The sequence below is a fragment of the Gopherus flavomarginatus genome, chromosome 11 (genome assembly GCF_025201925.1).
Source record: "Gopherus flavomarginatus isolate rGopFla2 chromosome 11, rGopFla2.mat.asm, whole genome shotgun sequence".
Classification (NCBI taxonomy): domain Eukaryota; kingdom Metazoa; phylum Chordata; order Testudines; family Testudinidae; genus Gopherus; species Gopherus flavomarginatus.
Window position 1 is genome coordinate 39,341,746 of NC_066627.1, and position 72,089 is coordinate 39,413,834.

Sequence of the window (72,089 nt, forward strand, 5' to 3'; positions counted from 1 at the left end):
AGACCCTCGTTTACTCAATTTCCTGGCAAACATCCAAAAGCATTAATTCTAAAGTGGGAAATTTAGGAAATACAAGAAAGAACAAGAAAATAAAACAAGCATTTACACTGAAACTGAAATGGATTAATTATACAAATTAAATTTAATTAAGACCTATTAAAGTCTCTCTCCTTGTGCAGACAAAATACCAGTCTCTTATTTTCATTAACAACTTTTCTTTGACAAAAAGGAAAGATTTCAGAGAGGTAGCTGTGTTAGTCTGTATCAGCAAAAATGGCAAGGGGTCCTTGTGGCATCTTAGAGACTAACAAATAAAATTTGTTAATCTTCAAGGTGCCAAAAAGGAAAGAGTTAATTTTACTCTCAGCCCTAATGTGTAATGTGTATTCACCTCTTTTGTTTTTGACAGAGAGTGTTATAACCTTAGTCCCAGATCTGGACCTTAGCGTCCAAAATATGGGGGTTAGCATGAAAACCTCCAAGCTTAGCTACCAGCTTGGACCTGGTACTTGCTGCCACCACCCAAAAAATTAGAGTGTTTTGGGGCACTCTGGTCCCCCTGAAAAACCTTCCCTGGGGACCCCAAGACCCAAATCCCTTGAGTCTCACAACAAAGGGAAATAATCCTTTTTCCCTTCCCCCCTCCAGGTGCTCCTGGAGAGATACACAGACACAAGCTCTGTGAAACTACACAGAGTGATCCCCCTCTCTGTTCCCAATCCTGGAAACAAAAAGAACTTTCCTATTCCCCCAGAGGGAATGCAAAATCAGGCTAGCCAATTCAACACACACACAGATCTCCCCGATCTCTTCCTCCCACCAATTCCCTGGTGAGTACAGACTTAATTTCCCTGAAGTAAAGAAAAACTCCAACAGGTCTTAAAAGAAAGTTTTATATAAAAAGAAAGAAAAAATACCAATGTTCTCTCTGTATTAAGATGATACAATACAGGGTCAATTGCTTAAAAGAATATTGAATAAACAGCCTTATTCAAAAAGAATACAAATCAAAGCACTCCAGCACTTATATTCATGCAAATACCAAAGAAAAGAAACCATATAACTTACTATCTGATCTCTTTGTCCTTACACTTAGAAACAGAAGACTAGAAAGTAGAAACTACTTCTCCAAAGCTCAGAGACAGCAGGCAGAGAGAAAAACAAAGACAACAGACTCAGACACTCAATTCCCTCCACCCAAAGTTGAAAAAATCCGGTTTCCTGATTGGTCCTCTGGTCAGGTGTTTCAGGTGAAAGAGACATTAACCCTTAGCTATCTGTTTATGACAGAGAGACACAAGGTGGAGGAGAGACAAGATAGAAAAGGTGATGTTCTTGGAACACTGTACAGTCACAAATGGGTGCTTTAGGTTGGCCAGAGTACCTGTTGTTAGGACCCAGACTCATATTGCAGTCAGGGTCCAGGATGACATCTGGTTGTGTCCTTTCTCCTCAGACAAGGCAGATCTGGACGGGCCATGTCACCTCTCTGTGGTAACATGTACAGTGTAGTTAAGAGAGGAGGAAAACAATTGTGGGACAGAAAGTAACACAAAAGGGCAGACAGAACAGGAGCTTACATGCCTCTTCAGTACTGACAATTAGGAATTCCCACTAATGGGCTGAGGGCTGGATACCATGAAGATTACACTTTGACCTATCAGTCCTCATTCTCAAAGGAAACCTTCACAATGCTTTCAAAAGATGAGCCTGAGAACTTAAATTCATAACTTTGCTAAGCACTAAAGTTTATGGACTGAATAAAGAGACTGGATTTATGGCTTATTGCAACAATTTGTAACTCACTAAGCCTCCTTTTTGTCTTACCACTTCATGGATGTTAACGGGCCACTTCACTTTGAATGGTCCCTGAGAATATATGCAAACTACTTATGCTAAACTCTGTGCTCGACCTTGTATTTATCAGTGGCCTTTCCCAGAGCTCTGTGAAAGCTCAGAAGCTCGTCCCTCTCTCACCAACAGACATTGGTCCAATAAAAATATATTATCTAACCCACCTTGTCTCTCTAATGATACTATGACGACTTTCAGGACTCACAGGTGAAATGAAGTTCCTTAAATAAGGGCAAGGCCTGTTGAGCGTTCTCTTGGGAAGAAAATCTTTTGGTCTAGTCTGCTCCTTCTGGCTTGGAATCAAGGAAGATGAGATGATCTAGGATGTCATTTTTTGGTAGTCTCCTTTAAGGAACCCCAAAAGGAGTTGTGGGTGGGGGGAGGAGAAGAGAGAGTGGCTGGCATAGTTCATCCGCTCATCATTTTGCTGACCATTTCTATAAGGCCAAATCTGGCCACACTTTCTTATTTATTAAGTCCAATCTCAGCATTGCCCTTGAACCATATCAGTAGGCCCTCTTCATTTGGACTAATTCAATCTCTCTGTCTGGTTCTCTTCCACCTGTTTATAACATTGATTCTCAAAAATAACTTGACTTATTTTTCATGGTTAATTTCCAAGTAGGCAAAAATTATATTACCCAATTGTCACAACCGGACTTATCCTGCCACTCTGTGTGTGTGTGTGTGTGTGTCTGTCTGTCTCTCTCTCTCTACCAAAAAACTGCCATTGACTTCAGTGGGAGACCAATGTGTAGAATGTTTCCAGAGTCTGGCCAGAAGGCATTTGAAAATGAGCATCAGCACATTTTATCCCCAAATCAAACAAAATCAGTATTGTTCTAAAATAAATTCTTTATCAGCAGATCACACACCACAAACTGCTGTCCTTTGTGTAGATAAAGATGAAATATATTTCAAATACTTGAACTAGTCAGAGGCAAAAAGTGAAACCTTAAAGGCAAAATCAGATTCAAGCTCTTCTGGTCTTTTAGTATAAACTCCTTCCAGAGTTGACGCAGATGTAAAATAGTATGCTTGGTTGCTGCAACCATACTTATCTGCCTCTATTGCTGTGTCTCAGGAAGAGAAAGATGGTAGGGAAAGTGAATGGCTGGCATCTGAATCTCTTTTGAAGAGAAAGCTGAAGAGGAAGTGCAGTGCATATGAGAGTTCTCCAACATCAGCTCTGGAATGTGCACCCTTAGGAGTGGAGCAATACTGTTAGAGACTGATTGTCCACTTCAGTCAAAGAGAGAGGGTAATTACATGGTAGAAGTAGAGCAGCGAGGGGAGAGTCTGCTTTAAACATTTGTAGCAAGGCTCGATGATCTGACTCTACTAACCTGAGCCACCTGTTTTACTGCAGATTTGCTCTGGGAGTAATCATGGGCTATGGCCTTTTGCAAAAGCAGTGTTTTAGTTACTTACAGTAATTGAGAGAATAATACCAAAACATTGTACACATCGATATTTACTTCTTAAATGCTTTGGGTTTGACCCTCAGGTGTACCAGACAGCTGTGCTCCACACACTCAGGTGGGGGCAAAGGTGGCATTACACCACCTTTCTTGTGTCTCCTCCCGGCATCCTCAACTTTTGGGGGCAACTGGGATCTGCCTCGTTGCTCAGTTCAAGTACAAACCGATTCACGGTTGCTTTAACTTGTGCTGGTGTGTACTGATTCTCCAGTGCTGCACTCTGGCCACACCCCTTTCTTTCTGGGCTGTGCCCCAGAGCAAGGAGGTAGGGCAGTTCTGGATCCCTTTTGCACCACTGGGGTGCCACAAACAGGAAATGTTATAGAGCCCTTTATATTTTTAAATACAAAAGGAAGTTGCTGAGAGATAGCCGATAAATTAACATACAGTGAGTGTGAATCACAGCTGGAAAATTCTGTAGCTGAGGCATGAGGTGAATGAAAGTAGTGAAAACAGATGACAGTAGTACAATAACTCAGTTGGCCCTTCCTGCTTTACAAAGAGCACACAGAGTATGCACCCAGCAGCACAAGAGAAAGAAATAAAGAAAACTACTCTCGCTATATTAAACCCAACACATTTTAACTGGATAGCAAAAGTATAAGGTGCAATGATTTTCTAATAGGTGGTAAAGTAAGTAGATGCTACTCAGAACAGGACATTCTGGTATTTCTGAAAACATTTCCTGGTTGTTTTCACACATGGATATGTGACATTGTCATATCTCTAATTTGGGAGTTCATTTCAATCATCTTAGAATAAAGGTTTTAGAAAATAAACTAAAACCTTGTAATTTTTATCAGTGTTACAAAAATACTGGATCAGAGCTGACTGCATTATACCAGCTCTCTCACTCAACATGTATCTGTCAGTATTTCTCACAGGTAGTTACCCATATGTTTCAGATGCAAGTGATGTTTACAGAATAATTTTAAAGAAATTCCCCTGTTTTTATAGACATACATGTAATCCAGGATGGTCAAGCTTTTCAGCTACCAGTTACCCCAGTTCAATACTAGCTGAATTATTCAGTAATACATGGAGCCCTTTGGCTGCAAGCATCCCTAATGCTTTTAAACACTGAGCTTCAAGACCACAGTTCATCACCACAAGGAATTCACTAGGAGGAATATAGTACCAGTTCTAATCAAATACAGTTTGAATTTAACTCAGTTGTGTGGGCTGTGAAAGCATATTTAAGAGCACAAAATGTGTAGTTCAAAAATACGCTACTATCTTATTAGGGAAATTTTTAAAATAAAAACCTCAATGTGGACATCACCGAAGAATAAGACAAGTATTTTTTTAAATCAACCCTGCACATCATAATGCTAGTCTGAGTGGCAGTTTTTAGAAGAAGGTGGTTGTGATATAGCTTTGCCCTCACATACATTTTTGCAAGAAACATTAGCATGCAGTGGGGGTTAGCAATGCACATGTTTGCGATGGCTCCAGAGATGACCTCTTAGTGCACACTACCTCTTGTAGTCCCACTTCCCCAGTGTGGCCCATTCCCACTATTCTGTTACATAGGAGTTATCTATCTGTATGTCATCATTAAAAGGGACCCCTCTCAAAGGGGATCTCAGGAAGCCTATCACTGCTACTCACTTGTCAAGACTCTCATGAGAGACAAAATGGGTGGCTATGAAAATGGGGAGAGTGGGAAGGACAGATGCTTTCTGACTAATAGACAACATCCCCATCTGTTAGCAGGAGTCCCCTGCAGTTTTGAACACTGGCCCTCATATTCTCAAACACTGAACAGATGGTAGGTTACAAAATGTCTAAATTGAAGTTTGGAGGAAAAAAATATGCTCCTTTCTGAAACGTGCAATTGCTGTTAAGTTATGAAACAGAGTTGTGGCCCTTTTTAAAAAAAAATATTGAAAACTCTCCTGTGTTCATTGGAACATTGCTCCTTAACCCATGAAAGTAACTCAAACTGCAGCAGGAAAGTTTTAGCATCATGGTCACTACTGTATCTGAAGATCATTGTGTTTCTCTCTGTGCATATGATCTCCAGGGGTTCAGAGGGCTGGGGCAGGCAGCTAATTTTGTCAGGTGGGGCGTTTGAGTCACACTTTCTTCGAAGCTAGGCATTTTTCAAATTGCTTGTACTTTTTAAAGTAAATTTCCCTGTCCTGTCAGCAGTTGTTATTTCTAGATGGGACTGGAAACAGGCTGGGGAGGAGCAGCTACCAGTTCCAGAGAGCTCAATCCCTTCCTTGGACTTAAAACCAAGTTGAAGTGGGATAGCAGATAGATCACTTCTTTGTTTAATGACAATACCCTTGGAAATTGCCCCCAGAACGCTTCCATTTTCCCCACCATTTTAGGGTTTTCCTTGAGAAACCAAAAATAAAAAATCTGCTAATTGTTGAAAACTGGGGCGGAGGGGAGGGAGGGAAAAAGAAAAAAAAGGTTTTGGATTCACAGGATGAGAGTCTGTGCTGTGTTCTGAGGCACAGCACAGAACTCGCAGCTCTGAAGGGAGGCTAAGCAGTTTTCAAGCCACCTTTGTGCCTTTCTGACTCTGGGCTGCTGCAGAGGCCTGAGGACTGTCTTAGTTAGGACAGCCTTCCCAAGCTGTCCTAAAAGCTACTACACTTCCCAGAATATCCTGTACATTGTCCAGTTAGTATTTTGATTGCAGATGCATCTGCTAGTAACACTATGGTTAAGTACTGTGGAAGTTTCTATTTTTAAATGACTATTTTCAAATTATTTGGGGATCTTTTAAATAACTCTAAAAGAAATCTTCTTATACATTTATAAATTAGGAGTGAAAATACAAAATGTGTCAGTTTTATCCTTAACTTACAACTTTCTCTTTCCCCAATTAACTTCACTGATCTAAGCCAGGATAGAGGTTAGCCAAGTGTCCACAGAGGGAAAGAGCATTTCATATAAAACAAAATAAACCAACAAAAAGAATATCCAGAAAGAAAGTGGCTAAAACAATGATGATCACAAGAATTTTTTCATGTATGCAGTGTTGTTGTAGCCTTGTTGGTCCCAGAATATCAGAGAGACAAGGTGGGTGAGGCAATATCTTTTATTGGACCAACTTCTGTTGATGGAAGAGACTAGCTTTCAAACTTACGCAGAGCTCTTCTTCAGGTCTGGGACTTGTACTCAGGGTGTCACAACTAAATAGAAGGTGGAACAGATTGTAGTTAACTACTTATGGTAAACAGTTTGTTCGCCTTGTATTCAACTGTGAAACTCTAAATACATTTCTTAGATCTGAAGAGCTTGTCTCTTTGACCAATAGAATTTAGTCCAATAAGAGGTAATACTTCACCTACCTTCTCTCTAAGGATTATTTCAGTCAGAATGCTTCCACTGCAGGGGCGGCTCCAGGCACCAGCACGCCAACCGTGTGCTTGGGGCGGCAAGCCACTGGGGGCATTCTGCCAGTCACTGCAAGGGCGGCAGGCAGGCTGCCTTCAGCAGCCTGCTTGCGGAGGGTCCGCTGGTCCCGTGGCTTCGGCGGACCTCCCGCAGGCTGCTGCTGAATTTGCGGGACTGAGGACCTCCCGCAGGCAAGCCGTCGAAGGCAGCCTGCCTGCTGTGCTTGGGGCAGCAAAATGCCTAGAGCTGCCCCTGTTCCTCTGGCACCTAATACAACAGTCTTTAAATTGCAATGTCTAAAACTTTAAATCAAACTGAAAAATACCCTGCTTGTCTATATTTATAGTTGATAGATTGGCTTCATTCTTTTACTGTTTAGTAAGCACAGAAAGCAACTCCGTTCAAACACAGAAAATTCATCATAGGAAAGTGTTTGATCAATGGTATTGTTATGTTGATGAGTTTGTAAAAGTTATGATGATCTACTTACAGGAGCTGTTCAAAAAGTGTATTTGTTAAAAGGAGACTTGCTTGCTCTAAATCCTACTATTGACTTTCACTTGACTTCAACAGGAGTCAGATTAAACTCTTAAACTAGAGATGAATAAGGAAGCCAAGTTTTTGGTTTGGTTTTGCAAAACCAAAATTTTATGGAATTTAGATTTGGGTCATTTTACCTGAGCCTGCAAACTTATAGAGTGTGTGAAATAATATTTTCCAAAAAACCTAATGGGGAAAATACTTAAAAATAATTGTAAGCATTTTGTTTTCATTTTCTGACACCTTGTTTACAGACTTACTATATGAACAAGAAGTCATTCTTCTATGTTGTGTCAGCCATGTTGAGATTGTTTATCAGCTGCACTAAGATGTCTAATGGTAATTTTACAGACTGAGTGTATCAGGAACTGTTAAAAATCTATTGTTTTCTGCTTTGGAACACTTCCTTGCCGCTTCCATCCTTCCAAGACTGATAAACTTGGTGGAATCTGAGAAATTAGAAGAATTTTGGTTATGATATTCTGCTCTGGGCTCTGTTCAAAACGCTGGCATTTTTGACATTTTGCCTCAGACACCTACAGAGCTATCCAGTTAAAATGTATAGTGTTTATCAGTGAGTAATATTTCCATAAACCTTCCAGATGTGATGGAATTCAGCTCAGGAGCTAGTTAGGTTTTAACAGTCAGATGGAGATAGTCAAAAGCCCAAAGAAATAATATCAGTTAAGAAACAAATACAACAGACCACCCAAAAAATCACCATATTCCAACCTGGGGGAAGGGCAACCTTCCTCCACATATGTTGTAGCCTGCATGGAACTTGAAAGGAGAAGCATAGGTTGCAAGATACTGGTTTTTCAAGCATGGAGATTTTTCATGGCTTTTATCCAGAACCCAGTACATAAAACCTCATGCACATATCAAAATGACAACGTTTATGTTTAATGTGAAAATATTCAGTGAAAATTGCAGTGATTAACTGCTGCTGACCTTGTGCTACAGGTCATTTGGAAAAGCCAGAAGCCCAAATTTTCTATGTACAGCATGCTACTTAAAAATGTGAAAGGTGTCCCCGCTTGTAAAACTAAACTGGTTCTTTATTAATAGGACTATTTACAGAAGTGCTAGAACTGCAGCCAACGTTCTAACCATATGTGTGCAGATTGACTTCCTGGTGCCTCCTCTAAACTCTTCTCTCCAGCAACCTGTACTTCTACCTCCAAGTTCCTTGCAGGGTGCTCCAGGCCAGCTTTCTATCAAATGTTTTCAAATGACCACTGAAGATCTGCCTTTTCTGTGATAACACTGAAGAGCCCACCAGAGCCTGGGCTGCTGAATCCCTTGTGAGGCATGTGACTGTTGTTTAAAACTTAGCTTACTCAGACTGTGGATGAAAAAGCATACAGAAAATTGAGCATGAAACTAATGATGCATTTGAGCTTCTCCAGAAAAGAGAGGAAATTAGTTATTTCAGATCCTTGGACAAATGATCAACTTCTACCTTTAAAATAAAGGGGGGAAAAGGGATTTTAATAATATGGACATATCTCCACTTGCTCTCTGAAAATTTGTATGCAGTGTCTGAAAGTACACTCATTGTGTGTAAAGCCCTTATGTCATCTGTAAGTGCATTATCAGAGGTCCTTTGAAGATGTGACCCTTCAAGTAAATTTGAAAGGGAGAGAATTATAGCAATAACAAGAACCAGAAGTATTCTTCAGTCAACTAACTACTGATGCTTTAAGCAGCTCTGCTCCCATTGGCACCATTAAATGTCACATTCTGGAGTGAAAGGTGGCTATCATTCAGCAGCACAACATAACAAATATAAATAATTGAGCTTGGAGTTTGGCCTGTTCAGCGGAGGGGTCTGAGGAAAAGTCCCTAGATTTAATAATGTAACCTCGTGGTAACATGTTCTTAAAGGAGGATCCTCAGGTCAGGAATTCACTACAAGAATCTCAACTTCAGGACATGGCATGGCCTATCTCTTTTCAAGGGCCTCGTCTTTGCTATGGAATAAGGTTGTTCTTAAATCAAAGTAAAATCCTAGCAAACTTGAGTTCTCTAACTATCATTAAGAACACATCTTTTTTCATAGTGAAGAAGGCCATGATATTAATGTAGTTGAGGTGAAGTGGGAATGGCTTATTTTGGGGAGGGGGGGAAATGCCCTTTTTTATCTCTTCTTGGATGAAAGGGATATTCATACATTGTACATGTGTCCTGAGCCAGGTACGTGATGTGCTTTTCTGAGGAAAAATAAAAAGAACGCATTTTAAAAATACATGTTTATAAGTATATCTAATTACAAAACTGGATTCCACTCCTCAAATGAATTTCATCTCATCCTGACAAAGTGAATCCATACAGGAGCAACCACAGTATGAATTTCCCTCATTCATCTGTTAACTTCAAAACTCAGTTTTGAACATTTAAATGCCTAATACTTGATAAAGAAAACTGATCAAAATAGAATCATCTAGCTTAGGTCATTGAAACTTAAACGCAAGAAACATTTACTTTTATTATCCTTGAATATAACGCAAATATGTTTGAAGTGCAATGGGATATATTTTTAAACTTTAAAGTTATTGTATTTGTCTTTAGATCAGGAAGAGTTAGAAAGGTGGCATTATTTCCAGATTCTGAAATATTTCATTTATTTCCTCATTTCAGTTCCTCTGAACTTCTCCTAAAAACCTAGTTCTAAGAGGGACAGTTCTATAAAACATGAGGTGTTCATCTAATGTTCCACAGATCTTTATATGAACCTTCACATACATTTGTCTGAGTTTCTCCTAGATTTCTTTTGACACAATGACTCTATCCTCTTTGTTTTCAAAGCTGCATACGCTGGTTTAGCTATACAGATCCTGGTTAAATCCTTGCACACAGTTTGAAGATTTAGGTGTATGTGTCTATATCAGTGAATATATCTTCAGGTTGAAAGATGTGCTGATGTCAAGGATATGCTTCACTTTTCATTGCAGTAAACTCCAAGTGTCCCACTTCCAACATAAGCTCTAATTTTTCACTTTTCTAGCATATCTCAACAATAGTTGGAAAAAATTTGATAAGCAAAGCAAATACATGTGGATTTGCCTATGAAGGTGTGCAAGACCCCATCGCCTTGTGAGTGTAGTATACCTGCAGTGTATACTGATGTATCTGTCTGATGAATTATTCACAGTGCAAAATCTGATCAGCTCTAAGAAAGAAATTGTTGCCTTTGCCTATTGCAAAGCAAAGACCCCAAAGAAAAAATACTTCAAATGGATACAGAGTAAAGCCCATTCAGTTTGATGTACTGTACTGTTCAGTACACACATCACTGTCCCTACCAGATGATTCAAATTAATTGATGCCTTTCCAAGTTGTGTATTCCCAGGTATCATCTTACATGACTTCTCTCTTTGAACTTATAGCAGTTCATTTTAAATTAGAGTTCTCATTGTTGCTAGTTTACTTAAGGATGCTGAATTGCATTGACATTACTTTTAAGAGATTAATGGACATAGAAGTTTGTGGAGCTTGGCTCAAGTGTGTTAGAAAAGTCCCTATTTTCTTAGCATCCAACCTCGCTTCACTGTTTTTCATGGCACAACCTCTGATTGTTTTACATTTGTTTAGCTTGAAAGCTACTATTCTCAGTTCATATTTCAGGTTGATCTGGCTGGAAACATGACTTCACATTCTGTGGGAAATTCTAAACTTTTGTATTTTTTTTTCCATTTAGAATTGGAAAAAAAAATAGAAATTTCCTGCAGAATGAAATTCCAAAATTTTGTTTCAGAAAAACTAAAATGACATTTTGTTTTGATTTAATTGGCTTGCCTTCTGTTTTATATATAAGTTAAAAGATTTCAACAATTATATTGTCATTTTATATCATAGTTGAAATGTCTTGAATATAACATATAAAATATAATTTATAAAATAATGTGGTGTGGTATTGATCAATAGAAATGATAAAGCCAAAATGAAAGGTTTTGACCTTATCAAAATAAAAACTTTAGTGAAAAAAGCATTTTTACCAACGGAAACACATTTTGTGGGGTAAAACTTTGGCCAGCTCTAGTTCCAGTTATGTGCTGTTTCAATCTGACAGTGCTTTGATTCCTTCATTATACTGGGCTCTGACATAGCTATATAATGAGGTGGGAGGTGTTGTATAGATAATTCTGAATGTGGACTAAAAAAGCAGTTGTTGTTTGATGTAATGTCCTTACTGAACTTTCTATATATTTGTGTGTATAGCTCCTCATATGGCCTCCATCACAGTAGTTCCGTTACACTACTCTATGTTCAAGATCTTAGCTTATGCAGGAGGCACCAACTTTCAAAATGGCCCTCGAGTAAATGCAGTCCTCTCTCGGTTATCTAATGTTTATCATAAGAGACAATTTGTCTTACACCACGTCCACAGCAGAGGTGAAAATGAGGAATTCTTTGTCTAGATTAGTGGGACAGACTGAATTTCTGAAATATTTCAATGCAGTAATTGCTCTAAGTGGCAACTAATGGAAATAACTATCAACGTTTTCATATTATGCTCCTCCCTTGTAGAGCTCCTTGTCCTATCAAATGAGTGAGGAAGACTCCGTGGCTGAAAGCCCTACACTTGTAATTCAAGAGATGTTGTACTAAATAAACCACCAGAGTGAGGGAGTTACTCATTGCATTGGTGTGTGTTGACATCATCAAACACCAGAAATATGAATTTTATTTACTGAATGCCTTGGCCACAGTGAAGGAAACTTTTAAAGCAGATAAAATAACATTTGAGACAAAGACCAGGATGCAGGGATATTGGAAGAAAATTCAGAAACATCTCAGAATCTTCAGGATAAACAGAAACTGTCTATTCGGTTGGGAAGTATCAGTACTCATTAGACAGGCTAGAATGGGAATCTCAGAGCTTGAATTCAGAGAGTAGCAAAGAAAATACACTTGTTGAAAACAAAGGATTCACACCAGCTAGACAAGGTTGTGCGATTTTTCTTTCTAGACCATTTGGAGGTGTCACCCTGTGAGAACTGAAGAAAAAGCTTATAACAATGGGGAAGTTGCCATTGTTTGCAGGTTAGTTCTGGTTTCAAAATCTAAACTGTATTTTGAACACCTTTGTATGCTCTTGAGTGCTGTATGTTTTCAAACAAGTTACGGCTTATTTGTATTACCCAGACATGTGTCCTAATTAGTGAAACCCCTCAAGTCTTACAGCAGAAGACAAGTGCATTCACAACAGCTCAGTGACAATTTATAGAGTTTATTCTCCCATTAAATCAGCCTGACAGAACTCTGATGTTCAAAAATCATTGAAAAATGAGAGCCACGAAAGTGGCTGTGACTGTCCATCAAAACCAACCTTTGTTGGGAAGTATAATGCTAAGCTGTACTGGAATCGAAAACATTGACACCAAGCTATTTCTAAAAGTAAGCGATGCTAGCTGAGACAATATTTTAGCATCCATTGAATAGTTCATGTGACTGTGAAGGTTGGAAAAGTGGCTCTGGGGAAGCTGTAGTGTCCTCAAGAGATATAATTGCCCAGAGATTCAAACAGAAAATAAAAGCTTTTTTTTTTCTTCTCCTCCTCCTGTACTTTGTTTCTGTGGATTTTTTTCTCAGTACTCACAAGTAGCCAGAGGAAGTATAACAGGAAGCAGTGTAAATTATTATGTTAGGCTAAAGAACATAGAGTATGTTTCAATGTTTCTATTCTTTCCCTATCTTAAGACTCTCTAGCTGCATAGAGATGACTTTCCCAATTTGCAGTGATCTAGGATCTAATATTAAAAACACCACTATGAAGATTTGTTACAAGTAGGGAGGAGAATACTAAATAGGGAGGTTTGTACCAATATAAGAGTCATCTATTGTTGTATGGCCTTAATCATACTGTTTCTCAAGTGCTTATTAGGCATGTCAGTGTCACAAACCTGTTAAATCCTATCACCTCTGAGTGAACACTTTTCACAATACTATCACTCTATGTCCAACCTTTCCATCGTCATCCTCAAAGGAAACCTGCACAACACCCTTAAAAGATGAGCCTGAGAGCTTAAATTCATAATTTTGCTAGACACTAAAAATCATGAACTGAACAGAGACACTAGATTTCTGGCTTATTACAATAGTCTATAACCTACTTAACTTCCCCCTGCCTATCCATTCCCCACATGACGGTAGAGGTGTTAATGGACCACTTCATCTTTAATGGTCCCTTGAAATATGTATTAACCACTTATGCTAAGCAATCTGTTCTACCTGATGATGCTGGGAGTACCTTTCCCAGACCCAAAGAAGAGCTCTGTGTAGCTTGAAAGCTTGTCTTTCCCAGCAACAGAAGGTCAAATAAAAAATATTAACTCACCCACCTTGTCTCTCTGATGTCCTACAGCTACAAGAAGACTGCAAACATAAACCTGTTGTAAGTCAAACAAAGGGTTCAACTTCTTTGCCACAATGCAACAGGTCATGTTATCCAAACAGATCTATGCTAGGGATACTCCCATCCCCCTGTGTTTTACGTGAAAGTCAATGAAAAGAACTCAGTATTTTCTGTCTGGAAAGTAACCATTGTGATGGACACCAGTAGCACAGGGGTACCAGGTGCTATGACTTTCTAATTTCAGCTATGTCAATTTGATCTCACCACCAAGGCAGATCTAAATCTGTTGTCACTTGTAGAAACACAGTTGTTTTAATGACAAAATCTAAGTTGCCAGTCAAAACCTCTAACAAATACATGAGTTCTGTACCTGGTGATGTTTTCCTTGGCATGCTATAATGGGGGAAGAGGTGGCAGTTCCTAATGATTGCAGAGCTGTTGAAAGCCAACTGCCACCATATTGTGTTAGGAGCCACGGGTGCATTATTAAAGATGTCAAGTTTTGAAATACAGAAGGCTCAGGTAGTGGCCCCTTTGCTGGGGAAAGCTGAGCCCAGAAACAGGACAGTTGTTGTGGGAAAGTGGATCCCCTGAGCAAGGTATTGGTCTCCCAGGCAGGGAAGCGTGGTAGAGTGGAATGCTGCAGCTAAGGGATCCCTTTGAGGAAAGACTCTGAGTGAAGGGCTGCAGAAAGACTGTTCACTCGCAGGCAAAGAGGTCGGGAGAGCAGGGCAAAAGAAACTGGGAACAAAATGCTGTCTTTGACTCTTGGGCAGTTGACTTGGCGATGATATCCCTGAAGAAGGGAATGGCAAAAACCTGTTGCATCTTTATATGTTTACTGTGGGAATGAGCGAATGGTTTTTCTGGAAGGCTTTTGGCAAACTACTGCACTGGTGTATGTGAATAAATTGTACCCAGAGGCAGGCTTTGTACCAGACATAGGAGATTAGGATTCTTTTATGTCTGGACCTAGGGGTGGTCTGAGACACTTTGTCATGTTGTGTCTACTGTTGGGGGCACCCCCGGTGAGGGTCACCTTATTTCAGCCTCACGCTTCATAGTTTCCAAATTCATGGCTATTAAAGGTTAAAGATCAATGGTAAAAAGTGTAAAAGTGCCCAAGAAACTTAGAAACCTAAGTCCAGTTTTCAAAAGAAACTTAGCACTGAAGAGCCTAAATCACTTTTGAAAATGCGATTTAGACTTTAAAGTCAATTATGTACTCTTGAAAATTTTATCCTGTGGCATATGACATCCAGAAATTTTTCCCTACGTTTAGAATAAAGTTTGAATTTGACAAAGTCTTCAATATCAAGGCAGGTTTTGCATTTCTAGTGTGCCTATTCTTTGGACAAGTACACTATATACATATTAGATCAAAAGCCTATATTAAAAGAATGTAAAGGTTGCAAAAGTAAGCACTCCAAAGTTAGGAAATGCCAAAATTAAGGTTGCCTGTGCACCCTAATTCTGCCCTTGTGTGTATGGATTATGATAGCCTTTAATTACACAGGCAACCTTAATTATTGAGACAAGTAATTGTAGGGAAAGTCCTGCTCAGCCTCTGCATCCTCTGGCTGGAATATGTTCACTCACTCTGTGGGGCTTGTTTATGAACAGTTTGGTAACATGTCTGAGCTGCTAGAGCAGGGATTGGCAACCTTTGGCATGCGGCCCGTCAGGGAAATCTGCTGGCAGGCCGGGCCAGTTTGTTTACCTGCAGCGTCCGCAGGTTAAGCTGATCGCAGCTCCCACTGGCCATGGTTTGCCATTCCAGTGCAATGGGGGCTGCAGGAAGCGGTGTGGGCTGAGGGATGTACTGGCTGCCGCTTCCCACAGCCCCCATTGGCCTGGAACAGTGAACTGTGGCTAGTGGAAACTGTGATCAGTCGAATCTGCGGATGTGGCAGGTAAACAAATTGGCCTGCCAGTGGATTTCCCTGAAGGGCCACATGCCAAAGGTTGCTGATCCCTATGCTAGAGGGTGGAGCATGCTCAGTGCAATATAAATCTTTGGACAATTTAGCTGCCAAAAGCTAGCAACCTCTACTAAGCAGGTGCACATTGCAATTTTTCCAAAGACTTATATTTTGTTATGGGGGAAGTAAGAGGTACCTCTTAGACACAAACACCACCACCCCTAGGGTTGGATGGATTTTTTTTTTAATATGTGCAAAACAACAAATTTTCCCAACTTCATTCTTAGCAACAGCTGAACTGTTTAGATGAAACTTGCAAAACAAAATTCAGCTTTAGGCAGGCACCTGGCATGAAAAATTGAAGCCATGATCAATAGAACTTTGGCAACTGAAAAAGCATCTTATAATGGAAATTGTCAAGTAACCTTAACTATAGATTTTGCTACTTGCGGGCTTGAAATTATTATTTCTGTATTTGTACACACAGACAATACAATCCTTATCCCAAAGAACTTGCAATCAAAGGCCCCAATCCTCGGAATGTGTAGTATGACTTCAGCAGAGTCCAACATAGCTGCAGCATTCCACCCTGATACTACACATGGCAGGATTGGGGCCCAAACATAGTAAATAGATTAAGGCTATCTTTTCTATTGCAATAGTCATTGTTCTTTAATTTGATGGGATACTGTTGCTAGAAGGCAAAGGGTGTGTCAGATGATTCTACACTGAAAAAGCTTTTTCTCTTACCTCACTGTGACATCTTCAGAATTAATACAAACTCTTGATTCCCCTCCTCCCCCCAAATTACTATACTCAATTTTCACAGCTTTAACTGTCAGATTATATGGTTAGCCCTCACATCAACATGTTAAAAATATGTTGTGTGTGAGCTCTGGTATATGCTGATTTTTCGCTTGAGTGAACTGTAGTGCTTCAGAGTTAAAGTGATTTCCCTGCCAAAATGAACAGGATTTCCATCTCTAATTTCAACAGCTTAATAGTACATAATACAAACTTCCTTTTAAAATTCTGAACTGGTTGCTAACTTGCTACTGGATGTTGGCCAATACATTGCACCTGCATTACTTCCCTGTTAATATTTCCAAGTGTCAGCTCAAGTGGCCTGAGAACTGCCTGTAGATCTATTGTAATTGCTGAGATATGCTTAGGCCAACTGTGATGATATAATGCGGAGAAAGGGGAAAAGACAACAGCTGCGATTTATGCTTCCGTTGTTTTAAAGGAAAACTTTATCAGATGAAAAAATAAACCTAACAGTAATGTTTAACCCAGGCAGAGAGGTAGGGGTGCATATCTTACATGAAAGAAGGTACAGTGTCAGTCTGGGCATTTTTAGTATGTCGGGGAATATTCTTTCACGGACAACTCTGGCAAAGAGAAATTGCCCCCACCCCTTTGTTCTTTCTTTAAAAGACAGTTGTACCCTGCATCAAAAAGCCTGGCTGTTTTAACACAGGGATCATATTTACACTGCGTATTCAAACCTCTATGCTTAGACAAGATGTAGCATTGGAAAAGCACAGGTACATCCCAACAGACTTGTGAGAGACTGTAAAATGGAATAGGGAAGGGAGGACGAGGGATGTTAGGGAAAGTGAAATGAATGCCTGGGAAAAAATACAGGTTAGCGCTCTGAGGTTTTCCAGAACACTTTTGCTCCTTGAGGTCATCTTTCCATAGAATCATAGAATATCAGGGTTGGAAGGGACCTCAGGAGGTCATCTTGTCCAACCCCCTGCTCAAACCAGGACCAATCCCCAACTAAATCATCCCAGCCAGAGCTTTGTCAAGCCTGACCTTAAAAACCTGTAAGGAAGGAGATTCCACCACCTCCCTAGGTAACCCATTCCAGTGCTTCGCCACCCTCCTAGTGAAAAAGTTTTTCCTGATATTCAACCTAAACCTCCCCCACTGCAACTTGAGACCATTGCTCCTTGTTCTGTCATCTGCTACCACTGAGAACAGTCTAGTTCCATCCTCTTTGGAACCCCCTTTCTGGTAGTTGAAAGCAGCTATCAAATCCCTCCTCATTCTTCTTTCCTGCAGACTGAATAACTACAGTTCCCTGAGCCTCTCCTCATAAATCATGTGCTCCAGCCCCCTAATCATTTTTGTTGCCCTCTGCTGGACTCTTTCCAATTTTTCCACATCTTTCTTGTAGTGTGGGGCCCAAAACTGGACAAAGTACTCCAGATGAGGCCTCACCAATGCTGAATAGAGGGGAATGATCATGTCCTTCGATTTGCTGACAATGCTCCTACTTATACAGCCCAAAATGCCATTAGCCTTCTTGGCAACAAGGGCACACTGTTGACTCATATCCAGCTTTTCATCCACTGTAACCCCTAGGTCCCCCTGCCCTGAAGTCTTTCTGTTATCTATCTATATATGTGTGTGTGCGCAAATAAATTAAAATTTCATTTATTGTGTTGGTTAATGCTTTTCTATACAAAAAGGCCAGTTTTTCAAAGAATGGCCTTTTGTTTTGCACAGTTTTTTTACCTGCATTTACTCTGCAGCGTAGTATTGCCATGCATGTATCACATCTGCAGCTATTTATTTGATGCCAAAGGGGAAATCAGCTTTTATAAATCTGATCCTTAATCAGGGAACATAAAATGAGTTTGAAACATTGTGTGTAGTACTGGTAATAGTAGATATATAACATGTCTATGGAACAGCAAACTGCAGCCACTCGGAACTGCGATTGGCTGAACCTGCAGATGCGGCCGGTACACAAACCGGCCCGGCTCGCCAGGGGCTTTCCCTGCACAAGTGGCAGAACAAGTTTGGGAAGCACTGCTTTAAATCTAAAAAAATGTGTTCAGTGACATGAGGTGTCCGCAAAGTTCATTGGCACAATTATTTCTTGTGGAAAGTTTAGAAAAGTATATATTTTAAAGCTATCTACATACAAGACTACTGTTTCTCTCATTTAACAGGTGCTCCAAAAACACCACATATTCATCAGGGCAGAACCAAGCAGGGAACCAAAATATTGCCCAATTATTCACAGGAAGAAAAATGAATATTCAGCCTAACTCTCAAGTATAAATTTGCAAAAGTGGCTAGAACAGGATGAGCAATGTATTCATTTTTACTTTTCACAGTCTCTTGCATCAGAGTTCATTTATATGTTGACTAATTGGCCTTGTACTGTCCTCAGCATCTGGTTTCATCTAGGTGGCAACATTTCCCAGGCCCAAAACCCAACAACTTGCATTCTCCTTGATTTAATTCAAAGTCTGTATTAATTGTAATAGAATTTACAAGCTGCAAACAAATGAACACTTGAGGAGAACAAAATATAACTCATTTTTACATTGGAATGCGACTGCAAAACACATTTCTTTGGAATCCACAACTACTTAGTGTAAATATTGTCATTAATTAGCAATTAGAGCAAAAACTACAGTATAGTTTACACTTTTACAAAAGATCCATTACTCTAATGTTCTCAACCAGAAAAAAAGCCAATTCAATGAAAATTATAAACAGATGGCATCATTTTCAGAAAGACCAAGCACCTGCACCTCCCATTGGCATAACAGGTGAAAGTGTTGTTGGGGAATTGTTGCCTGGTTCAAAGACAGAATAATCTGTGCTTTCTGGCAACAAATTAGAGTGATGGATTAAATGGTTCCTACCTGAGATCCAGCTTCAGTATTTCCAGTCTCTATACCAGTAGATGTTTAGAAAATCCATGTTTGGATTTCAGAGGATAGTGCCAACTGCATCACAGTGTTAACCCTAACACTGCTGTGATGACAATAAATCTTTGCCAGTAGTAATGAGAAAATGTTAGTTTGCTCTGCTGTAGAACTATCTCAAACTGCTTTACAAATTTGAATGAGTCAAGTCTCTCAGCCACATTCAACCCGGGAGGTAAATATCATCTCTAAGGAAAATTGAGTCACAGAATGGTTAAGTGACATGCACATTTTGCATAAGTCTTTAGGAAGACTTTTTTCTCAGTAACTTTGCCAGTGTGTATCTTACATTTATTATTCTAAATAAAACATTTGGGGCCCTGTTAGTTTGACTTTATGGACACAAATGGAATGAAAAGTGATCAGCTAAAGCGTCAAGTGTAAAAATGAAACCCTATCACAACTAATATTGATCTTGATGTCTTAACCAGCTTTTTTAACCAATATTTTAGTGTAAGGTATAAAAATTCATTCATATGACCCGAAGAAGTCATGTAAGGAATAAGTCAGTGTCTCTTAGCAAAATATATATAAGAATGATTTAATAATATGGATCAGTTGTTTTATCAATCTCTTGTCTTATTTGTTGCCCTTCCAGCTGCTTCCTGTGTATAACACTTTAATATTAATCTTCAGAAATATGTTTAGTGATACAACATAGTTCTGGTTTTAAAAGTAAAAAAGTAGATTTTCATTTTCAGTAAGTCAAAAATCGCTAATCTATGGGCCCTTAAACAAACAAATCAATAAATATGCAAAATTTAGACTGTGAATTAAATATGTAAAGTTAGATATTTTACCAGAAACTGAGCCAATCTCATTTATGACAGTGGTGCTTTATCAACAGGAATAAAGTAGACATAACTTGAATTATTTTAGTGCATTTTATACACAATTAGAAGTTATGCATTTTTTATATCTGTGCATGCAATTTTTATACCTATGTATGCAACTGCATATGCAAAATTGTCAGTTTACCACAAATACACATGCCAATCACAGCTTTCAGAGTGGTAGCCATGTTAATCTGTATCAGCACTACAAAAGTGATTTCCACCTCTTCTTCTCAACTGTTGAGAACAGCCCACTTTCACCTTAATTGAATTGACTCGTTAGCACTGACCCCCCACTTGGTAAGGCAACTCCCATCTTTTCATGTGCATTGTATTTATAGCTCTCCACTGTATTTTCCACTGCATGCATCTGATGAAGTGGGTTTTAGCCCACCAAAGTTTATGCCCAAATAAATTTGTTAGTCTCTAAGGTTCCACAAAGACTCCTCATTGTTTATGCAAATCACAGTGGCTGCATGAGCAACGACCACTGTTGGCAGTAAATGCATGAGCAAAATTTATGCAAAACTTTGCACGTGTGTATATATTTATTTAAAGTACACATGACAAAATGCATACAACATATGTATATTAAATATGCAATATATGTAACATACACCCCCAATATACATGCATTTTATTATGCAAACTTTTTATCATGGTGGTTTAACATTTCCCCTACATTTACAACACCACAGCTATCTCAGGAATTGCAGTGATTCAGGTCCAACATAATGAAAATTGATACCAGTTTCGTACATCAAAAAGAAAATGCAACCTATCAGGACTTACATTGTTGACATTTTAGCTGCTGTCTTGAATAGTACAGAGGTGTCATTCGCCCTCTGCTCAGATCCTTTCACTTGTTAGGATACTCAACTATTTAACACCTCATATCACCATTTCTAAACAAGAAAAAATATCCATAGTGTCCGTGCCAATATTTTCTCTCTCAAGCACCACCAATTAATTGGCACTGTTTATGTTCGTTACTTCTTCCCAAATTATTGCTGCTCACTCAGTAGCAGCCACAGCTGCCTGCAAGCTATCACTGAGGGTTCAGTCTTCTAATTTATTCCTTCTGAAATAATCTATTACAGTTTAACACAGTAGAAGATAGCCTTTCCAACAGCAGATGTCCCTCTGGCATACAAAAGATTGCGGGGTATATTTAGAACAGACACCGTATGCAGAGTATCAAAAGCAAGACATCCTCTGTTTTCCTTATCCATCACTTATCTCCATCCTCCCTAGCTATCATTTATTTCCTCAGTCAATTAAATTCAATCTAAGAAGATTGCTCATCAGCTCTTTCCAAATCCATTTCTGTTAGAGTATAAAACAGCATGACTGTGCTCAGATATGACATGTTGCATTGCATGGTGATAATGTGTCATACTGTAGTCAATTAAGGTTACAATATTTAGGAATTGCAGAACACCAAAGATTTATAAATGGTTTGGATAAACCCTGGAAAGTATGAATACTTATGTGAACTAGCCAAACTCTTTGGTTAGAATCGTAGATGCATCACAGCAGTACTCAATGTACCTAGGAAAGTGGGGGACAGATTTCCACCACCTTCCTGCCCTCCCAATTTTGGCAGCTGCTGGGAGCTGAGCTGGCCTCTCGCATAAGTCAGAACTGCCTGAGGGCCTCTCTAAATTGTACTGGGCGAGTAATGAGTGGCAAGCAGTTGCTCTGTTGGCCATTATCCCAAGAGTGTATTTTGCTCTGGCCCTGCCCCCTTTCAGTTATATGCAACCAGCCCACCATGGAACATCTTCTATATCAAGTGGGAACCAAAAGCAGCTGGTGTAAGTCTGCTACAGTTTTACGGTGCCGAAACTGAGATCAGAATCAGTCCCTGAGGGATATGCAACTTTGGCTCGATGTAATGGTTCAGCATAGCTACATTGGCTAGTTTTGAGAATAGTATGTAGCTTTTCTTATTGTGAAGGGCATATAAAGAAAAATGCATTTAAAAATTGGTATTACAATAACAGAAGACATCAGGAATTCATATACTCAATAACATAATTGTTAAGTGCTGCATTTTCTTTATGTACAGGATCTTTCAGACGTTGGGACATAAGGGTAGCAGAGCCGTAAAACAGGCGGTGAATTAATTTTGAGAAAAATAACCTAAAACACTTCATTACTAAGTAAATCCTTGGCAATCTGTTGAGTAGCTAATCTTACAAAATAAATAAATCACTGCAATATCTTTAGCTCCACAATGTAAGCAAATGAAATTGTGCTTAATTTACATCAGTTGTTTGGTTACAGGTGTTAAGAAGATTTAATGTATCTTTAAACTGTCCAAAATGCCCTCAACAGCAATCTAACAGCTGCAGCTAGTTATTTGTCTCCAGCATCAGACTCCATCCTAAATCACTGCAGTAGAAACAAATGTATTTTTTTTAGGAGCATGAATTGTTTGTTTCTTTCACTAAATGGACAAGACATGCAGACAAATTTAATATATCCCACAAAAAAGGTTTTTCAGTGTCACAAATACCTTATTGTTGACAGATGGAGAAGATGGCATTGCAAAGCAGCCAGCATCAATTAATGTCTCTGTTAAGCAGTATGTAGGCAGTACATAGTATGTAGCCTTCTTTGGTGTGGGTGGCTGTTCAGACTTGTGTCCATCAAGAAGGCAAACAAACTGTCAGCAGTTTTAAAAAAAAACAAAACACCAACCAAACAAAGACCCAGCACATCGTAAATCATTTAAACCCCATCTACATAGTCTTCAATGTTTTTTCTCTAGTTCCCTCTCTATATTTTGCACCGAGACAGAACTGGAATCATCAAGAACACTTCATTATTATTATTTTTAAAACTGAAGCTTCTTTCCAACACTCCATTTTTTGTTCATCAGATTGTGAACAAGTTTGATTAGGTCATGATTCTATACCTGAACATTCCTACAGAGAGAGAATATGACTCTGCTCGCCTTGATACTGAAATATTCAGCTTCCTGATTCAAAAGTCTGATCTTGCCTTCATGAAATTGTTGATGCAACTTTTGTTTGTGTGTGTGTGTGTGTGTGTGTTTCTTTTTACTTAGGCTCATAGTTACATAGTAATTTTGTCTTGGAGACAGAAGGGTAGAGAAAAGATAGGGGAATGCAAGTTCATAACAAAAAAAGTCTTCCAATGAAAAACTCACCCATTTAGTTTAACAATGGTCAAAGAAATCACATAGGATTTTTAATGCCTCATCAGCCTATTTATAACAGTTTGCCCTTTATTATGACAGATTTTATGATATTTTGTGATGACCAGCCATGTGGAAAAAAGGTTTAATGCACTGACATCTAATTTTATTATCTCTGGTACCTATTCATTTTCTGGAAACATTTATTTGAATCAGTGTTAGTTAAGCTACAGTGCTTTGAAAACTAGACTATGACAAGATCGGGACTTAATCTAGTAAATCAGAAAGGGATTCACAAGAAAAATCACACATAGAATTGTGTCATTCAACACCTTCTCTAGTTTGCTAATACGTACAACTCCAACAATAACACACCATGAATATGTATGCCTACAGTACTCTGTCTTCCCCTAATGTTGATTGGTAGTCAATTAACTCAAAGTACTTAAAGGTCACACATTTGTAACGGCTACCGTGAACTCTCCTTAAATATGATCCAGAGTACAATCTTTGTGGTTTTTAATCTAGACAAAACCCCATGTGGTCTCTTTTCTGACCAGTGCACATGCATAATTTCAACCATAGGGAAGCTAGTTTCATTAAAGTTGTAGGGGCTTGATTCTACAAGGTGCTGATTATCCTCAGCTTCCAATGAAGTTAGTGGTAGTTGAGTGTGCTTAGCATCTTACAGGAGTGCTCAGCGCCTTGCAAGATGGAAAACCGAAGGTGCAAAGGATTAATATCTCTGTAATAATTTGCTACATTTGTATGTGTCTGGGCCAGTCTGAACTCCCTCATCCACAGCAGGTTTGTGCACCACTGAACCTACTAGATGGAAGGTCAAACATGCTCAAGTGTGTGTGATCATATTTTTCTCTAATGTGGTGTGTAACCTATGGAAGACTTAGGCCCTGATGCAACTAGGCAAGTATGAGTGTTTCTCTGGTTATCATCAGTTATTTTGTTATAATATAGTGGGATTCATGAAAGTTATGCTTCCACACTAGGAGGAAATTGCACGTTCACATACTGTATGACAAAAAAAGGGAGTCAGTAAAGGTCACTAATTGATACACCCAGAGCAAGGGAAATTCAGACAGTAAAAACAAAATGAAGGATTTGTACAAAAATTAATCTCCTGTAGGGCTCAGTGATTCTAATCAAAGACCTATGATGATTCAAGGTAGAATTCTGAAAGCTAGCTAAGCAGTTGTGGCATCCCATTCCCATTAGGCAGCTTTGGAAATCACAACCTCAAGATTGAAAAATGCAAGGACTAGACGTGTCTTTTGGGGACTCAGACTGATGTTTGGACACCTAGACAGGTGTTTAAGCACTGGTGAAATTCTCAAAAGGCCTCAGGGATTTAGAGAGAAAATATCCAAAAGTACCTAAATCCTATTGAAAATCAATGAGAGTTAGACCTCTAACTCCCATAGGTCCTTTAGAAAATCCCACCTTGTACCTGGTTAAGTTCAAGTGTGGGATCAATCACTAATGAAAACCCCAGCTTCTCTGTCCCACTGCTTTGTTTGCCTCCCTGGCTAGAGTCCCCATCCAACCTCCCACTATATCTCCCACAACCCACTCCATTGCCCTCCCTCTGATCCTCCTGCAGAACCAATAACATTTACCATTGGGTCTGAGTCCTGGTCTGGTGGACTTGCAAAGATTTCTCTGAGCAGGGCTGATCTCTGGCACAATAAGAGTTTTCCAAGATGGAGAAAAAATAACATACATTTTTAAGGATGAGATTTTTAAAACCACTCAGAATTGGCCTAACTCTCCTCCCATTGAAGTCCATGGCTAAAACTCCCATTGACGTCAATGGCATCAAAGTTAGATCCACACTGAGCATTTTTGAGAATGACTTGTACTTTAAGGATTGATCTCTGTCATTGAGACAACCAAATCTACTGAAGATGGATTTTGTGACGGACTGTGATTTTGATAAATTAAGTTATGTCCTTGTGGATGGTAAGAAATGTGCATTGAGGTTGGTATGGAGTAATCTAACCTGTTGATTTTTAATCTGTATTAATTAAACTAATAAGAAATGCACTTGAGCACCTTTTCTATAAGTATTTTTTTTCTCCTCCTGGACACTATGGACAAAGTACCCCACTAGGCAGAACTTATTTTGGTTTTGTTCCTATTTAAATATCTTAAACAAGTGAAGAGGTTTGTGGGGCTCCTTATAGAAGTAATTTTCTATCTATAAAATCTGAGCTCTAACTGAAACATTTAATACTGTCTCTTTACTACATAAGTGACGTAGATATAAAATGTTACATTTAATTTTTAACTACCTACTTATTTATATGTAGGATATAAAAGATTGCAAAGTAAACTTTTTTCATACAGTTTACACATTCAAAACAGTACTGTAAGAAAGATAATTAAATTCTTGTTCCTGAAATACACACGACATTAACCTCACAAGAAGCCATCTGTATTATATCATGCTTTACTATTAAATAGAAGCTTCTTCCACAGCTATAATGTATACCAATAGGTGGCGCTAATAGACACTTAACACACCTAGGCACTGCAGGTGTGGAGGAATTTGAGCAGCTCTCCTGCTGTGGAAGTACTAGTGTACATCGTTACTGGCAATTTTACCATTATGTTGACTACCCATTCTCTAAAGCTGTCTAGATGTTAGACTACATGGAGGTAAAAATACCTCTACACTATTGAGTAGACACAACCATATAGATCATATTTCAAACTATCTTGAAATTTGTGTATGATTTACCTAATGGTCTGACTAATATTTATATCTGCCACTGCCATCTGGATTTCATGTCAGGTGTATTAGTCTTTATGGGGTGGAGTTCTGGGTTAAAGGGGCCTGGACAATATTAATATGGCATTTGTCAAGATCCTGTACCATGAGGTTTTTCATATCAGCTCCTTTTTGCTACCTCAAAATACTGTGGTAATCTGGCTGAAAAACAATATTGAAAGAACCACCATTTTTCTCCTTCTCCTTCATTGTAATGATTATACCAAGTAGTGGTCAATCAGGATTGTTGGGGAGTCAGGATTATCATAGCCCCAGATGGGTAATAAAATAGGTTACCGTGCTAGAGTGAGTTACTATATATAACTAGCCATCCATTGGGATGGCAACAATGATGCTAGATTGAAGATAGAGCCCAAAGTGCTTCTCCGAGTAAGAAAAAACCTGGGATTGAGATCATTACAATCCCAAAATAGTCCTAATGTTCCATTTGTCCCCATTTATTAGGAGAAAGTTTCCCCTCTTTCTTCCCAACCCTGCTGTCTCCATACAATCAGACTGTGATAGAGTGTTCACCCCCACAGCAGTCTTGAAAGAGAGGCTGAGAAGGGGGGCAAATTAACTTGATAGGTCATATGTGAAGGGATTTAGGCTGGATAAACAATGACAGATTGAGAATAGAGCCCATCTGAGAAGAATCAGGCAGGACTATGATAAAGCGAGGAAATTGGAAGCAGAAGGGGCTGCAGTGAGGAGTCACTCTCTGGGCATTAGAGAGAAAGGAGGAACCTCAAGAGGGAGAGGCAAAGCCCTGGGATCCTGGCCCTGAGGGAAGGCCATACGTAGAGGAGAAAAGTAGGAAGGAGCACAGGGAAATAACAGAATCAGGGCAAAAGCAGGCCATGCTTGCTGGACTGAGGGATCCTGGAACCTGGAGGAGTAGGCAGGCTTGGGTTCCCCTACCAGCCACTTTGGAAGTGGTACAGTCAAGGCAGTGGAATTGGAGAAACATGCATAGTGACCTGGCTTAGGGCCAAGTCATGAAGAGGGAGTTTGCTGAACCCCAGAGAGTAAGATAACAGAAGGGTATCAGATCTGGCAAGAGCTAATCCCCAGAACAACCAGAAGGAGGTGCCCTAGTGGTGAGTGGACCCTGTGACACAGACTAACTCCCTAAGGGAGCTGATAGTTTTATATACTATAAACATAACATAGTGATAACCATAGTAATGCCATAGGTACTGCAGATACATGCCAGACAGGTGGACTATGATTGAACTATCAGACTAAAGTCTGAGATCTTGTCTGGAGCACAGAAATGATTATATTATTTTAATGTGATGACTGGTAAAGGTTAGTCCTGTGAAAATTGCAGATATTGTCTCAACAGCTTAAGTCTGAGAATATGAAAAGCCAAGAAGAGAAACATTGATTATAGATTGAAAATGATCATGCTAATAATAATAATAATAAAAAATCCTGTGCTTGCTTTATTTGCTTTGAATTGCCTGTGACTTGTGATGACTAAACTGAATTACAGATTATCCTTCATATGGTACATTTTTCCTGACCTTTAAAAATCCTTAATACTGGCATAGAAAACAAGAGTTTGAAGCTCTCACTGTGTCATTTTTAACCTTGAATACTTACAGAATGGAAATCAAAAGGGTAAAATTAAATCAAAGACAACGGAGATGTCTGGACTCCCATAAATATAAGAGTAAATGTCCTTGTGTGAATCAGTACATAAAGTTATTATTCAAGCTCAGCCTTGCAAATTTTCTTACTGCATTCATTGTTAACTTCCTTCAAGTCTAAGTGTATAAAACAATAATACAGGATCATTCTTGTTCTTAAAAGTTGTGATGAATTAGAATTTATAGTCACCCTATTTTCTCTGATTTTCTGTGGCAAAACTCTTCCAGTGATAGGTCCTTATAAATCACCAAATCCATTCCCAGAGTTGGCTTTTCAATAGGTGAGCTATTCATTTACGTAGAGCAAGATATTTGTGAAGATCCATTGTGAGGATCTGGGAATAGAATATTCCCCACAGTAAGGTTCTTCACTTTAAAACGTAAGTCAAATTCTCAGTGTAGCTCCACTGGCTTCATCAGCAAAGCCCCAAGCCCTAATACACAACACCTTCCAAATAAACAAGCAAAGGTTGTACAAGACAGAGTAACACTAAGAAATGCAAAATAAGTACAGATTGTACATCTAAATTGTGTGTTGTTCCATGTCCAATTTTTCTGTTTCACAATAGCCTGGACGTCTTCAAAGATGGTCTTCAGACTTCACTGAGCATGCTGTTGAGAGAATCAGAGAGAACCCATACTCTGAGAAAGAGTATTATGAAGATTGTTGTAGTGAACAATCATGTGCTGACTAGGCCTGAATTCGTGCCTTCATAGGTCTTTAAGATGCCAAATTTTTCGGATAGTTTTCAACAGAATTAGAGAGAATCATGTTTCAGTTTGTGGTTCCCCAGTAGCAGTAAGTCCTAGCTGTAGTAGAAACAGTGGGGTCTGTCTGTACATATGCATGTATGTGCATGCATCAGAGAGAGTCTGTAACATAATTCTGCAACCTACATCCCCTTGCTTGTGTGAGGTCTGTCAGCATTCTCATCTGCTGTAGATTCCTACCATAAAAGAGGAAACTATTTGCATATATTTCCTGGAAGTACCAAACAGAAGCAGAAGGGTAGTCATAGAAGACCAATACGTTAATAATATATGGATGAGAATATCTGGGGAGAAGATGATAGCCTAGGGTAAAATTACCAGCATGAGAAAGGTGGTTGAGCAAGAACTGAGAGTCCATGTGGTATGAAAGGAGGAGGAAAAGAGGACAGTACATTTAGAACAGAAAAGAAGTAGCTTGAGGAACTGGCAATATGTACTAGCTTGACCTGGATGTTGATCTCTTAGTTTAAGGGTCAAAATCAGTGAAAGAGGTCTTTCCTATGTTCTCACAGAATCTCACCTTTATATAGTAGTCCTGGATGATATAATGTGGTTATTACTGTACTCCTTTTAGGCAGAGGACAAGGAAAATGTTTTTAAAATGCAGGAAAAATAAAGGACACGTTTCTGTGTTGCTCACAAACACAACTCAAATTCTCCTAAGAAGAATTCTACAGTAAATTAGCCCAGACAGCCACTGAAAAATGAGCCGTCTCTAGCAAATCAGGTGCATTGTGTGCATTTGTACTCGACCCTCCCTTGAATAAGCCCAGCTACATGTGCAGCAATCATATGACCCTCTAAGAATAATACAGAACCCACTTCATACTCCCTTCCCATCTTATACAAAACTGCTTGCTTACAAAACTCATATATTCCAGTCAGGTATGGGCACTGTCCACAGAAGCTATTCATTAGGTATCAGGCCAGGGCAAGTGAATGACATAACCTTTGTAGCATTTCTTCCGCGGTTACTTGCAATTACTTTATGACTAAAGAACCTGAAAACAAACTGAAAGCAGTCCTTTCACAGTCAGTCAGTGAATCAAGCTGTGCTTGAAAATAGCTAAAGAGAGCCTCCAATATTAACCCCATAATAGCAGCAGCTTGCTTTTCTCAGTGCTCAGGGCATTTGAGTTCAGAATCTGAATCCCTCCACATCTGAAGACCTATAAACATACATCTTCAGGGTTATTGCTGTCTAGTGTTGATCTGGGGCAGTATATACACAAATTTGCATGTATTGATACGGGCAGTTAGGCATCTCAGTTGTCATTCATGTGGGTAGTTACCAGGATTGGATCGTGCCTACAATCATAGTAAACAATGGTGCAAATAAGGCATGGAAATATGTGCACACTTACTGTAAACACCATTGGACACACAAAATTCTGAAAATCTGGGCACAGTGATAGTATGAGCCAGTTGCAGACAGCTGAGGTGGCTTATACTGATTGACAAACAAGTAATTCCTCTGTTAATGTCTTGTCCAATCTGAGTATTAAAAAATTATTAAAACCATGTTCACAGTTAAAGATTCATCCCCTTGCCCCTCAAATTTTTAGATTAGCCAAGAGCTCCAGTTTTTATTATTTGTCTTTGGAGATATATGCCATCTTTTCACATAACGTCAAAAGCCAAATCTTTTTACAAAGACTCAGTGAGATTAATGTACTTTATTCAGTCACCTAGGTAAATTAGATCCCAGACCATTAACTAGCAAAGCAATGATGATAATTTATACAGAAACTTAAATGAAACTATGTCTAGATACTGATAAGGATGTGTCACTGAAGGACTTAATCATGTCCCAAGTATTTATTATAGATTTATGCTCACAGCATAGCAGGGGAAAGTATGAAATATACCTATGTTATAGATGGGAAGTAGAGGACCAGAGAGATGAAGGGTTTGTTCAAGGTCACACAGGAAGTGTGTGACAGGGCTTGGCACTGAACCCAGATCTCCTGTGCCTTTTCCTCAAAAACATCTTTTCCTATTTTGTGTGGTTATAGTCAGAAAAATACCTCTACTACCATAAATAAAATGCCACTTAGATGCCACAGTCCCTGTTCAGAGTCATCTCTCTCTATGACTTCATACCTACTATCAACAAAAATAACATCCACATTTCAAAAAGGGCAGTCTACCTCTTGTGTGCATGCTCTGCACCTGTCAGTGTAGGACCTGCAATATTGGGCCTGAAATTCAGATCCAGGTACCAATTTGCACCTAAATCCTCGCAGAGCCACACCCTGGGTTGTGTCTACAAGTAATCTGTGGGCACAAAATTGTAACCACACGTTCAACAACTAAATTGCCAATGGAATAGGTAGGTAACCTGAAAATGAAACATTGGGATATTATTTCTACTTTTATTTGCCTGCCAGGCCCTGAGTTCAGAAATGTGTGGTAGTCAGTCCTTTGCTGTGCTGTAGCTATTAGTGACATCATTAGTACATGCAGGAGACGCCCAGAGCCTTAATTCTAGTCCTGGCAAATAAAATGTAAAAATAAAGCCTTTAGTTTAAATTAAACATGTACTTATTTTTTATTGGTGTGTGTATTACATCAATAATGTAACATACTCAGTGGAACAGAAACTTCAGCTAATGTAAAGCGGCACAATTCCACACTGATTTACAACCAGCTGGATTTATTTACAGCGTTTCAGCTTACCCCTAATAAAATTCCTTGTGAATTCTATTCAAATGAGCTGAAATGTTTTTAAATTCAATGTTCATTCTGCTGTTAGTAGCAAGATAGGGCCTTTAGTGTTCCTATTTCCTTGCAATGATTGTAAACTCTGAAATGAAGAATTGTTTGTTGTATTACTGCATCTACTCCTTAGTATATTTGAAATAGGATATTCTATGTAATATACACTGCAGCATGAAAACATCAATGAATTGCCGCTATAGTTTACATTTGGCAGTGTGTAACTTTCAGAATGCCCTAGTTTATCAACTGTACTAATGTAATTCATCTAAAAACAACTGCTGCTGTTAATGCAATTAAATACCCTACAACCAACAGTAGGAATTTCGACATGAAGAATGGCTACCATTAAATTGGCTGAGGGATTCCAAGGATGAAAACCTATCACATGCTGTCCTATGGGGAAGTATTGTACTCTACAAAGGAATTCAGCAAGGGAGGAAGAAAACCTGAAAATTCACCTGCAGCCTCTCTGATTTGCCAACGCAGCAGGAATAGCAAGTAATATTTCATTGTCTGCCAAGTAAGCTACGAGAGAGAGACAGACAGACAGACAGAATGCAGTCTATGGACAGCACAGTCTTCCAGGACAGCATACAAGTGTATGAATGTCTGTTATTTAATGGAGGTTTTCATGAATCCCGTTTGGATTGTTAATATCAGCTGTATAAAATATTTATGCTGATAGAAGAATCTTTAAATCCCACATCCGACATTCTCCTATGTGTTGGCAATACAATAATCTGACTAGTAACTTCATGGGAAGATTTATAAATGGTCAGTGGGTTCTTTTAATACTCTTCCTACCTTTCAAATAATGGGAAGTAATTTTAATTGTTCTATTGATTGTATACTAAGTTTAAAGTTTTTTTTCATATCAACCTCTGTATTTTAGATATGAGTAACCCAGAAAAATCATATTCCCCTAAAGGAATAGGAAGAAATGTATCCGTCCTCACCCCAGCAGAACAGTCCACATCTAGATTAAAAACACAGATGTGCCTATGTATAGAACAAAAGCTGTGGGAAGAAAGATAAAAGGCTAATATACCCCCATATTCTTTTTAATACTAATTGTGTTACAAATATGAATCAATAAATACCAAGACCTTAAAATATTGAAACTTACATTAATAGAAAACATTTTAACAGAAATATATAAATATATAAAAATATTTGTATAATTCCTAGAGGCTAGCCCAAACCACCAAGCCCCTGTTCTTCAGTTGAAGTTCCATGTGCATATAACTATGTGACGATCAGAACTAGTGTGCCTGTACAACTCCACATACAGGCCCAGATCCTCATGGGGTATAAGCAATTTATTTCAATGGAGCTATACCAATGTACACTGAGGGACAGATCCTCACCTGGTGTAAACTGTTCTCAATTAGTTGTCCTCAAGGTAGCTATTGCAATTTACATCAGTTAAGAATTTGCTCCTAAATAAGGAGATAAGGAGAATCTATTATGGGCCAGATTATGGACTGAAGTCAGTTGAGCTACGCTGATTTATACCAGCTGAGGATCTTTGTAATGCACATTTAACTTTTAAATAAAACCACTAATATTCAGATTTTGAATGTCTTCTTACTTGTGTCTGTTCTTTAGTTATTTTATTTGATCTAGTTGATTTTATAACATTACAATAATTCAAAAGGATTTTCACACATTCCCATAACTCTGTAAGAACATAACCCTGTAAGGTCATTCACTATATTATCCTCTACCTTTTACAGAGCTAGGAAGGATGATCTTATAGTTTGGACACAGACATAGTCAGGGGATCTAAATTACATTCCTGACTCTGCTAGAGAATTCCTATATGATGGTGGGCAAATCACCTATTTAGTTTTCTTGTCTGTACAATGGACATAAATAACACTTACTAGAGTAATTGATCTTTGTAAAGGGCTTTGATTGAAAGCACTATAAATGTGAAAAGTGTTATTATTTTATTATTGCTTAGTCCATCATTTGTTCACATGATGTTCCATCAGGTTCCCCTCCCCCCTTTAAATATGCACATTAACACTGTCAGTACAGATATGCTTCACTTTTAATTTTTAGCCATACAAGCAAAAGTTTACTTGTTTTTACAGTCTGCCAGCAGTAATAATTACTTAGTGCTTGCTGATGCCTGAATTTTTCACCAATTGGATTGATGCCAAGCTACTGTATATTTAATTATCATATCCATTTATTCTCATTAGCCTGCCCATGGGCATGCTAAATAATTAAAAGTATTTCATATAACAGACAGTCATTTTTGTTCCTGAGTAAGATGGTAAAGGTTTTAGTCCTTGGAAATGCCAAAAGGACAGAGCTCAGTAGGTTGCTTTTGCCGTCACCTTAACTAAGACCATGAGATTAGAATAGCAGAGGAAAATCAAAATGGCAACGTCAAAATATTGGACTTCACTCTGCAGCTAAAGTCACAGGCATTTGTTCCCAACTGACGTTGCCTTTGACATCTGCTGTTACTTAATCTGCTGACTGAGTGATAAGATTTCTTATCCTTATCCATCATAAAAAATTATATGAAACATAGCAGGATTGCTTGTATTTGAAATGGGGGGGAGGGCAAATCGGTTCACATTTAAAAAACAAAACCACTTGCAGTGGTGTTTGAACAATTTGTATAGTGCGGGTGCTGATAGAAAGTGTGACAAATTGGGACAGGGGATAGTAGTAATAGGCACCTATATAAGAAAAAGCCCTGAATATTGGGACTGTCCCTATAAAATCGGGACATCTGGTGACCCTACTCAAGTCCCAGCAGGGTAGGTTTGCCAGATGTTGAAAGAGATTAATGAGATGGTGACTGATTTAACATGGTCCTCTGTGGATTACTAGTGTGCTTCAGGAGCATCACAAAATCTTTTCAAGGAAACCATTGGTTTGTTGCTAAGAGACTTTTCTGTAGTACTGCCTGGCTAACAATGGAGCTTTTCTGGAGTATCTTAATCACACCCTTTTTTTCAGCTTCGTTAACAGTTATTCAGGTTTTTGCATAGGTGAGTGTTATGCGCTGTTCCTGCTGGAGAACTAATTGTCTGGAACTTCTTCAAAGTTTTACAGGGAGACCTGCATGTAGGAATTAAATTTGACGTCAACTGTACTATTGAGGGATTCTTTGTGTACTTGGTTATTTTGGAGGACAATGTCTGAGCTAGATAGCACTGTGCTGAAGTCTCATTTCTCCGTTTAATCCATGGTCTTTTATATTTCACATTGGCTTTACTTTCTTCTTCAAACTCTGGCTTTCTCATGATCCTGTTGGACATAAGCAGTGACACCTCTTTATAGTGGACCTGAAGACAAGGAAGTAAATTGAATGCTTCTAATAGTTTGTATGGCTTTCAGGTTGAGGTTTGCAAAGCTGGACATAGTGAAGGTAAAAATACTTAGCTTCTCTAAACTTTAAAATGGCTCAGATGCATTTAAAGTGATGTGCAAATATTAAATCTCTCAGTCCCATGCAGGTAGGTAAGTAAATGTCTCTATTTTATAGATTGGAGGAAACTGAGCAGAGATGTGAAACTCTGTGTCCTTAGACAAATTAAAAAATTGGTGGCGGAGCCAGGATTATAATCTGAGAGTTCTTGAATCCCAGTCCTGAGCTCAGACCACTAGATAATAGTGCATATCTTCAGCATGGAAATCATGTTTGACTCCCAACCCATTGATTGTTCCTCAAGATTTTGCTTCCTCTCACTGGAGCTGGATATGGAATAAAACTGTTCTCTTATTGAGGAGGACTTCATATGAGAAGCCTATGCTCTAGATCTATTATACATGGAATGGTGCTCATTAAAATTAATATATTCCTGGCAATCCAAAAGAGACATCTTAATCCATGAGATTCAACTAGTATACAGCAAAGCAGCATTTTATATACAGCTTTAAGAACACTTAGCATGCCCTAAAAATTAGAAGTCTGTGGCTAAATTAGGTAGCGGAGGGAATGTGTGAGGTAATAGCACTTCAGGCTATTAATCTGCAAGTGCAATAGTGTGGACGCTCATAAAAAAATTAATACTGAAAAGCTGCCCTGTGTGAGAAATGTATGTATCTCAGAATTATATTTTGGCATACAGCAAAGCGAGATGACCAAATCTCTGCGGAGCATTCATTATCTGAAAGCAGAGCATGTCTCAAGATCATTATGGCTATTACAGAATAGCAATATGCTCTGGAATTTCAGCATACTGAAGAATGAGATGAATGGAGACCTGACATCCCATCCACACTGTTGTCAATACTAATTTTTTTGTTTGCGTATTAGCCAGTCTATAAGGCTGGCTCTTCAATTTGTCTTACGCTGGAAATTTAAGTAGCGGGGAAAAGTTTTAATTCCTTTTGCTTACCACCAGAATTAAAAACACTTACGCAGTGTACCCACCACTCGCCACTGGCATGCACAGTAGCTAATATGTAGACTGATTAGTGTTTAAGATATAGTATTAGCACTATACCCAGATATACAGACACTCTTCTCAATCTATGTATTATATTTTTAAAATATATTACAATATATTTTTTTTAATATTAGCTTTAATAAATTTTTTAAATCTATTCTAGGCTCCCTTTCCTATAGTACCAGAACGCTAAGCCTCCATACTGGGAGCACTGACCCTCTACCACCAAACTCCGTGGTAGGTTACAGCATGATCAAGTAGCATCTCAGGGGAAGACACAAGCTCTAGCTATCAACAAAACTTGGGCTAAAAGGCTAGGATTGGGGAAGCTTATAATGCTATCATGAGTAAAGCTGAGTGACTCCTGAACAATCTAGTCACTGAATTTTGGACTGGCTTACTCACTGGCACATACGCTGTGGCATATTGTGCAGTCTCGAGGACTATCCCTTTAGCTAGCTATCAGGTATTCTATATTCAACGCAAGTGCTTCTTGGCAGCAGATGTCTGCTAACTGTTTAGAGGAGCAGAAAATTGCCATCTCACAGTGTAGTACTGCTGGCAGTAGGGAAACCTGCCCTGGCTCTCACAATTTCAATAGCAGAGAACTCACCAGGAATGGTCTCTGGTCTGTCTTCCAGTCCTGGTTCATCAAACCTCCAGTGATGCCTGTTAGATGCCTCCTGAAACATTGCTTCTTCCATGACACCCACAGCAGCGAAAAAAGTAATCATTGTGGAAACAGAAAACCAACAAGGAGTTAGATTCTTCTTCTGAGTCTCATCATCTGTCTGTCTCTTCTCGAATGTCCATTGGTTTGGGTCAGGGGTTGTCCTCATTTCTTCTTTGAGCACCTAGTGCTGACCAAATAATAAATCAAAGGAGACCAGTCTGGCAAAGGTAATGTATACAAATATGTAAATATGGACTTAAACATTTTAAAAATGTGTATTATGTATCTATGTGTAATGGCTTCAGTGGAGCTGTTGTCATATGTTATGTAATTATATTTCAAGGCTGTGTTTCAGATACGTATTGACCTTATGAACAATATTTCAGAGTATTAATGGGTCTTATGTAAATCTCTATTTAGTGAGAACTCCTTTAAAAAGCAGATTTTCAGTCTGATAGATGGTAATGGCTTTTGTAGAGCTGTTTTGCAGATCTTTGACACAGTCTCTTGTAATGACTTATTAGGACTCGTTATCAGGCTAATACCAGAGACGCCTATTAAAAACATGAAAAGAGTTTCTGAATATATATGATCACTGATTTGCATACATTAATAAATTGGCAGTCTTAATTTAAACAGACAAGCAAAACCGATGAAAGATATTATTTCATCAACAGTGAGCTAGTCATATGTCTTAGTAACTTTTCAAATACTAATAGGCTCAGAAACAATTGTGGGGCTAGCACTGGACTGGCAAAATTATGGGTCAGATTCTACTACTGAAATTAAAGCTTCATAATCAAGGAAACATATAAAAAACAAATGACTATGTATGTGCAGAAATGGTGGAGATGTGCTTGAATGTCATTTCTTCCCATGCTGTTAATCTGTGGTTTGAAATCCAGTGGTTTGAAGCTCCATAGATTTTTAAGGGGTCTGCCTGGAGTGGAAGTAGCTAAGATTGAGCCTTTTTCTGAGGTACCTACCTCTGCAGAATATTTACCACATAGGACCCCTTTCCCTTCTATTTGGCAGCTTGGGCTTCTTGTCTGGTCCGGTGGCTCAGTCTGCAACCTGGCTCTTCTAACAGCCTACTCTGGGTGCACCAGCAGTCCTTTTCTACCTTGCCTTCCATCTGTTGAGAAGCCTGGGTTGGTTTGGAGCAAGGTATGCCACCCATTGTTTCCTTCCCCACATCTCTTCATACAACTTCTACCCAAGGTTACAATTTATGGGACCCACAGAAATACATAGCATTCTTCTGAATCATCTAAATGCAAAAATAAATACACTTAAAATCTCGCTCTCTCTTTCAAATTTTAAAACATTACTCCTGAACTGGGATCTTGTTTGCCAAGAAGCTTCAGTCCAGGGTAGATACTTAATTGTAAACTCATTAGAGAGTTACCATAGAAAGACAAATGGAACCTTCCAATAAGCTTGTGCACCATATCTAAGAAGCCAGGTTAATTAGACAACAAAGCATCCATTTACAGATACATATTTGATCATTAGCAATGATGGCAGAAGATTAAGGTGACCAGTTTTCTTATATAGATTAATTATCATCCAAGGAATTTGTCTAGTACTTTACACTACTTTAATTTCCTAATCTACTGATTTGTTTACAGATTTAGAGGGAGGAATGATTTTTGTTAGGTAGTTTAATTGGAAGTTTTCACTGAAATATTCAGGCTCTCATGCTGGGACATGCTGAGTCCCTTTTGGAAGGTGTTCAGTGCCCTCAAAAATCTTGCTCTATAACAGTGAGCTAGTGATGTGTCTGAGTAGCTGTTCCAAGTCAGATAAAAGGGGTTCAGAGACAAAAGAAGGGCTAATGCTGAATTGGCAAAATTGTGGGCCAAATCCTGCTACTTCGCTGTGCAACCGTAATACATTATCATAGTTTTTGCCTTCAATATTATACCAATTTTTAATTAGGACAGTTCCAAGTTAAGGGAGTGGTCCCTGGTTTTGCCCACCCCATCCTGGAAGGATGTGGCAGTAGAACAATCACGGTTAAGTTTTTAACTAGTTGTTACTCTCTTGCCCTGGTAAGAACATTTTTTGCTTAAAATACACGAGGACCTAATCTGATAAGTGTCCTGCTAGAGGAGCCTATAAAGCCCTTCAGATCAGACCCTATACTCTCACATGTGAATTTAACATTCAATTTCCACAAATGCTCTAGTGCGTGCATATACTTGCTTTCTCAACCTGCTCCATGAAAACACACACATTTGATTGTTTTTGCCAAAGTGTGAGCATGGCCAAAGTGAATTCATCCCCTAAAGAGCAAATGTTGTCTGGTTGTTTTTAACATTATCGCAGTTCCGGTGATGTGTGCGCTGATGTCAAGGTTCCTTCCCCACTCTGAACCCTGCATGGACACTTCTAAGCTTAATTACTAGCTTAGATCTGGTATCACTGCCACCACCCCCAAGTACTACCCTTTTCCCTGAGTAGTCTTGAGGGACTTCACCAATTCCCTAGTGAACACAGATCCAAACCCCTTGGATCTTAAAACAAGGAGAAATTAACCATCCCCCTCCTTTCTCCCACCAATTCCTGGTGGATCCAGATCCAACCCCCTTGGATCTAAAAACCAAGGAAAAATCAATCAGGTATTAAGAAAAAGGATTTTAATTAAAGAAAAGAAAGGTAAAAGAAAACCCTCTGGGAGAGATTAGCATACCAGCTACTCTCACAGACAACAGATTTAAAACACAGAGGATGTTACCCTGGGCACAAATTTAATTACACAAAAAAATACCCAAATACTTAATTTTGATAATTCCCTTAATGATACCAAGACAAGTTACAAAGAAAATAAGCATAAACCTATTTATCCCTTTCTAAAACTTACTACTCTGATAAGAGGCTGGTTCCTTGATCTTTTTCACTCCGGCTGAAACTGAGACTCTAAACAAAGGAAAACTTCCCTCCTTTCTTTTGAAACATCTTGTTCCCCCATTGGTTCCTCTGGTCAGGTGTCAGCTAGGCTAGGTGAACTTCTTAACTCTTTACAGGTAAAAGAGGCATTAACCCTTAACTATCTGTTTATGACAGCTGAATTACTGAATGAAAGACTGTAATATTTCTCAAATGCTACAGTGTAAGGAATACCATTTTTTTCTACAATCTTAGGTACACATGTGACTGTGATAGGCTGTAGTTGTGCAATTAAAGCCTGTATTGTAAATGCATTTGTACTATGGGACTGAGGAAATGTTCTAGTTGAAATTTTGTGCTTTGTCGGCAGCTGAAATAGCCCCTGGGATAAGTAAAAGCAGCCCCAGCTGTGCTCTAATTTACAGCAGCCTCTTGAGGGCAGACTATGCGCCATTCTGTAATGTGGAGCAGTGAGAGCTTCCAAGTATACACTGCAGAAAACTCAACTCATTTATAATGGCCCTATACTGTACCTGTCTGTGCCAGGACAATCCTTCCCCAGCCCTGTGGGGTACAGCTCCAGCCCCTCTTTGCCTCCAAAGCAGCATGAGAGACAAAGAATCTGTCCCTCTGTGTTTGAGCTTTGTCAGCATACCTATTAACACACCCTGATTTCTCCTCTGCCACTGCTGCTACAGGACACAGATACATGTTTTACAGACGCGTACATTCATGCTTTTTTAAGGTGACGAATATAGAATCCGGTTAATTTAAAGAAGAAAGCATTTCAAGCACCAAGCAGTTAAATGAAAATGTGAGCTAAAATGCACAAGCTGTAAATCCAGGCAGCTAGGGAACTCTAAAACCTTATGTATCAGAGGGGTAGCTGTGTTAGTCTGGATCTGTAAAAAGCAACAGAGAGTCCTGTGGCACCAGACATGCGTCTGATGAAGTGGGTCTTCACCCACGAAAGCTTATGCTCCAATACACCGTTAGTCTTAAAGGTGCCACAGGACTCTCTCTTGCTTTTTACTAAAACCTTATGAGGCTAGCTTATTAGTAGGTGGGATACCAGATGCCCCTTCCTTTCCCTGCTCACATATACTTTGCTCCTTTGATTCCCTTAGAATCAAATTTCCCTTAGAAATGTTGGGTTTTTTCTTCCAGCACAAGTGAGCATGGAGCCTATATTTGGGCTCAAGTCAAGTTAAACAATAGTGTGTCCGGGGGGGCGGGGGGAGGGGAGAAGAGGAGATATCAGGGAGTGATTCATCCTGGAGTTGTTGAAGGACAGTTTGACCCTGGTTCAGGTTAGAGCACCCCAACAATTGCTGCTCTTCCTTCCACCCTAGCTGCGATGGCACCATAGGCCGTTGTGCTATCAGTGAATTCCCAAGGTGTAGGAATGCCCTTATATGGCCTCCTCTCTCCAGCTGCCTCCAGAGATTTCTCTGGGTGGTGTGCACGTAGGCCTAACAGTGGTCATTCTGCACCTGCCAAGGAGGCCCGATGCACCATGGGTATTTGGTAGGAGGGCCTTATGATTGCTTTGCAACTATAGATGCAAAGTGGCTGCAACACAAACATGAAGCGGTGTAGTCCTCCATGCTAGAAAGTCTCAAGCCCTGTGTGTGAGCAATCCCTTACCCACAGCAGACAAGCTAAAAATACAAGATCAGAGAATGGTTGTATCTGATGAGGCATGGGCTTCAGAGTGATCCTCAGTACCTGAATGAGATCCTTAACTGTACTCTCTGCCTTTAGGCCTTACTCTGGGCAGGAATGACACAGCCACACAGCAAGGATCTCACTAACAGTGAATCAGCAATGGAAAATCTCAGTAACAGTGAGCAATGGAAAATCTGCTCCTTGTCTCGATTGTCATTATTTACTTTGTATTTATATTACATGCACAGCACACCACACCCGTGCTGTATTGTATCCAGCCCTAAGGTGGTCTTTTTTTCTGTCCACTTATACGCGGGCTTATATTTGAACGTAGGCAGTTAACTCCCAATCATAGCAATTTCCCATCAGTATCATAACCATGTAGTTTTTTTTCTCTTTTTTACTTATCTGCCTGCTTTTTGTTTAATCTGACCCTGTAATATACCTGCCTTGAGACTGAAGCATAGGAATATGATAAGGGCATGCATGAATACATTTTTCCCTCCTACAATCTTATTAGTGTCCTATATGTGTAAACCCAGGCTTCTGCATAGAATTCAGAGAAAGGTTGTTCCTTATAAAACATGCCTGCTCATTATCTTTCCCTAGTTTGCTCTTAAAACTCTTGCCACTTTATTTTTGCAAATAAATGTGTATGGCCTTGATCTCCTTTTATTCTTGAATATTTCATCCCTAGGTTTCATCCTTGCAAATGCTGCTGGCTCTAGCCACTACTGGAGCTTTGTGGGTGATTTCAATAGAAGCAGGATCAGACACAGTGTCATCATTTATGCTTCCTTGGAGACGGACATTAATATGCCCTTCCCCTCCAGAGAGACTGAAATGAGGTTATTATACAGCCTTTATTAAAACATGTTTTGAATGTAGCATGTACTGTGGTGGTTGTGCCAAGTTCTAGGCAATTAAGTATAGAAAAATTAATGTTGCTTTACCTATATCTTTCATCTCATTGAATTCAATGGAAAAGGCTATCCCACGGTAAGAGGGTTTCTAGGTAAGGAGCTGATTCTGCCCTTTTTGATTTCCCTCATATTAAGCCCTGCATACTGCATCCGGGGTGTCACTTGACTCTGGGCACATCCTTGGAGGGGATGATTGGTCAGGCTCCTGAACTACATCTCCCACAATGTACCTAGTGTCCTGTGACTCCCAGGAGGCACCACAAAACTCTTGATCAGAGGGACAGTCCCACTGTGTTATGGGAGATGGAGTGCTCCAGGGAGCTCAGCCCATAAGAGAGAATGGTGACCCGAACTACTACTCCCATAAGGCAATGCATTGATAGGAAAGTGCAGTTAATTTTTTTTTAACTGATTTGAAACAAAACTTTTCAGGTCAGTTCAACAGAAGGAAACAGTCTCATCTGGGTCGAGCAGATTCAAAATGAAACATTTCAGTTTGATTTTCTCAGTGGAAAAATCACAAGTCTCCCATGAAAAAACTGATTTTGTGGAAACTATGTTTTCCATAAGAATATAGTTCAGTTGAAAAAGTACTGATCAGCTGTAGATCTAACCACAGTGTGGTGTCTGGTGCTGGGGGGCAGGGCAGATGAGTGGATGTGTGGGCACAGGAAACAGAGGGAAGAATTCCTTGCAGTTATCTGCTTTCCGCTGGTCTTAGATAAGGCAACGTGTGTCCTCATAACTGTTCACTTCTGCCTGCCATATCTCCTCCATATAATGCTGAGCCAGAAGCCCCCTTTCCATTCATTGCAATTTAACAGGTCTGTAAACTAAAAGATAAATAAAATCTTTCAAACTCCATCCTGTTAACTGTCGGTAGCCAAACTTAGTTTGGGAAACTCTGAACCTGTACTCAACCATCATGGAACCAGCACTGGAATTTGAGGTTTTCATTCTGTTGCCAATGTTACCCCTTTAAGATTGCCTTTCTGTAGGAGCTTACTTCAGATGTATCCGCTTTACCACAAAGAAGCTGCTTTCAGTTGTTCCCTCAGACATAAACTCAAGGCACAGCTTCAATTCTCCTAAGCTGGGTAACTGAAGTTGGATTTAAATTCTTCCCTGCTATGAGCTGTTAGGCAACTGCCACTCAACTTCAGCAGTAAGAAACTGGTTTTGCCTAGTATCCCTGGCTCACTTGGTGAAGGAAATAAGGACTCCATCCAGGAGCCTCACCCCTTCAAAGAAACAACAACAACAAAACAAGTATTTCATCTTAAAGCACAGACCAAGTCCAGTCTGTTTCAGGCCAGTGAAGATAACAATGTTGCTGCCTACATTTCTCTCTACTAATTTCAAAGTTCCAGTATCCTTCAAGTCCCATCTATACAACATGAAGGTTTTTGTTTTGATGTTTTTTAATTCAGAGGATAATCTTTTAGTGATAGGGAAGGGAGAAGACAAAGTGGAGATACAAAAACAGGAAGAGAGAAGCCGATGCTTGGGATAATGAACTAATAAAGGGGAGAAATGATCAAGAAGGGAAGGAAAGATAGGAAGAAAAATAAATATAAAATATATGTTTGGTATTTTTCATAAATTTCCAAGTGTATGATCACACATCTGCTGCTTATTCATAACCTTTACTGTTAGTGCATTATTTATACATTTCCGTTTGTTTTGCAGTTAGTACATTCCTTGCAAAATCACTTAGTAAATCAAATAACAATGTACTGAGCTAAAGGTTTTGGCAAACTGGCATTTTCACATCCTACAACAATCCTGGGAGTTGATTCATGGGCTTAGACCTAGTTCTAATTTGGCCTATCGGTTGATAATGTTTCTTTTCCTTTATTTGTTCAATGTAATTCTTTGAATAGGTTCCCTGGGAGTTTAATATGTGAAATTCACCTTCTCAGAAGTTACTGCAATATTACCTTAAAATATGCTTGTTCGATTAATATACTTGCAGGGCCAGCTCCAAGTTTTTTGCCGCCCCAAGCAAAAATTTTTTCCAACGCCCCCCTTGGCCGCGTCCCAATTCCGCCCCTTCCCAACCCTTTCCCAAATTCCGGGCCCTGCCTCCTCCCCCAGGCGTGCCACATTTGCCCTCCTACACCTCCCTCCCAGGCTTGCCAGGTTCCTCTGCCCTCCTCTCCCGGGGTTACTTCCTGTGGCCCTCTCCATGCTCCTCACCACCACAGCTCACCTCCACTCCGCCTGCTCCCCTGAGCACGCCACCACCACTCCGCTTTTCCCCCCTCCCTCCCAGGCTTGCCGCAAAACAGCTGATTCACAAGGCAAGCCTGGGAGGGAGGAGGGAGAAGCAGAGCAGCAGTGTGCTCGGGGGAGCAGGCGGCAGTGGAGTGAAGGTGAGCTGGGGAGGGAGCGGTTCCTCTGCCCCCTCAGGTTACTTCCTGTGGTCCTCCCCACGCCCCCCACAGCTGCAGTTCACCTCCGCTCAGGGCCGGCTCCCAACTTTTTGTGCCCCAAGCGCAAAGAAAAAAGGAGCTGGAGTGCCACCCCTTGGAAAGTGCCACCACAAGCACATGCTTGGAGCACTGGTGCTTAGAGCCGGCCTGGCAAACACGTAGAGCTGGATTCTCATCTAGTGGAAATCAGCATCAGTCCATTGACACCAACAGAGCTATATTGATTTACAAGAGCTGGGGATCCAGTCCATAATGTAAATTAGTGTAGCTCAGACAATCATGTTTTTAAATGCACACATTTATAAACTTTCATCACTGGATTGGGAATATTATTATAAACACTTTGGACTAGATTATGCAACCCATACGCATGTGGATGAGCATTTATTCACACAGACATTTAAGGCCACATAATTACATGTGCGAATGGTCAAATCTGGACATCTGGTTTGTAAACTCACTCACAGTACACCTATCAAGGGTATGGAGGGGTAGGAGGGGAAATGCTGCATGCCCGGGGGAGGAGGTGGGGCTGGGGATTTGAGGAAGAGGTTGGAATGGGGCAGGGAAAGGGCTGAGTTGGGGTGGGGCCAGAGGGGCACAGGAAATTTTTTTTGTTTGAGGTGGCAAAAAACTTGGAGCTGGCCTTGGTGTTTGCTATAAACTCTGGTACCTCCTAAATGCAAATATATGCTAATCAAGGACCAAGCTTCTGCTAGGAAAGAGCTGCTCTCACATGGTGCTGAATGCCAGCTTCCTGTGCATGCTGATAGTGTCATAATTCATATGTCCTATGTAGAGCCGTAGTCCCAGCTGTCATTTAAAAATGTTTACCTTGCATTCAGCCACCTCCATTTCATTCTTCAAAGATTAGCCTTCATTGCTGGCTCTGAAGTTCTGCAGAAAGTGGAAGAATGGCATTCTGTTAGATTTGCCTGTTAGAAATAAGAGTAAATGTCACTATGCAATGACCCTGATACCCTGATAAAATACTAGAATTCTGTTAGCTGCCACAAACAATCACCAGCTGAGTGGGTGCTTACTCTTGTTTAATATACCTCTGGAATATTAAGAACTAAGGATTATTCGTCACAAATGTTGAATTCCATAGTGGGTGCTGTGGCGTTTGCCTAGATGAAGAATTGTCCTTTCCTGGTACCTCACGCCACACTCGAACCAGTCGAAGAATATAATTCAAATGATTTGAGAAACATAAATCAAGTGGGTAAAGACACAATGCAGAAGGCTTCACAGGAGTCTCTTATAGGTATATACACTGTAATGGTTTCCATGGCAATATAGGGTCTAGCAAAGATATAAATATAAGATATAAAGGTCAATATACTGTTTTAAAAATGTTTTGTTTGTTGCATTGACATCCTTAAAGTTGTTCTAAATGTTCTGGGCCTGATTTTTTTTTTTTTGAAAAAGTGCAGTGGTACACTAAATAGGTGTACTGTGAGTGTGTTCACAAACCAGATGACCAAATTTGACCATTCGCACATATAATTATGTGGCCTTAAATGTCTGATCTAAGAATAATCCTGTTAAAAGAATGAGTGTGTTGAGCACTATCCTCTATGCAATTAGTATTTCTATGGCACTCAGGTTAATTCCTGAATAACTGTGACATATAATAATGTAACCTATTTCATGTGCAGAGCAGAGTAACAATTTTATTATGGAATCACATGTAAATTGCCAAAAATTCTGATGCATATTATTATGCCATCAGTGAAATCTGACCCATATTATTATACTCTGCTCTCTGCACATTCTTCCTGACATCACCCTTTCCACCAGTTGATCATGATGTGTGTCAGTGTAGTTAATGCAGCAGTAATAGCAGTTTATAAACCCCAAGTATGTTTTGATGTTGCCAGTACACTTGCATTCAGATTGGATTCAGTCTTACTTTCACTGAACTCAAGAAATTTCAGTTGATTCTAGTATGGGGCAGAACTGAGTCCAGGGGCGGCTCTAACTTCGGTGGCACGCCTATGGGAAGTCCCCGATCCCACGGCTTCGGTGTACCCGCCACCAAATTGCCGCCGAATCCATGGGACGGGCGGACCTCCTGCAGGCAAGCCACCAAAGGCAGCCTGACTGCTGCCCTCACAGCGAACAGCAGGCTGCTCCCTGCAGCTTGCCACCCCAGGCACGTGCTTGGAGTGCTGGTGCCTGGAGCCGCCGCTGACTGAGTCTATTGTACCTTTCATATTTGGCCTGGCATGCAAACTAATAGCAAACCTGCTAATAATTAGCAACTGTCTGTCTTACCATTTGAAAGAACCTTTTAATGGTTGGAAAAAGTAATTAAACAACTTGGAAAATAGTATGTTTTCCTTCCTATAGCAGAGAAGTATCTTCTAATGCCAGAAAAGAAGTGGATCAATAATAAAAGGAATGCTAAAGAAAGGTTTTTGAACGTGGTATAGTTACTTGATTGACAATTTAAGCTTCAGGGGAAATAAGCCGGCTTGTACTTGTACTAACTTAATATTTTAAAGAGAAAAAGAAAGCTTCTGTTGTATCATTAGCTGACCAAGCAGTGAGATGTATAATTCAAACGAAGAGTCATCCCAGGGATTGAAGGGCTGAAATCATTTAATACTTAATCCCAACCACCGATAAATAGTATTTTTCATATTCTCATAAGTATATCATTTATTTAATGTCCTTCAAATGGGTAAACAGTTTAAATTAAATAGGGTCGCTCACCTTTGAATGTGGATGGTATTTTTATCATTCATTCTTAAGATTATTCCTAATGATAATACAAATGTTGATCACTTAAGATGCACTCTCAGCCAATGGTTCCTGTGCTGCAGTCAATTTATTATGAGGAGAAGAGACACTGAAAGGGATGGAATGTAATGTCTAATAATTTGTTTTTTGGCAAGCAACTACCCTATGGTCCTGATTCTTCAATTCACAGAAGTGAAAGGGTTTCTGCAAAGGGATCTACCCACATCAATCAGCTTTCAAGATCTATCCCTAAATTGGCATTGTAGGCAATGATTCAGTGCTGTGAATTAAAATGTCAGACTTAGTACTTAATAGCTGCTATTTTTTGTTGTTCAGTGAGCCAAAAAAGCGAAATTTAATTGAAGACTGTATGTTGCATTCACACTTTGTTTTTTGTTAAACTCTGTGATATTTTCTGTTGAAGAAAATGTTTTTGTTCCATTTGGAAAGCTGTCCTAATTTGCCCTGATTACATTTTTTTAAAACCCATCTTGTATCTTTTTACAAAGAAAATGTAATTATTTACTTAAACAGATTTGGCACGAGTCCTTGGGTTAAAAACATTTAATCTTCATTTCAGTTCATGGCGATTAGCACATTTTCATGCTTTTTGGTTGTTTTCTTTAAGCCTTGTCACTAAAAAGAATGTTTGCAGATTATGTGAGTTTGATTTATTAAAATTGCTTCAGTGCAAATCCCTTTCTGCAATAAATGGCCTATTCCAATTTTTCCTCCAGGAAAATAGTTTGTAACAAAAGTCCTATTATTACAGCATAATAGTAAAACCAGGCAAGACCTGAATTCTTGTCTATAACCAAAATAAATTAGTACGATTAATATACCCTAGTATTTTACCTATTTCTAGACGTTAGAGAACATGAATTACTCTGAAGTTGCTTTTTCATCATGCCGTTAATTCTGTTTTTAATTCATCAAAGGACTGAAGCCAAAACTACCACATTATTTATGAGGTATACGTGTTTTGCTACAGATTCTGGACTCCTGTTTACTTAGCTCCTGCTCTAGGAAACCCTTCCTCATGTAAGTAACTGTTTTCAATATGCAGAATACAACCAAAAAGAATGAAAATGGGCAAATCACATTTTATGGAAATGATTGGACCTATCTCATAGAACTGGAAGGGACCCTGAAAGGTCACTGAGTCCAGCCCCCTGCCTTCCCTAGCAGGACCAAGTACTGATTTTGCCCCAGATCCCTAAGTGACCCCCTCAAGGATTAAACTCACAACTCTGGGTTTGGCAGGCCAATGCTCAAATCATTGAATTATCCCTCCCCCCTGCCAGAATGATCATTTCATTACATCATAATTTAATTTTGTAGAAATCCTCCATTTTTAAAAACAATATATGTAGATTTTGTATTAAGACAATGATAAAGCATAATTGAATTACATGAAAATGCTAGAAAAAGTTGATGTGTGTATTGTCAAGTCATACTATTTTATATGGCCTTACCGAAATGCCCCCAACATCGTCCATAGTATAAATACAGCTTTCTTTTACTCTAAAATTGTTTTCAAATGAACAACAAAATGCTCTGTGAACTCTCTCTGTTAAGAGCCGCAAGAAGGCATATAAAAATAAATTATTCGATACAGTACTTACACAAGTTAAGTCAAGGTATCTGGATATAGAGAAACTGGACATCTAGACCACACTTCTGAAAAGCACTTAAACATGTTCGTACTTAAACATATAAATAACGTTAAGTATGTGAGTGGTTTCAATGGGGAGTTCTCATATTCTTATAGTCAAACATTTGTGTGGTTTGCTAAACTGGGACCTTACTTTCCTATGGAAGAGATTCCTTACGTTGCATTTACTATAGGTGTCTGAATTTTCCCAGTGAAAATTTCCAACAATTTTTTTTTCAGATTTTTGTATAAAACCAAAAGTCAGTTTTTTTCACTTTTTATTTTTTGATAAAAATGCCCCCAATCAATATAAACTACAAAAAAATTATGTCAAATACTTGAATAGATTTGTTTTTGTATCAGTACTAGCGCTAATGACAAAGGCAGAGAGTTACCAATGGCAGATTAGGCAACGGATTCTTCTGTCGACATGCTTGTTTTTGCAAACAGTTGCAGATATAAAAGTGGATATGCAAAAACAATGAACAGGGCTAAATATTTGGTCTGACTCCTGGGTGTTGTACAGAGATATTTCTAAATCACTTTAATCTGTGTTATTCTTGTTTGTTAGATGAACACTTCCTACTGCCTCATGAGATAGTCCACTCTGGGTTTAGCTATTGCCAATCTCTTTTATGTGGAAGACACTCAAATGTTACAGTAATGGGTGACAGTATCAAAGTTTTTACTAGTTGAAAAATGCCAGTTCAAGAAAATATCAGTTAGCCAATTTTCATATGTTTGTATGAACTGTTTAGGTGGGAATCTTTTTCTTTGTAAGACATATGGATAATTTTTAAGATTCTGTATGAATTCTCAGATAAGAGGCGACAAACTCTAAAGGAACTCAAGGGTACATGAAAAGATGAGTGCTGAGAGAACCACATCAGGGATAGCCAAAATGAGCCATGCTAGAAATATGTAATTAATCTAGAAGATGTTGCTGACAGCATTGGAGCTTTCTCATCCCAAATTAGACTTTATTCCTGTTTCTGCCGTGATGAATAATTAACACTTTGAACTACTGAACACTAAGGCTTTGCCACAGACTTACAGAAGCACAGCAACTCTTTGCTAATAAAGTGGTAGCTTGCTCCACCCCTGGTTTACACTCTTTGTATACAAAAACTGCAATCAGAACAGAGTTAATAGCATAGCGCCAGTTAATTTCTTTCTTTTGTTGACTTGTTTAACAACCTCTCATAACTTGTTTTGGTTTTCTTTGGTGGTGTTTTATTAAAACTAGTTGATATTTACCCTGAAATGTGAGAACTGACATTGTAAAATAGATGGTATCACTTAGGTGACATAACTTTGGGCTGGATCCTCAGTGTTTCTTTTGTGTACATCCTGGGTGCATGATGACATTATTAATAGAACACTTTGATCTTCAATTTTATCTGGTTTGGCTGGGAGGTGTTATACAAAGTATTCCTAGGTAGTGGTGATTGTTTTCATTTTTGCTTTAATCAGATTCTCTGTCATCCTAAACTTTGGCTTACTATCAGTTCGTTTAACCTGGTTTTTGCTAAAAGCTGCCATTTCCATGGCAATTTTAGGCTGACTTCTGCTACATTCTACTAAGTGCCACTCCAGATTCTCTCTCCAGCCATCTAAACCATTGATTTTTAAGAGTGAGGAAGTATTTTTTCCTCAGACAAGGATACAATAAAAGTGACTCTAACAAAGCCCAAAGGGTTCCAAGAATGAGCTTTCTGCCTTTAAAGTGTGGAAAAAAAATACAGAAATATTTTGCCTAAGCAAGGTAACAACTTTCCACAAAAACAATGAGGAGTCTGGTAGCACCTTAAAGACTAACAGATTTATTTGGGCATAAGCTTTTGTGGGTAAAAAATCCCACTTCTTCAGATGCACGGAGTGAAAATTACAGATTCAGGCATAAATATACTGGCACAGGAAGAGAAGGGAGTTACCTTACAAGTGGAGAACCAGTGCTGACAAGGCCAATTCAGTCAGGGTGGATGTGGTCCATTCCCAATAACTGATGAGGAGGTGTCAATACCAAGAGAGGGAAAATTGCTTTTTTAGTGAGCCAGCCGCTCCAAGTCCCTCTTCAAGCCCAAATGAATGGTGTTAAGTTGATACATAACTTTCCACAAGACTCTGATGCATTAAGGAAGAAACGATATAAAAGTCTCAAATCTTCATTTTGTTTCTATTTCAGGAAGAGTCAGTCCCCACGCGTGTTCACAGATTCTATAGCTATGAACTCTAACAAGTGTAGTAAATGTGATTGTTGAACAATTTCAAGAGAAAAAGGTGCTTGTGGACATCAGAAAGCAGCCAGACAGCAGAGACTTTAGCTGTCAGCTCAATATGGTACTCTACAGAGAGAGGGTACAGAGAACTACTGTAAATGTATCATTCTTGTACAAAAAGAGAACTTAGGGAGCTGTGAACTATCATCCTTCTATGTACCCTATCTACAGTGAACAATGAATTTACTGCAACACTAGATTTCAACCAGCCCAGGAAAGAGAGTGGTGTTCAGGCAAAATTCACTGCTGGAGACAAACTGTCTTATACAAAAAATGAACTGCAAGGAGAAGAGAATGAATAACTTTCTTTTATTGACCATGAGAGCTTCACCAGGAAAGTATAGTACATGGAGAATTCTCGTAAAGCAGATGATTACTGTTATAGAATGGGCTGAGACACATACATGAAAAATTAGGTGTCTAATCTTTGTAAAAATAAAGATGTACAGCAAATAACTAGGGTAGTGAAAACCTTTCACATCATCAATAGACCTTAATGGTTTGTGAAGTAAATGTGAATGTAGTTAGGCCATTTATAATGATAATTTGTAATAAATAGTGATATAGTACTTGACATTTGCTATGTACTGTACCAGCATTAATGTCTCGTTGTCATCATCCTGAAGCAATAGTCGAAAAAATATTTTCCATCAATAAATAACATGAGAGATCAGACAGTTTGAAATGTATGTAGAGTAGTCACATGGGTCCAAATGTCCAAACTACTAGTGCACATCTGCACGTCCTTGACTTAAACACACCCAGTGCCAGATGTGATTGCACAAATAAAGCCTGTGCACAGGTGTATGTACAGTTCTGCACATGAGTGACAGCCACCATCTTGGCCTCCACACTAGGGATTAAAGCAGGGACCTTCAGAGCTAAATGCGTGAGCAGGTACACTTTGAGCGAATGATGCAAGGCTTTCTAGCTAGCCCTGTAACCATGCAAGATGGTATTGTACAGGTGTATGTGCACTCTTTTTGAAAAACTGTCTGAACTGATAGCACAATATGGTTGAAAAGAACCTCAGTTATGTAGGTAGAACAAATAATTGCATGTGCACATCGGGAGTTTAGTATGCGGTTACCTGATCTGCATGCCAAACATAAACCTGTGTACGCAGTTGTGGAGTTTTGCAGGTGCAAAGGATGAGCGTACCATTATACATACCTTACTTGAGTCAGGGGCATTTGACCAGTGGACCGCAGAATCAAGTTTGTTTTGAAGCATAGTTTAGAAAAAATACAACTTTGGAAATGTTTCGTTGTTTGAGAAATATTTTTTAGGTCACAGGATGGAATTAATGTTAGATGAATTTACTATTGTTAAATTGCTGGAATATTTTAGCAAAGGATAAAAGCGTTGGCCTCTTATTATTACAATTCTGATGTGAAAAGGGGAATTAAGAACAGACATTTACAAATGGAAGTAGGTCTATTTAATCTATCCTCTATCTCTTTCCAGAATATTACACATTCTGTAGGTGTAAATGAAATGTTCTGCTTCTTCATATGTTCACCCACCCCAATTCATAAACTTCCCGGCAGATTAGAAATGGGATGAGGTGGAGGAGTGGAACCTCTGTCTTTACCAGATATTTGCCTATGTTCTGCATAAAAGCCTTTGCTTTCAGTTAACTATCTCCACTAGAAAATGCTCTAGGCATGAATGCAGGGCATTGCGGGGAGGAAAAGAGAGATGAGTAAACTGTGCATATAGGAAAATTAGTGGGGAAGGTATAGACAGAATTGTTTAAAACCACAATGCATCCTTCTAAACATCACATGGTTACTGTAGTCATTTTGTCATTCACCAAGGTACAGCAGAAAGGGCTAGAGACTTTCCCTTGTCAAAGAGATATTTATGAGCATTTAGTAAAGAGAGAGAAAAATATTTTATTAGAGGGAGGCAGCCAGAGGAAAATTGATTCACTGGCTTTATGTGAGAAAGTAAATATGTCCCTTTAACCTTAAATCTGTGCATCAAGCTCTGGAAAGTCCAATTATCTTGACAAAATGATTTAACAAATAACTGAACAATAGGAAAAGAAGTGGGGGTTACGGGGATGAAAGAGGCTTCAGAGGCGGGCAAAGTTACTGCAGGAATTGGGCCTTAGGCTGCCTGCAATGGAAAAGCTCAGAAATGGAATGGAAGAGAGTCCTGGAGGACTTTGTACTTCAGGAGATTTATTTGGTAATAGAAACCCTGTGTTTCACATTTAATAATAAGATGTATTGTTACAGTTTCTGGCTTAGAAATGAATTCCAAACCAATTCGGAAGTATAGCTAAAGGCACATCCATAAATTTTAAAAAAGAAACTGTTATTTTTCTGTTAAGCTTTCTAAAGTTATAATCTTGCTGAATTGTTCCTAAACTTCCTAACCTGAGAAGGCTGTTAGTGGTCTGAGAAAGCTCTAAGAAGCTCAGAGGCTAAGGCTGTGTCTGCAGTGCTGCAGCTGCCCCGCTGTAGCACATCAGTGTAGACACTTGCTACAGTAACAGAAGGGGTTTTCCCAGCATTGTAGTTAAGTCCATTAAGGGCTATTAGCCAGGATGGGTAAGAAATGGTGTCGCTAGCCTCTGTTTGTCAGAGGGTGGAGATGGATGGCAGGAGAGATTATTACTTGTTAGCTTCACTCCCTCTGGGACACCTGGCATTGGGCACTGTTGGCAGACAAGATATTGGGCTGGATAGACCTTTGGTCTGACCCCATACAGCCATTCTTATGTTCTTATGTATTCACCTCCCTGAGAGGTGGTAGCTAGGTTGATGGAAAAATTCTTCTGTCGACCTTGTGTTGTCTACACCATGAACTAGTTTGTCTTAATTACATCGCTCGCAATGTGGATTTTTCAAAACGTTAGAGTTGAAACACCTCAAACCTTGGGGCCATTTGAAATCCAAATCTAGAGCCCATTAAAAAAAATTATACAAACAGACCCTATATTTATAATCAACTGAACCAAAACCACTCTGAACCAGCACCCTTGGACTGTTCAAAATCACAATCCAAATGTTGCTGCTTGAGCACATCACTAATACAGATCAGTTCTTGTTGCCTCCTAACTGACCCTAAATGGTAGGGCTGCAGTTTCAAATAACCAGATGGCAGCCTTTTGCATTCACGGTTATCTTCTTTGCACACAGAGTGCACTTGAGTTGTGGTACCTGAGCTCACAAATTAAGTTTATGTAGTGACCAGAAGGTATCAGGTTGTTTATACCGTGCATCAATAGTAGGTAATGATATACATAAACATTTTAATGCTATTCTTTTTAATGTATCGTTATTTTTTTTATGTTTTTACTAACAAATCAGAAATAAAAATTCCATCCCTTTTCCCCCTTCCACTGAGATATATTGAAAAATTGACACTTACTAAATACAGAGTCCAAAAATTAAATGTTATTGCCAGGATGAAGGCCTTTCCCAAATTAATCCCCATTTATTTTCTTTTAATGTGTATATATAGTTTTGTAAACCTCCATCCCTACTTCATGGACTTCATTAGACAATATAGTTTTAAGCCTATTATATTGCATTCTAGTCTCCTGGGCAATTTAAACATCATCAAATTTTACCATATATTAAAATAACTCAGAATTCTTACCATGCTTTTTGTAGTTTTGTGATTGTCAACATATAGGTGCCTGGAAATTAGCATTTTGCAACTGAGCCAACCTGCCTATAGAATAAATATATATTATTATTATAAAGTGCATGATTATTCCCAGACACCAGCAGTGATATTGTGAAGTTTCCAGGCTGAGAGCTCCATTTCATTCCAGTTTACCTTCACTCACATGTTTAAATTTATCTATTTTTTTTAATTTTACCTAGAACTTTTCTTATGCTTTAGAAAATCTGAAACTTGGACAAAATTTTCAAACAGAAGTGCCTTATCCTGGGTGCTTAAATCTAATGGGACTTGCAGGTTCTCTGAAAATCATTCAATCCCTTTTGCCTATGTTTGGATTTAGGTGCCTAAATAATATATTTACTACTATCCCAATCAGCCACTGAATCTTTTGTCTTTAAACCCAGATGTTCAGTATTTTTTCCACATGATCCAATTTTTTACTAATGCTCTAGGTTTGGAAATGTAAGGGTTTCTTTTCAGTCAAGCTGAGGTCCAGTCTCCCTTTCCTAGGTGTAGTTTCTATCCATAAAATATAAGCTTACAAAAATTAATTGTGAGTGCAAATCCGAGTACATGCACCTCTACATATGTAATTTGTGCCTGCAATCAAGTAGTCAGAGTCATAAAAACTCTGATTAGTGGCTCCAGTTCAGTTGGAGGGACAAATACACAGATGCAAGTTCTGTGGGTGCAACTTGCTCAGCAAAACAGAGCTCCCAACTTTTAAAAGATTCTTCACCGGGTTCTTCATAGACTTTAATGCCAGAAGGGACCATCATGATTGTCTAGTCTGACTTTCTGCACATTGCAGGCCACAGACCCTCACTCATTCACTCCTGTAATAGACCCATAAACCCTGGCTGAGTTGATGAAGTCCTCAAATCATGATTTAAAGACTTCAAGTTTCAGAGAATCCACCATTTACACTAGTTTAAATCTGTGGGGTGACCCATGATCCATGCTGCAGATGAAGGTGAAAACCCCCCAGGGTCTCTGCCAATCTGACTCAGGGAAAAATTCCTTCCCAACCCCAAATATGATGATCAGTTAGACCGGGGTAGGCAACCTATGGCACATGTGCCAAAGGTGGCATGCGAGCTGATTTTCAGTGGCACTCTGCCCGGGTCCTGGCCACTGGTCCGGGGGATCTGCATTTTAATTTAATTTTAAATAAAGCTTATTAAACATTTTAAAAACTTTATTTACTTTACATACAACAATAGTTTAGTTATATATTATAGACTTCTAGAAAGAGACCTTCTAAAAACGTTAAAATGTATTACTGTCATTGTTACTAACAGTTGCAGAATGGCTACACACCATTGTAGGCATGCCATTCCCACCATAAGCTTATCAAGCACAGTGTTGAAACCAGGTAGATTTTTTTTGCCCCCACTGCTCCCATTGGAAGGCTGTTCCAGAATTTCACTCCTATGATGGTGTTCTTCTAAAATAGTAATAGGAACTAACAGGGCTGGCTCCAGGTTTTCTGCCGCCCCAAGTGTCGAGGGGGTGGGGAGAAAGCCAATCGGTGCCACTTCAGTGGCAGCTCAATCGTGCCACTCCATTCTTGGGCGGCAGTTCAGCGGCGAGTCCTTCACTCCCTCTATTCCTCTTCAGCGACACTTTGGCGGCACCTCAAAGAGGAGAGGGATTGAGAGACCTGCCACCGAATCCCCAACAAAGACCTGGCTGTGCTGCCCCTTTGTATTGGCTGCCCCAAGCACCTGCTTCCTTAGCTGGTGCCTGGAGCTGGCCCTGGGAACTAGGGAGTGAAACTTCAAAATGTCAGAAGTTAAGGTTGATTGAGAAAAGCACCTGAAGATTTTGGATGTTTTTCCGTATTAAAACTACCTGAACTTGATGGGTCTTCAAAATTGGGAGCTCACTTGTAACTGCTTACATGAATAAAGGTTACAGGATTGAGTCTTTGAGGATTGATAGGAATTGTCTCATGAGACTTCCTTTATTTCCTGCTTCCAAAGGTAAGAATGTATTTGAGAGTATTTGAAATCCACAGAATATGAGAACTTCCTGATGAAGCCAAAACTTTTAAGTGCTCATACAGAGTATCAATACCAATGTCAGGAATGCAATAACTTAAGCCTAGCCACTTCCCAGCCCTGTAATCTGTTGAACCATGTCCAGTGATTTTATAGGCATAACAGGAGTACTTGCAACTTTTTTAATGTACTCTAGAAATGACATTTAATTTTGATGTCTCATCCTCTCTTCTAGAGGACAATTGTCCCTCTCATAAAATCACTCCAGAATGTGGCATGATAATGGACATCCCCCTTGATTCATACAATAATGGGGTTGCAGGTCAAGCAGGAGGTTTGGAGACAGGACTGTCTTCTGTAAAAGTGTGCAGAGCACTTGCCTGTAAACCACCTGACCTATAACCAGTAATATTAGTTCCTCATTTACTTGTATAGAAAGGGCACTTCAAAAGTTTTCACAGAAAAGTTGAAGGGGAGAGGGGGAGGAATAGAGGATAATTTAGAAAACCATACTCAAGACTGATTTTATGTAGCATGTTACCTTGGCTTTAACAATACACAACTTGGCTTTGAAAGACTTTCTCTTTTCAGTATTGTAATACTCTCTAGATTATCCTCCTTTTTTAGATACCTACATATATATTAAAGGGCACCAGGAGAGAGTTGTTGCTTTTAACATGACAACAAGAATGATTTTCCCTTCCTTCTGTTTGAATTTTGCGAAGCAGCAGCAGGCTTTCACAAAGCTATGACTGGCACCACTTAAGCCATTAGCTCTGTGCTGTCTCTCTCCTTTGAAGCACTTGTGGAGATGTACTTTGGATGTGTATATTTTATTTATATTTAAGCACAAACTGGTTATAAAATGATCTTATTTTTATTCTTATTTTGCATTTTCAAAAAAAACCTGGTTGATAGCACTATAGTTATAAAAGGAATGTCATATCAGATATGGACTTTATCATATGACAGCTACTCATAATTACACCACTGAACCAGTGCCATCAAAGGAAATGATACTGAATTGCTATTATTTGGAGGTGGAGTTGGGGAGAAGAAATAATGCTAGCTTGAGAGGGCCTCTGGAAAATTCTAGTACAGTTTGGCTTCCCCACCAAATTTATTAACATCATATCTCAATTCCATGAACACATGACCAGTCATGTACTGTCAGATAATGGCCTTTCTAAACTATTTCACATATCTAATGGGGTGAAATAAGGCTGTGTGCTGGCACTGGCCTTCTTTGGCACTGTGGAAGTGGAGAAAGGGAGAAAGAGAATTTGAATATAGAGATCCTAGTTTTGTCTCTGGAGAGCAAGAGTCAGGCTAACAAGTCAGGCTGACGCTGGCTCTAATTATGCAAGATTTGAAAGCAAGGCCTAAGCGGAGAAGCGGATGGGAACAGACTATAAAAGATACTGTTTGACCTTGTGTTAGATAAGAACGGAATGTAGACTGTAGCAGAAAAATAATGAGAAAGGTGAGATATCAGAAAGAAGTATGTATAACAAAATGGCTTGTTGCTACTTATTATTGTATATGAAAAAGGTATAAAATCTTGCTCTAACTGTTTATCTTTAGAGCCCTACTTAAGGAGGGGAAACTCTACCCATATATACTCTCCCGACTAACTGCTGTTGCTCGAAAATAAACTGCCTCTGGCTTGTTGCTTTAACCCCAAAGAGTGAGAACTAGTTTTTCTCCCACAGCACCTATGTAAGGTATAGAACTCATGGAAAAATTCCAATCTCCAATGCTTACTGCAAAGACAAACATTCTTGCGAAGCCCTTTTTGCGGATGATTGTGCTCTACTCAATTGATAGTGAAAGCGACCTATATTTTATCCTTGAAAATTTCTCAGACAACTAAACAGTTTGGATTCGACATCAGCCTGGAAAAAACTGAAGTCCTCTTCTAACTAGTTCCGTCAACAATTACCACTGAGTCAATCATCACCATTAATGATATAGAACTAAAAGCGTCAATCTCTTTACATTCTTTGCCAGTATTGTCTTGGGTGACAGTTCCCTGGACCAAGAAACATCAAATAGAATATGAAAGGCAAGCTAGGTCTTTGGAAGCCATAACACCATCAAACAGTCAACAGAAATGATGATATACAATGCAGCAGGCAGTGACAGCAATCCTTTTGTATGGATATGAAACATGGACAGTTTATCACAGACACATTAAGCAGCTTGAAAAATTTCACATGTGGTGTCTCCACTCTATTCTGAATGTCCACTGGTGAGATAAAATCTCAAATGTTAAATGTTGATCAAAAACTACCAACATCAAAGCAATGATCATCAAAGCTCGACTTAGACAAACAGGCCATTAGAATAGGTGATGATAGACTTACAGAAAAAAAGTTTTCTGTGGAGAGTGCAAACTTGGAAGGTGTAGGAGGTGGTCAAGGGAAATGCCTCAAAGACATCCAAAAGCAGAATCTCACTCCATTCAGCATAAATATTGGTAACTCTGAAGAGATAGCCATAGACAGATCTGAATGGAGAGCAACTATTGATAAAGGTTGTAAACACTTTGAGGAAGACAGACACGAAAAACTGATGAAAAAAAAGTGCCAAGCATAATGCTAAGTCTTCAGTGGAAGCCTGCACATGGCTATGTGATATCTGTTTGTGATCTTGCTCCTCACAGATCAGACTATACAGCCACATGAGTGCACGCATGATACCATAATGTCATCATTGGATATGATGGATACCCATACAATTCTAGCTTGAAACCTTTCCTGGACAGGAAGCTCTATCATTATTTTGCTTTTTGATTGCTATTTCACTGAAATGTCAATCTTCACGTTAACCTCACTGCCAAACACCTCCCCCTGTGTGTGTCCACACTCAGAGCCTGAAAACCAGCAGGGAAGGAAATAGAGTGAAGGAAAAATATTGAAAACATAGCAAGCCAAAGATGGAGAAAAGAGAAAGTAATTTGCTTTGACCTAAGCAATAAATCTACAGGCAATAATGACCATCTCTTGACGCTAGTGATGACATTGATCGAGTACACTGGCCCAAGCTTTCTCTTCTGAACCTTGAAGTATTTCCTGATCATCTTTGCCACTATTTATGCAGGATTGTCAAAGATCAAGTATAAGAGGATGATGAAGGGACAGTGTCCTCTGACTTAATGTAATCACTTATGATAATTAAGAGTGTCATTCTTTGATCCATGTAGAGCAAAAGTTACCTGGTACTTTTTTTTAAAAAAAGCATGAGAAACTTGAGGCTCTGCTAACTTCAAGGATCTGATTTAAACAAATACACACACAGAGAGAGGAAGTCAATTAATGAAACTCCATCCTTAATTCACCCGTTTGAGATTGGGTATTGTAGCAAATATTGATCACTCACTGTTTGGAGACCTTAAAGCAAGAAGAGAAAAGCCAGAGGGAGCTGACATTTTGACCCCATTCATTTTTCTTTCTTTTGTTCTTCCTCTGCTTTATAGACTTGAGTCCTTGCTTCATTTTTATGAGGAAGTAGAAAGGGGGTTCTTTTTAAACCCACAAAGATTTTTCATGCTGAAGAATCAGTATTTAAAATATTGCCTTCTTCACCCATAATCTGGCCATTCTATAACTTAAGTACATTGCCCTTTGAAGTTAGAGTGGGGTGAATTTTTTTCAGTGAATAGTGAATTTGCCCCCAAATTTTATCTTACAGGGCACCAAAACTATTTGCAAATTTGGGTTTAGTTTGGCTAATAGTTGTGGACAACAAAGGGGGGAAAAATTCAAAAAAGTTGAAAGTTCATTTCGACAAATTGGAAACAAAAAGTCTCACTTTTTTGAAACAGTGTTTCATTTAGAAATTTAACTAATTAAAGGGAGAAAAAAAATCCAGAAATGGCCTATATGAAAAATGCAATAAATAAATAAATAATCGTGCCATCTTCAGTTGCATGAAACATTTTGTTCAACATGATCTGGAATTCTTTTTTTCTGTGTTTTCATTTTTTTCAATTCAGTCTCTCAACTAAAAAATCAATTATTACCTCCATTTTACTAATGGGGAATCGAGAGAGAAAAACATTAAGTAACTTTTCAGAGGTCATACAAGAAGTCTTTAGATCTGGGCTCAGTTCCCAGTTTTGCTAAAGTCCAAGATGAGTGCCCTAACCACAAGCTCATTCTTTCTCCCCTGATATTGATTTATAAAATGCACCTAGCTGAAGCTCTAGGCACATAGTGGTTAAGCTTGAACTGGACCTTTAAATGACTGCAAAGAACCTGATCATCCAACTGTGTCAATTTCATACATTTCAGAAAAACTTCTTTGATGATTAGAGGGGTCACATAAACCATTTTAGAGCAATTTTTGAAATTTCAATCACTTAAATTGTAAAAATATGTTGTTTTTGAAAATCTGTCAAACTCTTTGCTCTTAGGTCTGAATTGTCATTTTTCAGACAACGATGCCCAGTTAAGACCGTGTTGTAGACTGGTGCAGATAGTGTTTAATCATAGAAAATGTTGACAGATTTTTCAAGCTAGCAGGCCTTGTCTGTGCTGCAGTATTCTGAAATGCTATTCTAATAAACCTGCAGCAGGAATGTATAATTAGCTTTCAAAACAATCATGCCTCTGGAATGGTTTTATTTTTCAGGATAATGTGAAATACAATAGAACTTGGCTCTCTGTATGTAATGCCTTTCAGACACCCGGCATCCCAAAGTCTTTTACATTTATTGGTGCTATCAACTTTGACGTTAGCTGTTTTAATAAAATGTTTGGAAGAAGCAAGTAATTGGCATTCTGGTGGAAATTAAACTGAGCCTGAATCAAACATGAATCTATTACAATTCTTTCTTTCAGACATGTCAGACTGATGCATCCAGGAGCAAAAATAAAGCTTGTCAGTCGTGTAGGTTGAGGGGATTTGCACATAGGTGAGCAGAGAGGAACTGTACATTGCATCTTGAGGTATGTGCATGGAGAGCAGCCCTGCCACGGAGATGAAGTAAGTGTCTCTTCTATTGCTTCAGGGTGTGATGAGAAAGCTTAGTCCAGACAGTTATGCATGTCCTTGCTCCACACCCAAGTTATATATGTAGTGCACTCCTGAGTGAGTCAACAGTAGCAGAGATCAAACCTGAGACCTCTCTTTCTAAATGTACAAGATTTTATTGCCTGAGTGAAAGACCCAGTTCTGTTAGTTGAGGCTGTAGCAGGGTCATCAACTGCTACATGTGCCCAGCCACTTCAAGAAGGGGACTGAACATCACACTGAGTGGAGGTAGGTTACATAGGCCCAATGGTAGCAACTACTACATGTGAGGGACAGGTGGAGCGCATAGGCAAGCATTCACTCACAAGTACCTCTGTGCTATATTTGTCACTTCTGTTTGTGCACTTCAAGCACAGTTCAAATCCTTTGCATAACTGAATGTAAGACTGGTCGATGTGATCGTTTCATTATATAAGTTTCCAATGCACATATAGATGCTGTGCATTTAATTTTTGAAAGCACATTTCCAAAATGGTTACAATGAGTTTGTGATTCATAACTAGCGCTACCACTGCATAGAAGTGGGATAAGTGGGAACCGCTAAGCATTTCTCTTGTGCCTTTATGCTGAAGTTAAAACATTACAGACTACTGTTAAATGACAGGCAGCCTGCTGATGGCTCCTCAAAAGTGGATTACGAAGACCCGTAATGTGGATTTCATTAGTGGTCCTGGCTACCATCCAAGAGATAACACAAATCTGTCATAAAATCAGGCTTTGAGATAAAATAACAAACAATCTTTCAAAAGCATGTTAATGAGATGCAGTGGACAACAAGACTCTGAAGGCTCAATTACAAGATGTTTTAAGATGCTCATAAAGTTCAAGTGGTAACTTGTCAGAGCTGATGTGCCTCTCTGGATCTTATTGTTGAGTGCTTATTGTTTCTGTATGGGGAGTCCTAGTGCCTTTAGCTTCATAGATGTGTTTTGGGGTGAACTTTGGTGAATGATAATCTATGTGTCAGTAAGTGAAACTAGTGGGTGCCTAGGTAACAGGGCAATGGGCAATTAAATGTGATAAATGGATAGATAGGGTAGAAATTGTGAAAAAGGCATTTGCCTGCCAAAACTGCACAGTTGGAACAGATGTTACAAATCCTGCATCTTGATATGGGGTTAGACTAGATACTTCTGGTGGTCCCTTCTAATCCTATGGTTATATGATTCTATGTGTCCTGTTCCAAGTATTGGCAAATGTTGCTTTTCAGTGGTGAGGACTCGATATGCTCAAAAACTAAATATAAGCACCCGGAGGCCTAAATTATTCCTTCTAATACCCTTGAAAACCACAGAAAAGTTCAGTGGGAGGCCATGGATGTAACTGAGGGCATAATTTAGTCACAGAATAAAAATGAGCCCATGCAATTAAGCTCTGACCATGCAAACATACCCATGCTTAATGTTAAACTTATGACTATAGTTCCAATGGTACTTTTCTTAAATTTAAGTATGTGGGTGTTTCCAGAGTCAGGGTCTTATTAGTTCTGTGATAAGGGTGGAATATCATATCTGGATGCTGTGCAGAGGGCTAGCAACATGGTTCTGTGACCCAAGACATGCCCACCAAAGCCCCGGTTTCATCTTGCACTTTCCAACAGGAAGCTGCAGCAGGTCACAGTGCTGGACAGTTACTTCCTGGGTAGCAGCAAGGAAAGGTAAGCACTTTAAACATTGACAGAAGGAACTGGGATGGGAGGCAAGATGCATACTAGAGGAAAACACTTTATTGCCTTGAAATGCTGTCCCTGAGGTGTGGCTAAATTCTAAGATTCTCCAGGCCCTCAGCCATGATGTGTGTGTATTTCCATGTGACTATGGTAGTAGCTACCCACATTTTAGGATATAGTTTGTGATAACAGCCCTCCCTTTTCTAGAGCCAGTGTCTGGTAATGGCTTAGTATCCTCCTTTGATCATGGGCATAGCTTTGAAAAAAGTAAACCATGGAGCCAGCTAGGGGTTTTCCCTCAGACTTTTTCTTCAAGGATTATTATCTTTATAATTGTTTCATCTTTCCTGCTTGGTTCCTCTAATACTCACCTTTTGATCTGGCTCCATAGCAAGTAACCCGTCATAAATAAACACACAGAAGCATGCACCATATTCATAAAGAATAATACAGCTGTTCCCCAGGTCTCCACTATCCTCATTTGGTCTGCAGCAGAGGGAGCTAAATCAAAGTGAGGCTTCTTGCGAAACAGAGGGCACTTCCATTGCTCTCTCATCTAAAGCCTTCCCTTCGTGCTTGTGCAACAAAACTGCACAGGCCTTCCCCAGCCCACCACCGAAGGTCCCTCCATGGCTGTGGAGGGGTGGGCAGGATTTACCTCTGTTTGCGTTTTATGATAATCCCCTGGATTTCCAGCGCTACTCGGTGTTGTGCTTTCACTTACACTGCTGCCTCTGGGAAGATGTAGGACGCAGCCATCCCATTGTCAGCAGTGAACTGGTTTTAAATCCCCTCACTTCCAGGTTTGCATGGCGCCCGAGGGGCAATATCATTAAGTGCCAATTACTCAACCTGTAAAGAGTGTTTAGAAATGATAAATTACCACAGGTCCCAACACCTTTAAGTAAGTGCAGAATGTAGTTCATACCCTACGGGGGAAAAAAGAGTTCTGTTTTATTAAAAGTTATTGCTTTAAGGTGTTGTCATTGTGGCAGAATCTTTAAACATCCATAAACTGAAAGCCAGAGAAATAACAGTAATTGATTCTTCACCTTCGTTGTGTTATGTATTTTGAAAGATATTGGCAGGCTTTTAACTAAGGCCTCTTTGTATTCACCAGGTTTTTATTGAACAATATTTTTTTTTAACTGTACAATTCAGGAAAAGCCTTTTTCACAGCTACTTACGAACTTCCCTCCATATTGAACTCATCGTATTTTTATTCTTTATTTTTTATTGTACACAAGCTTTTTATTCTTTTTTAAAAAGTTTTTTAAAAACTTCCCCACCCAAATTCTGTTAGCTCCATAAATTATAGCACCTTTTTACATATCTTCCATTGTCAGCGGGACATTTCCATCAAGTACGACTTCATCTTAAGAACTGAGCATGTTCTAGTTTCTCTTCAAAGGGAGAAGTCTGGTACAGTAAGTGCATCAGGAAAAAATTTCCATGTCATGTGTAATATCACTTGGGCCAGTGGTTCTCAAACTTGGGCCACCGCTTGTTTAGGGAAAGCCCCTGGTGGGTCAGGCTGGTTTGTTTACCTGCCGAGTCCGCAGGTTTGGCCGATTGCGGCTCCCACTGGCTGCAGTTCACTGCTCCAGGCCAATGGGGGCTGCAGGAAGGGCTGCCAGCAGGTCCCTTGGTTCATGCCACTTCCTGCAGCCCCCATGGGCCTGGAGCAGCAAACCGCAGCCAGTGGGAGCCACGATCAGCCCAACTTGCTGATGCGGCAGGCAAACAAACCGGCCCAGCCCGCCAGGTGCTTTCCTTGAACAAGTGGCGGTCCAAGTTTGGGAACCACTGACTTAGGCTTGTCAGAATTCATTTTTTTAATATAATTTAAATGGGTAATATCAATGTTTATTTTTAAGTATTTTTTATTTTTATTTAAACTTTCCACAGATGAAGGAAATTATGGGGTGGTATCATACAGTTGTTTAATGACAGTAAACATTGAGAGCCACAATGTTAAAGTTTTATTGCCATTAAACACAAATTGTCAACATTACATGTCAAAATGTTCAGAGTAACTATCCTTAAATCAAACAAATAAGTTCTCAAGCATAACTTTTCTTTCTTTGCCTATCTGGTAAATTTTGATTGCTATTGGTGGAAATATTTGTTTGCTGGTTTGAGTGCGTATGATAAAAACAACATTTACTTACATTTACCAGTAAAAATCGAATCCCTCCAAGCTTCAATATACTTATAAGCACAGTCATTTGTATTAGTTTTTAAAAGCCATAATTGCTATTACAGTTATGCTGGAAAGGGGATAAGTTTACTGTCCTTCTGGATGAAGTGCTGACTATTATGTCTTGTTAATCCCAGCCATTGAAAAATAATGAATCAAACCTCCCAAAATTATGAGATTGGCTTAAAAATCTTGAGATTTAAATAGTACATTATGGATCTTGCTATTTTCCTTTTCTTTTTTGAGCCAATAGATTTCACATTTTCAGGCTTTTCTCCTCAACCATGAATGTTAGGAAACTACTACTTTTTTTGGGGGGGAGGGGGGTTATGAAAGCTGAGCACCTCAAATAATCACCTGACTCCTGGAGCTGAGGTTTTAAGGTATCACAAGATAAATGATAAAATCAGACTTGGTAACACTGAAATGCTGAGGAATATCAACAGAATAGCCAATTAGTATATTGTATGTTCTTGAATTTGAATGGATACATTACTGTTAATATGTCTTTTGGAGGATATCTTTACAGACCAGTTTTTTTACCCTTCGGCATGAAGTATTACCATTGGATGCTTAACAGAGTGAAGGTCCTACTCAACATGGATAAGCATGGCAAAATTAGGTACTTCCTTCACTAATTTACTAGTATCAGTGCTGCAGGATCAATTTTGTTGTTGCTTTTATTTAAAGTGCTGCCCAAAGCACCAAGGATTAAAAGTAACACATATCCTTTTAATTAAATCAATACATGATTTAATACAGAATGTGAACTTCGCTAGTATAATTATGGCAACCGAGAATGTTGGGTATTAGGCAAATAAATATGTTATTTATCACAGTGCATTTCCAGAGGATGCTGTTGCCCATCTTAGTTGGAGCTGTAAGGCTGATGGTTAAGTAACTTTTTGAACAACACAGTATTTTCTAGCAACATTCTGTGGAGTTTCTTGAGGTGGTTTTGGAACTTCAGAATAAGGAAGAGAACAGTCATGGCTAGAATGTCCCTGGTTCTTGTGCATGTTCCTTGGCATGCCATCCCTATTCCATGCACACCATATAAGGGCCAGAGTTAATCCAGTCTTTGTGCTAAGGGAAGAGCAGGCACTGGTTTCCTGAGTGCCATGTACCCAAAAAGGGTAAGAAACAGGTGGTTCTAGAGTAATTGCCCAATTCTTCTTTCTCCTGAGCCTGGAACTCCCATATTATGGCCCTGCCACCAAATTAGAAAAAAATGATCCTTTGGAAATACAATTTTGGTTACTGACTTTATTTCATGAATGACCTTTTTCAGCTCAATTTTGCAAAATTCAGAACTTCCAGGCAAAGTTGATCACATTCAGAAAGCCATCCAGTCATTTAGAGTGATGTGTTACTGCTATAAGGCTACTGAGATTTATTTACTTACTTGGGGGAACAGGGAGTTAAGCACATGCAGGTTTTTTCTATTAATCCATGTTTTAGTGTTTCCTTTTTTACTCACGTTTCTTCAGAGGAAAATGTGTCTGTTACTAATGGCACTTTGAACGAATGCCAAGAATAGCACATTTAACTGCTCTGGAGTTGAAATATAATGTGTAGGAGTGAGAAGGAAGAAACATTTAGTTAAACAATTTGTCAGTCATTACAAATTGTTCATTTTTGTTACTATAGAATGGGATATCCTTACCTACCTTGGCTAAGCAGAAGTCCTAGGGTTTAGTTCTGCTCCCATTTGTGCTAGTGTAAAGCAGGAGCAACTCAACTAAACTGTGTGGGCTGGATCCTCAGCAGATGTAAATTAGCAAAGTTCCCACTCACTTTAGTGGAACCTTTTCTGATTTACACTAGCTGAAGATCTGGCCCAATAAAATTCAAATGGTTGTGACACATACTTGAGTTGAGAATCAGACCCAAGTCTTTTGATTCCCAGTACAGATACTGAACACATCTGAAAACTACAAGATGGAGTTAAATAAATATGTGCTAGAATCACTCTACAGCCACTAAAGACCATCCTTCAAAGCACAGACAAAGTAATGGATCCTGTGATACTCATAAAGGTCTGAAAAAATATAAAGCAAATCTACCTAAGTCACCTTTGCCTCAGAAGAAGAGGCGAGTATCTGAGCCCACGTGTCATCTGAAATACACTTAGGTCTGAAAACAGAGATACCTCAAATGAATCATGAAATTAATGCACAAAACTGACATTCAGTATGAACCCATCAACTTGAAACATTCCTAACGCTGGCTGATGTACGTTGTCCTTGCATGACCTTATTTGATTTCTCCCCTTTGTCTAATGAAGACAGCCAGGCATGTATACTTGCTCACTTGCTTATTTCAAGTAAATAATACAAACAAAAAGAAACCGTAACAGAAGCTAGAACCCCAGCTGCAGCACTAGGTAAAGCAGCGATAGTCAGTAGATGAAAGAGCCTGTCATATGCTCAGTTGTCATTGTCTTGTCTCAGGCTAGGGTAGTTGGCTTTTATATATATATATATATCTGTCAGACACTTTCTGCAAAAGATGCACAGAAAAAACTAGAGAGAAAACAAATTGCGTATGTAAACTCCAATGAAATGTGAACAGAAGATGTGAGTATCCTTGCATTCTGTTCTGGCAGTTAAAATCACCAAAGATTTGATTGCATATTTTTTGAAAAATAATGTATTATGTAGTTTATATGATTTACAATTTCACAGCTGACTGCTGTGGAAATAGTCTGCTACTCATGATTGGGTGGAAGGAATGTTCAGACCCAAACTTCAGAAACACAACTTAATATTCTGGCTAAAAGCAGCTTGCAAGATTTGGCCTACATTCCCTTCTCTTGTCCCCTACCCTTTTCCTTCTGCCCCCCAGCCTGTTAGTTTGCTGGAGAGTATTAGGAAAAGGGTAGAGGACTACTGGGGAAAAATACAGCTAAGGGGCGGGCAGCGTTGGAAGTGGGATCAGGAGCCATATGAGGAGTAGCACCATCAGCAGCAGGAGGGAAGGATCATGTCAACGTCCAACTATGAAGGAAAAAAGGAAAGAAAAGAATGAAAGAAGATAAAGAGAAGACCAACAGACAAATAACAAATTGCTTTTATATTGCTTGTTCATATGTATATTAACCAATTATCTTTACAAGTGAAAGGTCACACTGGATCATATTTAGGCTTGGATTAGATCTTTTATCAGTAAATGTTGGTAAAAGTTGATTTAACTGTTCACAACCAATGAAAAAAATATTTCCATCAATGATGACTGAAATTTACAGATAGACAAAGTAAGAAAAATGCTGCTTGAGAATTTATTAGTTTGATTTAAGGATATTTGTTTTGCATATATGACGTGATGTTGACAATTTGTGTGTTAATGGTTATAAAGCTTGAACTTTTTGAATTTCAGTGTCTACAGTCATTACATGATTTCCCTCCCTCCCTGGGACAGAGATAAAATCACCTCATTATTCCTCTGCATAACCCCATGTTTCTTCATCCAAGGATTGCATTTACCCCGTTTTGCCACAGCATCACACTGGGAGCTCATGCTGAGTTACTTGTCAACTAGGATCCTTCAGTACTTTCCTGAGTTACCTCAGTTCCTTACTTTGTAAATTATACCAGGATAGAAATGCAGCAATTGCCTCAGACACTGAAATTAAGTTTGTAACTCCTACTGTCCTGTCAGAGAACTTCCCTAAAAGGGATATACCAAATCAACAGGAAGATGAAAAAGGCTAACAGTTTGTACAGTTTAATTTGAGAAACTTTTGCTTTATCCAGTTGGGTGGTTTGGTTTAGTCATTAATTCATATAGTATGTGAGGCAGAGGAGGGGAAAGTTGAGGATGGTGCTAAACCAGCAAAGATTTTGGAACCAAGGAATGTGGACAAGATAGGCACACTATTCAGAAGGAATAATGTGTTAGACTCTGATAGAAACTTATTCAGAAGTAGGCTATTAATTTTTATTTATATGTTTGTTTAAGATTAAGGAACACTTAATGGGAACCTATTTCATCCTGTGGGTTATAGAGGAATTATTCACATGAAAATATGTCTTCAGCTGTTTGCTGATTTATTCATGGCATGTGATCAGTCACATGTTTTTGCCCCTTGATTGCTTGACTGAAACCTCTCTAAACAGGAAATGGGAAATCAAAAAGATTTCAAGTTAGAAACATGAGTGTTTCAGGTCTGGGACATTTCACACAAATCTGGTGCCTCATAGACTTTAAGGTGAGGAGGGACCATCATGATCTTCTAGTCCTCATGCTAAGGCATTTTGTTGGGAGTCCAACACAGCTTCAGTGTTAAAGATGCAGAGCCAAATCCTCAACATGTGCAAATCAGCTCAGATCCACTGCATTTAATGAAACTACCCCAGCTGAGGATAAGTCCTTCAATGTGAAAACCTCTCCTCTCTCTCTCTGCCCTCCGCCCTGACTGTCCAACCAGCTGAGGGAAGAGGTAGAGAAACTGAAAAATTATAAATATCATGTCCAGAACTGGTGTATGTATTTTGTGGAGGGAGTTAGGGAAATAGTGGATGTTGGTTTCCTTTATACAGAAGGAAGTGAGGAATTGCCACTGTGTCCCAACCAGGGTTGTACTAAATGTGTGAGGAAAGCTGATTCTCCAGGAAGATCAAGTTATCAAGCTCCCAGCCATGGTCTATTAGACTGAAGCAGCTGTTAGCCTCTGGAGCCAGAGCACTAAGTATCACACTATCCCTGGTGGAACCTACACAGAATTTGTGGCTACAGGATCCACAGTATTATCTGAACCAGCTTTATTTCCAGTGTGAACCTTCATGAGTATTCACAAGATTGTTCTTCACTAATATTCCTGCAACAAAATATCGATTACCAATTGTTCGTAGAAAACAAAACCAAAGGATTTTATTGTCACTAAAACAAATTTGGAGGGGTTATTCCAACAAATGTTTGTAAATACTTTTCAGCAGCATTCACCAAGCTCTAAGTGATCGTATTACCTAGGCTAAGCAGCTAATGAGGTTGAAAGATACTTAACCTGTCATTTCAGAAGCTTGAAGTCCTGATGATAAGTTATAAAATACAATGAAAACTCTTCTATTTTGAATCTCTTCTGCTTGTAAATTAGTCTGTGTTTCTGATTCGTAAAAAGGTTTTCATGAAAACCAGATATTTATGAAGAGTTTTTTCTCTCTCCCATTACTTATTCTCTTACATGAAGAGACGATACCCCATGTCTGGGTGTAAGAAAACAATTCCAATGGAAATCATGAATGATTGTTTCTAATAAAAGATTATGACTTCAGGTTAGAAATAAGCAACCAGAGCAGAAGAATCCTTAAGGCCAATTCTTCAGACAGTGTCACCTCAGCCACTACCTTTGCACATGCTCCATGCACAACATGATCCTAACTATCCAGTTTGTTCTTACAAATGAATTGTTGAACATGGATATTAGATTTTCATGTATGAGCTAGTATGCAGGTCAACTAATGGACCTTACAAAATGTTGTGCATCCTTGACTGTAAATGAATTCTCCCATTTAAATTAATTTTGTCCCATTCTGCATTGCTTAAACTCACTTCACCCATTTTTGTTCAATGGGAAACATGCAATTCAGAACTGTGTTCAAAGTACCTGTGCTAATGCTAGTCATCTTATTTGGGTGGTGGAGTTATTTTTCCCAAGTACTGCAAAGAGATTGCTTCCCTCTTGCAATATTTAATTTAGCATAATTCTCTGGATAACAAAGGTTGGAGAAAAATTATATTATGCACTGAAAACCAACAGTGTTGCAGGGGACAGTGGGCTACGCTTTTTTAGTTATTTCCTGATCAAGGGTTATGGAAAAGTTATGGTATCTCAGGAACCACTGTGTATTACCTGTTAATAGTTGTCAATTTTTTAGTGATGATCCCTATATTTAGAATTTAATAGGGATTAAACAAATAAGATTTGCTAGTGATTCAAATGGAGGTCTATAATAATTATCCTTAAAACCTACAGAATTTTAAAGATAATTAGATTCCAGTAATAACAATTCAATAACAAGATTTAAACTTTCATTGAAAGGTTATCATTCTCACTTAACATTCTATAGGAATTTCTCCACACAGGATTCAGCTTGTGATATATGTGCATCAGAACCAAACCAAATGGGAAAAATTTCCCTTCATGTGGGTTATATGCTGATAGTTAAATTCTAGGTTTTGTTTAGTTTTGGAAGGAAAGAAAGACTGTGGTAAAAACCGTAACTTTTGATTTGTGTGCTCTGCAAAAGTTTTTGCATTATTAGTTTCAGGCTCTGAAGTTAGCAACTATTCGCTGCTTCTTCAGCACCCGCTAGAAAAAAAAAATCCATTGAGAGTTGAAGTGTTTTATTTTTTAGTGTTTGTATAGTCTGATCATGTAAGAGTTTGAACACAGAGTAGTTGGCTGCATATTACTAACCTGTCCACTAGAAAGAATATCTTATCTACAAGCGAGGTGAATAACTATACTACATGTTTCTGATTTGGTGTTTAGATAAATTTGGGCAAAATAACTGATTTTATTTTTAGATAGAAACTCCAGATGCTATAGTCAGATCAGTGTGTATATATGTATATATATAAAATAAGCAAAAGTGCATTGGAAACTCAGAGTTGAAAAATCCAAGGTTCAAATATCTTAACTGCATTTCACCAGGAAATTAGGT